This window comes from Bombus fervidus, chromosome 10, assembly GCF_041682495.2.
Source record: "Bombus fervidus isolate BK054 chromosome 10, iyBomFerv1, whole genome shotgun sequence".
Classification (NCBI taxonomy): Eukaryota; Metazoa; Arthropoda; class Insecta; order Hymenoptera; family Apidae; genus Bombus; species Bombus fervidus.
The window spans coordinates 3,254,476-3,326,564 of NC_091526.1; the positions used below are offsets into that span (position 1 = coordinate 3,254,476).

At 37.9% G+C, this 72,089-nt stretch overlaps 2 protein-coding genes and 1 pseudogene across 2 annotated transcripts; 2 read left to right on the plus strand and 1 right to left on the minus strand.

The window, feature by feature from the left end:
• The first annotated feature begins 20,438 nt into the window (after positions 1–20,438).
• Positions 20,439–43,644, plus strand: LOC139991654 (fatty acyl-CoA reductase 1-like). The gene is made up of 9 exons (XM_072011915.1): positions 20,439–20,771; positions 25,296–25,574; positions 35,633–35,949; positions 36,563–36,810; positions 38,541–38,721; positions 42,623–42,808; positions 43,192–43,252; positions 43,433–43,506; positions 43,581–43,644. The coding sequence occupies exons 1-9, from the start codon at positions 20,439–20,441 to the stop codon at positions 43,642–43,644; spliced, it is 1,743 nt and encodes a 580-aa protein (XP_071868016.1).
• On the plus strand, positions 29,007–29,125 carry LOC139991832 (5S ribosomal RNA; annotated as a pseudogene).
• A 2,155-nt stretch (positions 43,645–45,799) lies between the features above and the next one.
• LOC139991489 (protein spaetzle-like) lies at positions 45,800–49,495 on the minus strand. The gene is made up of 6 exons (XM_072011605.1): positions 49,125–49,495; positions 48,138–48,264; positions 47,008–47,186; positions 46,866–46,922; positions 46,673–46,776; positions 45,800–46,553 (listed from the first exon to the last, which is right to left on the minus strand). Exons 1-6 carry the CDS (start codon positions 49,206–49,208, stop codon positions 46,298–46,300), a joined length of 807 nt encoding a protein of 268 aa, XP_071867706.1. The 5' UTR covers positions 49,209–49,495; the 3' UTR covers positions 45,800–46,297.
• Between the last annotated feature and the right edge of the window lie 22,594 nt (positions 49,496–72,089).

Here is a 72,089-nt window from a genome sequence, read left to right on the forward strand (position 1 = left end):
GGAAAATCGTTAGGTACTACGTAAAATTTATCAGGTTTACCAAAAATAATGATTCTAACAAATCTATCAGTAAAATATTTATCTTGTCCCATATAAAAAGTTTGAGGTTCATCTTATTTGAATATCTTAGTGCCCGATTTATTTTCTTTAATCAAATTTATTCGTGCTCCGATTTCAATTAGATGAACTCGTTCTCCCTGCAATTCCTCTAAATGTTATTGCAAGTAGTCGTCCGGTTGTTGTGTCAACCCTTGGTATTCTTGGTCTTCCGTTGTCGTTTCTCCCTGTTGCTGTTGATCTGATCGCCTGTTCCGATCTGGTTTACTCGTGGAAACGGTAGGTTTCTTTGGCTGGTTAATTGAAAATTTTGACATTGCGGTGTAACGTGACCCAATTTACCACATTTGAAACATTTTACTTGTTGTCTCTCAGTAAGTGGTATACGTTCCATTTTAGAAAATGATGAAACATTTTTGTTGATTGGATTATCACGTGTGGCTTGTAGTGGTCGGTCGCTTGTCTGCATTGATCTGTTACTAAGTCGTTATAAGTTGCTGTTGGTATAGTAACTGTCCTTCTCCGTTCCTTTTGTTCTTCTCGTAGGTATCTTTCAATGTCGGCGGCTTGCTCTTCTGTTTCGTTCAATGAAAATGGTTAGTTTGCTAACAGTATCCGTCCTATGTCGTGTCGAAGTCCTTTTAAATAAATTCAATTTACTTTTCTCATGGTGGCTTCGACCATTCATTATTCATCGTGTAATTGATTGTGGATTTTCATTAGTTATTGCACACGTAAGTTTATTTAATATGCAGTGGAATCGGATATCGAAACTTTGAACAGATTCGGCGCATCCTTGTTTCAAATCGTGTAATTGTTCGCCGTATTCGTCAGATGTTACTTGATCTGCTACGTTGGTTCTCAAAGCGTCATGTAAATCTGCATAATTTGCAATAGGTATGTTCCGAATACTTTGTGCAGTTTTACCAACTATTTTATCGACTTTGATGGCATTCGATAGCAAATCTTTGTGCGAACAACGCATTCGCATAGCACGTACTTCTTTTATGAAATCTTCCACTCCAAAAAAGTCATTACTAAATTCCGAATTTGAAGCATTGCAAGATTTATAATGCGAAAGTACACAGAATATATATTAATATAATAAAATAATACACAATAATATAGAAAAATCTAAGATGAAGTACTTGCTGTAATTTTTAATCAACAAACACAGTTCTGCTTAAATTTTGTTCCACAAATCATGTTTATTCTTCTTAAAATATGAATTTATAGAGATATCCGTGTCTAGTTGTTATCATGTACGTGTATCAAGAATAAAAGTTTATCATTCAATTTAATAAGCGAAAGAAATTTGTAAAAGGTAATAGAAAGAAATTTTAGAACAATGTCATTTCAATGCGTAAATTTTATCATTAACAGATCTTGCATATATTGATTCTTATGTAAGTTTTCTTAAATCTATATCTGTTTTGACAAGTATTTTTCATTTCAATGGAGACTTGCAAGTGTTAATTAGATAAATGAATAAACAAATTATACTAAGCTATCAATTAATTTCATCTTTTATTTATATTTAGAAGTAGGTTATGCACGATATATAAAAAGTTGTTTAAGAAATGACGAATTATAACTGATTCTTACGTGTAGACCTTTTCCTCGATGTCTGATAGATTTGAATTACTGTAAGCTGTGGTCACATAGACAACGCTAATTACATACTTGAGTTCCGTACACAATATGATAATATTAGCGGTACCTTTCACATTTGCATTGACGATTGTGTCCAATGGCTGATAGAAATTTATAGTGGCCGCAAAGTGGAACACTATGTTTACATTCTCTATCAACATATCTCTGTCTTTTTGTGAAAGACCTAAATTTGGTAGAGTCACGTCGCCCTCCACGAGATGAACTTTACAAAAAATTGTTAGCTTCTGTGTTCTGAATCCATCTATCAATAAATTATCATATAGGATTTCTATCACTTTCTACCACTCGAAATCTTAATTTCTATTGTTTCTGATAAAGAAATCCTATAATATATTCATCCACGCGTTTACTCTCTCTATTTCGAGATATAAAACCTCAATAATACATAATAGTTTTTTTAGATTTGTAAAAAATTCATAGATGTATTACATTTTCACAAAAATGTTCGACTCTCCTTTAAAATGAAATTTTCGCTAACAATATTGCCAGAATATCCTATATTTTTATAAATAATCTTTTTTAGTAGTGACTTCTAATCGGTTACTTCTTAAATTTTCATTGGAAGATTTCGTATCCTCGTTTCATTTTTCACAATCTTTTTTCTATCCTTTCGCCATTCTTTCATTAGATATCAAATGAGACGTATCGTCTGTTTTCAATATGATGTGAAATGTCCACCTTAATATAATTCTCCTAATTTTATCAAAGATCAAACTCCATAGGACCAAACATTTTCGTCACTAATGCAAGTAACGCAGGAACTTGAACTGTCTAGCTCAGTATAAGTCATGTGCAACTCGAAAGGAGGATGGTCTGTGAGAGAGTTTGTGTACAATGTGCAACTAACTTGGCTATTATACATAACTATAATTGTTATTTCGATTTGCTAACGTATTATAAATATATTATATATGTCGGGTTATCATTAGGATTAGGGCTAGGGGCGTGTAGGCCATCGTTGTTACACAATCGAAGTAATGTTTATTAGCACAAGTTTGGACATTACAGAGTTGATAAGTAACCGCGCTGGTTAGATGTTAAGGACAATGGTTTTAGATTCGATAACGAATTCACGGTCAACGGGATAGCAATTGTACTTTTCTCCAAAGTCTAAGTCGGACTCTTCGTTGAAACGTGAAGTATTCACTGATCGTAAAGACGTTATAGTCGCTGATGATATCGCATGAGAATGTTCCTATCCGTCACAGTGATGCTGCAGAGGAAAACTATGATGGGGTGTGCCTCGGGGCACGAGATCATCGGATTCGTCGAGGAAAGCCTCCGCTCGAAAAGTGGGGGAAATGGACGTTGCTGTTAATTGGTTAATTGCTATGTTGGTGGTTAGAAAAGGACGCTAGCCGCCCTTGAGAGAAAGTTGCTAGCGGGAAGCGTCGTTCGTAACGAAAGCAGGTCTCCCGTATTTTCCCGTAGTAGGGTAGTAGGGTTACGGACTGTTAGGATAAAGACTGTTTGTCAATTAGAAGGACCTTAGTTAACTAATTCCTAAGATTTATAGCGGGTCCTCAGGCTAGCTGAACATAAACTGTGAATGATGCATCGACATCTGGCAATCATCTTGCTCGAAGAATAGGGACTGTGTGTGGCGAGCCACGGGGCGGAGGCCATTGGAATGTTTAATGTCAGGTGCCGCTACAACTATTTCTTTTTAAGGGAAGCTATGCAATTCTATACCTCTGTTAGGTAAAACGTTCATCCCGTGACCGCGGCTACGTTCGGCGACTAGTTGTCGCCTCGAGCCCAAGCTCATTCTCGCAAAATCTCGTACAATTATAATCGGGTTAACTTATACAGATTACAGTATTGGGGACTTTCTAAAGAGTTCCAAAGGAAAGGCCCGGTGTCCTGTCATCTCCGACATATATAAATGCATATAATAACATATATTCTGTTTAGTTTACACTTGATTAATTAATCCCATCAATAAGATAGATAGAAGTGTGGTTAGTTACTTTATTTAATTGCATCGTTACACAAATTATTCATTACACTTTCATCTCTTTACATTTTGTCTATAATCAATTAGTTTTCCTGTTTTTATCGTTTCTGTAAACGAACACGCATGTAAGACAGATATCAGAGATATCATACATTTCATCAGAAATATTATTCAGTGTACAACGATTTATTATTAAAAAATCGATACATACGTTTTACTATAACAAAAACGTTATCGCGACGATATTCAATTTATTTTTAAATCTAAAACGCTATCGTGTTTGGAAAATATATTAAAATTACTGCATCATTTCACTGATTCATTATCGTTTGGAAGGAAACATTCTCTATTCTTCTCGAGAAAAAATATAGTAAACAATCGATTGTTTTTTCTTGGGCAACTTATAATTAGCCTAATTATTGTACGAATTTGTTATTCTCATACTTACCTATCTCGGACAGGAAAATGCATATGAGCTTTTCTGTACAACCGCACGATTAAATAGATCTTTGTAACGTGGAATTAAACATATTCTTGAATATGTTAGCATGCAACCAGACAGAATAATTCCTTAATTGTATAAGTTTTTGGATATACTGGCGTGAATTACCTTCCGATATTGTACGCGTGATGCAGCATCTATACTGTGAAACTAGGCTACGAACTTGATCACTCTCATTTCCTCTCTGGTTATATGTTGTAATCGTTAGCATTTCTTCTTTCATCAATTCAATCAATTATTGCGAATCAAAATTAATTCTTCCAAGCAGAGTCAACTAGCCGTTCGATTATCTAATATTTAACAAAAGTTATTATTCTCTGTATTTGAGAACTACGTGGAAAAATGCAAGTAGAATTTTGATGAATTTTTAATTTTAAGATATATATTCTAAAATAACATAGCTATATATATAAGTATATATATAGGAATATTCTAATGTAACATAGCTAAAAATCGATAGATCTTGTGAGATTCAATCAAACGCATAATATTTAGCAGAAATAATATGTCAATACATTTAATATATGTATGCCCTCCAGTATTTTAGTATTGCGACGGTATTATGTGATTTATGATAGTACTTCTAAATTATGAGAAGGAAAAAGCATAAATAGAAACGCAATATTAATGATGCAAAATTAAATAATTCATAACGTTCGAAATTTTAAACTGCTGCCTAGTAAAAAGTCTTCATCTGAGGTGTATAGGTCGTGATAGATACTGCTGGTGTATAAGATTTTTCTTGTCTTCATCGGGGTTGGGGATTTTCTTCCAACCATCCGGACCAGTTCTGCCCGAGCAGTTGAGCCAAGCGTGTGAATCAGTGCTTCCGTAAGTGCAACAAATGGGGAAAACAATGCAACAAATACCACCTATTAGGCTATTAAACAACGGCGAAACATACGTTATAAACAGAGCTGTAAATACAACAAACCCAAACCAACCAACAAACGAAGAGCATGATTGCTCAGATATAAATGAAACAGAAAAGGAAACTACACAAAGGAACGACGAAAGGAATAACATTAACATCGATCTATCACACCAGAATGAAAGCTGGAAGGTTCTAACTCCTAGCAAAAAACGAAAAATAACATCAAACACAAATGTTAGGAGGGCTGTAGAAACAGAAAGACAACAATGGCTCCAAGAAATTCCTCTCCAAAACTCCTTCAGCGCACTGCCACAAGAGAAGGAACCAGACCCAACCGAAAAACCAAAAAAAGCACAACGCCAAACCACCACCAATCTACATAGATGCACAGATAATAGACCCCCTCATCGAACTGCTAAACATCACGGCAGGCAATGAGAACTATAACATAAAACAATTAAAGCTGGACCAAGTAAAAGTGCAAACCAACACCCCAGAAACCTACAGAAGGGTGGTAAAAGGGCTAAAGGAAAAAAACGCCGAATACCACACTTACCAATTTAAAACCGAGAAAAGTTACAAAGCAGTAATCAGCTACACCCAAAGTCAAATACAAGAAATATATGCGAGGAACTAGCCAAAATCGGACACCAGGTAAGGTCAATAAATAATATAACCAGACACGACACTAAACAACCACTACCGCTATTTCTAGTAAAGCTAGAACCTAAAAGCAACAACAAGGAAATATTTGATATCAAACAAATACTAAGCACAATAATCACAGTCGAACCACCCAGACACAAAAAAGACATACCACAATGTATGCGGTGTCAACAGTATGGACATACAAAAAACTACTGCAACAGAAACCCGGCGTGCGTTAAATGCACAGAAAAGCATCTAACAATGAACTGTCCATACACGGGAAAAATAAATGATGTAAAGTGCTACAATTGCAGTGAAAACCACCCAGGTAGCTACAAAGGCTGTACAGTCAGAAAACAACTTCAACGTAAACTGTTTCCGCCGCTTCGAAGCAGGACATACAATAACTATCACACACAACAGGACAGCGCAGAAACCGAGACATCGACAAACGTACAGCGCGTAATGAACATCAACCACAATAACACCAATACCTCTAGTACCCGAAGCTACGAGCAAGTAACCAAACAAACAACATCCCTAGACAACCACAACCAAAACAATAACATCAACGACGCTACAGAAATCAAAGAACTACTAAAGCAATCCATCAAAAACACTGAAATGCTAACAAAAATGATAAGCAAACAAAATGCAGTCCTCAGACAGCAAACGCAACAAATCACAACCATGTTACAACTTCTTACAAACATGTTAAGCAAAAAACAAAAAATGGACATGCTCAAAATAGCAGCCTGGAACTCCAACGGCCTACAACAAAGGGCCCTAGAAACCAAAACATTCCTATATCACAACAATATTGACATACTACTCGTATCAGAAACGCATTTCACCAAAAAAAGCTACATAAAGATACCTTACTACACTATATACGACACCAAGCATCCCTCAGGAAAAGCACATGGAGGGACCGCAATAATAATAAGAAACGATATCAAGCACCACCTACACAGCCAAGTTAATAAGGAATATTTACAAGCAACCACCGTTACTGTACAATCTAGCAGCAACCATTTACAGTTGTCAGCGGTATATGTACCACCGAGACACAAAATAACAGCACAAATGTGGGATGAGTACTTTTAACAATTAGGCGACAAGTATATCGCAGCAGGAGACTACAACTCAAAGCACACACTATGGGGATCAAGAATCACTACACCTAGATGTAGAATTCCTGGAAGAATACATAAAAAGAAAAAATAACCTCAATCTATTATCCACAGGCAGACCGACATACTGGCCGACAGACCTAAGGGACCCAGTTACAAAGGGACTAAATGGAAATAAAATAAATATAGCACCCAGCCTCGAGTTTAGCTCCGACCATACACCCATAATAATTACATACAGAAACAAGCCAATACTTTACAACAACTCAGAGACACTATGCAACAAATTCATCAAATGGCAAACATTCAAAGAAATAATCGAGAACAAGATCAACTGCAACATCCCACTGAAAACATCTTAACACATCGAACAAGCAGTAACGACACTCACAGAAACTATACAAGAAGCAGCAAGGGCAACCACTTTACCTGAATCAACCATTAGACAATTAAATATAATTCCGCCAGACATCCTCGAAAAAATTAGGGAAAAAAGGAAAGCGAAAGCAAAATGGCAAAAACATAGAACAAGAGAAAACAAAACACACCTAAACAAACTTGCAAAGGAAATAAAAAACAAAATAAAAGAACACAACAACAACGAGTTCATAGAGTCACCTGCACACGAGAACTACAACTACTCACTATGGAAAGCCACAAAAAAAATAAAGAAGATAATAAAACTAGTCCCAGCAATCAGAAAAGCAGACAACACATGGCCAAGAAGCAACGAAGAGCAAGCTGAAGAATATTCCAACCACCTATGCAACACATTTACACCACATAACATCAATAACAGCAATCTCAATTGTCACACAGACGAGGATGCGCCAACCACTAGTTCCGCAACTGACAAGCAATACACCATACCTAAAACAACAGCACAAGAAATTAGAAACATAATCGAAAAAACAAAAAACAATAAAACACCAGGAATCGATCTAATCAATGGTAAAATCTTGAAAAACCTTCCTCCAAAAGCGATAAGACTTATAACAATAATCTACAATGCAATACTAAGAATCCGATATTTTCCTAAACCATGGAAAATAGTCCAGATCATAATGTTACCTAAACCAGGCAAAGACCCACACCAAACATCATCCTATAGACCAATTTCACTATTTCCCGTGCTTTCCAAAATACTAGAAAAAATAGTATACGCGCGACTAAAACCAATAATAGATAAGGAAAAACTAATACCAGACCACCAATTCGGATTCAGAAACAAACATTCCACTATAGAGCAAATGCACAGACTTGTCAATGAAATAATAATAACATTAGAAAACAAACAATATTGCACAGCCCTCTTTATGGACATAGAGAAAGCTTTTGATAAAATAAACCACGAAAGACTACTACAAACAATCAAGAAACAATTCCCGGAGCAAATATACCAATTAATAAAATCATACCTAAGCAGCAGAACCTTCGTAATAAAAATCAAAGACGCATACTCAGAAGTCAAAGACTTCAAAGCAGAGGTCCCGCAAGGAAGGGTCTTAGAACCAATACTATACACACTATACACGGCCAACATACCAACAACTACAAATAGCAAAATACTGACATTCGCGGACGACACAGCTGTACTAATCAGGCACACTAACCCAGTAACAGCAGTCACAATACTACAAAAACATATCACAAAAATAGAAAAGTGGCTACAAGCTAAACAAATCAAAGCCAACCGTAATAAGTGCAACCACATCACATTCACACTGCGAAAACAGATACCACCAAACATCTTCCTGAGCGGCACGCAAATAATACAAACTAGGCAAGTCAAATACCTAGGACTACACATAGATACACAACTCACATTGTGAAACAGCATATCAAATCAATAATAGACAAAATGCAGACAGCAAGGAGACAAATGCACTGGCTAACAAGTCGAAAATCCAAATCAAGCATTGAAAACAAATTAAGAATATACAAAACAATCATGAAACCAATCTGGACCTACGGAATCCCGCTATGGAGAACAGCAGCAATGAACCATATAACCATAATTGAAACAATGCAAGCAAAAATACTCAGAACCATACTAAATGCCCCATGGTACGTTAGAAACGAGGACATTCGGAAAGACCTGGGAATACCAACGGTCAAGAAGGAGATTAACAGACTTGCAAATAGGTACAGAGAAAGAATAGAAACGCACCCAAACCGGTTGGCACCGGCAACGATCAACACAACAAACATAGAAAGAAGACTAAAAGGGAAACACCCAACAGACCTCACAAAGGATATAATCTAGCAAACACGATGATGGTACCCCGCTGGGGGTAGCCACACACATGCTATATTTTTATTTTATTTCTTTTTTTCTTCTACTCACTTAGATATAATACTTTACCAAATGTCCTTCTAGACAAATTTGTAAAAATAAAAACAATAAAAAAAAAAAAAAAAGAAAAACCATCCGGACCGCTCCCCCTTCTACTCATCTAGGAATCGTGAAAAACAGGACTATGAGGCGGGATTCGAACTCGGGTTTGAAACGTTCGTAACCCATTACGCTAACCATAGCGCTGCCGTCGTTTTTTTTTTTTTTTCTTTTAATCATTTATTTAGCCAAGGTTTGTTCTTTTTTATACATTTTTGAGATTCACAATAAACAATGAATTAGAGTAAGATGTGTTAGGCAAAAGTACCGATACGCGACGGTACAGCGTAGCCATACTATATTGTGTCTTGTGGTTTTTACAATTTTTTGCGTTTTCGCTCTTGTGTTGAGTTTTTTTTATTTAAGCCGCTGGGGAGCGGAGCTTTTGTGTGTTCTTGTTTTTGGTTGTTTTTTTGTCCTGAAAACTTGGTCGCAAAACAGGACGCTTCGGTAGTCACTTTTTGTGTACTGTGGGATTTGGGGGGTGAGAGGGGGAGGCGGGATGTTAGATAGGTTTATGTAGAAAATTTTCAATTTTTACAACGTTTACACTTAGGATACACGGAGACAGAATTGAATTTTGTCGATTTCATGGTTTTCTCTCCTGTTTTATTATGTATTTGGCATCCACCAATATTTTTTTGTGTTTTTTCTGTGCTTGTCTTTAGTGTCTTTTTGAGAGTGGGCCATGTTGTATCTCCACCTAGTGTCTGCGATCTGTCCGTTTAAGTTTTCCTCGTAGAGTATAGAGTTTTGATCCCTATTTTTCTTTTTATGTGATAAATTATTGGGATATTATTTTGGTCTTGGAGATAATTTTTTTCGTCTAGGTATAGGAACACTTCTGGGGGGATGTAGCCTGTTGTCAGTGTGTTTTTGTAATATGAGTCATATGGGAATAAGCAGCTGAAGATTAGGCTGTTTTCTTTTATTTTTGCCGCTTGTGCGAAGTGGTTTCTTGTTAGTTTTAAGATGTGACAGTTTATGCGGTGAATGTTGGCTAGGTCGTAGATGTTTTTGTTTTTTATATATTTTTTGAATCCGCTGTGTTCGGATCTGTAAGTACTCAGGCAAGCTCTAATGCATCTTCTTTCGAATACGCGAATTTTTTCCATTAGGGAGGCTGATATATTGTACCAAATTGGGCAGTCGTAGGATATGATCGGTCTGATTAGAGCTTGGTAGCACAGAATGTTTACTTTGCCCTTGAGATGTTTGTAGTAGAATAATCTTTTTGCTTTTCAGAACGCTTTATTGGCCTTGGAGAGTTGGATTTCGATGTGTTGTTTGTAGTTTAGTTTATCGTCTATGTTTATACCCAGGTATTTTACGCAGTTTTTGTGCGATATGAGTACCCCTTCGTTTGCTTTTTCTTTTAGTTGGAACTTTTTAATGTTCTCTTTCTGCTGGGCCGATTTCACTTGACTTTGGTTCTGAACAGTATGGTTTCGCATTTGCTTGCGTTGATTCTTAGTTTCCATGTGTGGTAGTAATCGTTGATTTTGTCGAAAAGTTCTTGTAGTTCTGTTTCTATTGCTTTGGTTTTGCGGCCTGTTACGTAGATGATTAGGTCATCTGCGAAGGCTATGGCGCGTTTATGGGTGGATTTATTCAGGTCAAAGAGATTTAGTAGGTCGCTATTGTAGATACTGAAAAGTAACGGAGAATGTACTGTACCTTGTTGATGTCCATTTTTTGTGGCGAATTCTGTGTTTGATGTATGAGAACCTTCGGTCATTACGAATGTTCTGTTTGTGATCATGTCCCAGACTATTTTGATTAAGTGTCTAGGGAAGTTTTTCTCTACTAATTTGTAAATGAGATCTGGGATCCAGACTATGTCGGAAGCTTTTTCGAGGTCTATTAAGCAAGCGGCGACTCGTTGTTTTGCGTTTAGCGCCCAGCAGATATTCGACGGTAATTTGTTTATTGCATGGATTGTGGAGTGTTTATGTCGAAAGCCAAATTGGTTTACTGGTATTATGTTATTTTTTATGCAGAAGGAGGTTAAGGGGTTGTTTATGATAGTTTCGTATACTTTACTTATGTTAGGGAGGAGACTTATAGGTCGTAGGTTTGCGGGTGATGAGCCGTCTCTATTCTTTTTTTGTGATGGCTATTATTTTGGCTTTTTTCCATTTTCTGGGGAAATATGTGTCGTTTAGTGCGTTATTAAAGAGTACTGTGTAGTACCATTTTATTTTGTTCGGTAGGGGTTTAAGTGGATATTTGGGATGCCGTCGAAACCGGAGGATTTTTTATTATTTAGTTTGGAGAAGATTTTGTTTAGTTGATTGTAGTTTGTAAAATAGTTTATTTCTGGTTCTGGGTGTTTGGGGTTATCTGAGGTGTTTTCGCTTGAGAATGTGCACACTGTTGTATTTAGCGTTATGTCTTGTTTTATTTCATTTTTGAGTTTGTTTGTTTCAGCGATGATGATTCTGTTTAGTTCTTCTCGGTCCATGTGTTCGTTTCGTGTGTGTGTGTTTTGGAGAAGTGGGTGCCGATGATGCCTAGTTTTTCTGTTGTTTTAGTTATTATGAAGTTATCCTCGGTGTCTTTGTTGGTGTTGTGTATCGCGTGATCCGAGCGCGGAGGGGGTCGTCACCCCGAGAGGACAAGAAATTTATCCTAGGGCAGTTAGTCTTTCTTCAGAAATCCTACCGCATACATCTTAAACTCTAACGGATAAAATCGCGAATTCAACGAACATCGATACACATCAAACTTCGCGACGTAACATATCCTCTCGGGGAGACGACCCCCACCGCGCTTGGATCACGCCACCACTCGCGCCGATGATCACGTATGCCGACTTCTTTGTGAAATTAAAGAACGGATCGAATCGACGTTTCTGGAACTCGCGGCCGGGCGGCAACAATGCGCTTGTCACGTAATTTTTAAAGTGAAAGCACAAGATTCAGTATGAAATCAAGTTTATTTTTCACAGTTAGGTTTTTTTGCTACAAAAAGATCGGAAGCAGAACTGTTCGGACCTGGCTCGTACCATCAAGGAAGAAAGCTCGGTGTGGGTGTGCCCTTTTGAACTCAGAACGCGGATTCGTCGTCCGCACTTTTCGGTAGAAAAGTGAGGGTAATGATCCGCGATGCCCATTGGTTAATGAATGAAGTTATTACGACAAAGAAAACCAGATATGGGCATCCTTGTTCATGGGAAAAGTCTGTTATCTCGCCAGACACCCGCTTTCTCCGTAATAGTTAAGAGCGTGCAACAAACATGAGGGCCATCTGTAAACCGAAAATGTTTATGTGAAGAGAAATGAAACTGAACAGATTCGGTTTACGGTGTCTCCTTAGGCCTGTTGCGGGTTAGCGTTAACAATGGATAGCTCTTAACGCCCAAACTATGAGGAATCTCGCAAGGACCATCGCATGTGGTGTAGCATGTGCTAAACAGAAATTTGATCCGTGACACACTCGTCGATACATTGTATGCCCCGTCGGGAAGATGAGACGATTCGTGTATGACGCTAAAGGACCGCGAGAGACGGTTAGAAGCACTATCCATATCAAGCTTCGCGACGTAACAGTTCTTGTTTATGTGGAAGACTATGGCGTTATGGTCGCTGTCGTAGTCTAGGGTTTTGAGAGTGTTATTTGGTCGTAAACTTTGGAATTTTAGTCGCGCGTCTGCTAGGTATGAGCCTCCTTTTTGGTAAGAGGGTAGCTCGGAACTATAAAGGTTTGTTTTGTAGTGTATACTGTTTTTGTCTAGCCAGTTTCTGATGAAGTTTCCTCTCATGTTGTTTAGTACGTTTTTCCAGCTTGTATGTTTTGCGTTAAGGTCGCCGGCTATTATGTAGTAGTTTTCCTATTTGTCGAGCTGTAAAAGTTCGAAGAGTTTATTCAATTCGTTTATCAAATTCTTTTTGGTTCCCGTAGGTTGCGTAGGCTGAGGTGATAAGTAAGTTTTCCTTATTGCTGATTTTTATTTTTATGATCGTCGTTTCTAGGATTTTGAAGTTTGTTATTTTGTCGTTTTGGATTTAATGGAACTTCAGGGTTTTCTTTATGAGAATGCTCCTTTTTTTTTTTCTTTTTATTGATTATTTGTTTAAATTTTTACAATTTGTCCAGAAGGACATTTGGTAAAATATTATAGCTTAAAGAATAAAAATATAGCATGTGGATGGTTACCGCCAGCGGGGTTCCATCTTCTAGGTTTTCTATTGCATCTCTATTTCGAGGTCTGCGGGATGCTTCCTCTTCAGTCTTCTTTCTATTTTGGTTTTATTTGTTTCAGCAACCAGCTGGTTTGGGTGTGCTGCAAGTCTTTCTTTGTACTTTTTTGCGTATCTAGCGATTTCCTCTTTGACTGTTGGAATTTTTAGATCTTTTCGTAGGTCTTCATTTCTGACGTACCATGGAGCGTTAACTATTGTCCTTAAAATTTTTGCTTGCTCTATTTCTATTTTGCTTATGTGACTCATTGCTGCCGTCCCCCATAATGGGACTCCGTATGTCCAGATTGGTTTGATTATTGCTTTGTATATATTTAGTTTATTCATTGTGCTTAATTTAGATTTTCTATTGATTAACCAGTACATCTGCTTCCTTTTTGCACTTATTCTGTTTATTATTGATTTTATATGGTGCTTCCATGTAAGGCGTGTGTCTAAATTTATTCCTAGATATTTGACTTGCTTTGTTTGTGCTATGTGGGCGCCGTTCAGTTGAATATCTGGTGTTTTTCCTTTTCTAAGTGTAAATGTTATGTGGTTGCACTTGCTGGTGTTCACTTTTATTTGTTTGTTTTGCAGCCATTTTTCTATTTTTGTAGTGTGTTCTTGTAGTAGTGCGGCGGCCGTTTCTAGATTTGCATGCCTCACTAGTATGGCCGTATCGTCCGCAAACGTCAGTGTTTTACTGTTGACAGTTGTTGGTATATCTGCCGTGTATAGTGTGTATAATATTGGTCCTAAGACACTTCCTTGCGGTACTCCTGCCTTGATGTCCTTAATTTCAGAGTATGCATCATTTATTTTTACTACAAAGGTTCTGTTGTTTAAGTAAGATTTGAGTAGTTTGTAGATTTGTTCTGGAAATTGCTTTTTGATTGTTTGAAGAAGTTTTTCATGGTTAACTTTGTCGAATGCTTTTTCGATATCCATAAAGAGTGCTGTGCAGTATTGTTATGTTTCAAGCGACTGTAAGATTTCATTGACGAGTCTATGCATTTGTTCTATTGTGGAGTGTTTATTCCTGAATCCAAATTGATGGTTCGGTATTAGTTTTTCTTCTTCTATTGTTGGTTTTAAGCGGTAATATATTATTTTCTCTAATAATTTGGAAAACGCAGGTAGTAATGATATCGGCCTGTAGGATGCAGTTAGATGTGGGTTTTTGTTTGGTTTGGGTAACATCACTATCTGTGCTATTTTCCATAGTGTAGGAAAGTACTGTATTCTTAGAATTGCGTTAAATATTATCGTTGTTAGTCTTATTGCCTTTGGGGGAAGGTTTTTTAAGATTTTCCCATTGATCAAGTCAAATCCTGGTGCTTTACTTGTCTTTGTTGCCTCAATTAAGTTTGTAACTTCTTGCGCTGTTGTGCTGAGTATGGTGCAGCGTTTATCAGTTGTGTTGCTGGCATTTTCCACTTCTTCATTTGTTTGCCATCCAGGGATGCTGTTATTAATTTCATACGGCGAAAATATATTTTGTAGGTGCTTTGAGAATTCTTCTGCCTGTTCTTCGTTGGTTCTGGCCCATGTGTTGTCCATTTTTCTGATTGCTGGGATTGTTTTTATTGTTTTCTTAATTTTGTTAGTGACTTTCCATAGGGAGTAGTCGGTATTCTCATGCGCGGATAGTGATTCGATGAATTTTGAGAATTCGTTATTATGATGTTGTGTTTTCGTCCAGTCGCGGGGAGACGTCGCGTTATAGCGCGTCAACGGGAGTCGTAAATTCCCGCTACGATTGCACGAATCGACACCACGAATTAGACGATCCCCTTATTTCTTGTGAGAGAATAAGGGGTGATTGGGTTGGAATATAACTGGACTTCACAGTTATATTATATATATATTTATTTATATTGGATTACACCACTTGATGTGAACAGACCGTGTTTGGAAGGCGTGTTGATGAACCCGAAGGTTGCTAGACGTGGTAGTTATAGAGGCGAGAGCTTGACTGACATGTTAGAACTTGAAGTTGACTGTCCGAGGACTAGTAGAACGGGGACTGGACTGTCCACGGGATCTTAGAGCAGAGGACTTGACTGTCTGAAGGCTAGTAGAACAGTGATTGACCCGTCTCGTACTATTTAGGAAGAAAGCTCGTCGTGGGTGTATCCTTGATGAGCTAAGAACGCGGATTCGTAGTTCACACTTTTCGGTAGAAAAGTGAGGGTAACGATCCGCGATGCCCATTGGGTATTCCCAATGTTAATGTATTAAATACGAGGGGACAGTCCTCGGCAAATATGAATCACGTTTGTTTCTGTCCTTGGGAAAAACCCATTACCTCGCTGGGCAAACCTTCGCTTTCTCCGTAATGAGTACGAGCGTGCAATAAACCTAAGGACCCATTTAAGGGGCCACTCATAGACCGAATGTATGCAAAGAATATAACTTTATTGTTAACAGATGTGGGCTATGGTGATTCCTTGGGTTTATTGCGGGTCAGTGTGACGATGTGCAGGCCTCGGCGGCCTGACCATGAGGGACGTCGCAGGTACCGACTTACGCGACGTAACAGATGTTCCCTTATTTTATTCTTTAGTTCCTTTGCAAGTTTATCTAGGTTTTTCTTGTTTTCTCGTGTTCTCTGTTTTTGCCATTTTGCTTTCGCTTTTCTTTTTTCCCTGATTTTGTCTAGGATGTCCTGCGGAATAATTTTTGATTGCCTGCTATTTGTTTCATAGGTGGTGGTTGCCCACGCTGCTTCCTGTATTATTTCTGTCAAAGTTGCTACTGCCTGCTCAATGTGTTCAGGTGTTTTCAACGGGATATTGCAGTTGATTTTGTTTTCGATCAGCTCTTTGAAAGTTTGCCACTTGGTGGTTTTATTGCAAACCGACTCTGACTTGTTATAAAGTAGTGGTTTGCTTGTATATTCTATTATAATTGGTGTATGGTCGGAGTTAAGCTCGAGGCTGGTTGCTATTTTTAATTTGCTTACATTTAGCCCTTTTGTTACTGCAAAATCCAACAGGTCAGGTATTTTATTGGGGTCTGTTGGCCAGTACGTTGGTTTTCCTGTACTATCTAGTACGTTGAGGTTGCTGCTTCTAATGTATTTTTCCAATGTTCTACCTCTCGGCGTGCTAATTCTCGAACCCCATAATGTGTGCTTTGCATTAAAGTCTCCTGCCGCTATATATTTGTCGCCTAAGGATTGGAAGTACTCTTCCCATTTTTTAAGTGTCCTTTTGTGTCTCGGAGGTACATATACTGCTGACATCTGGAAGTAATTGTCATTGGTTTGTATTGTGACAGTGGTTGCTTGTAGGTGTTCTTGATTTGTTTGACTATGTAGGTGATGCTTGATGTCATTTTTTATTATTACTGCAGTTCCTCCATGTGCTTTACCTGAGGGATGTTTGGTATCGTATATGGTGTAGTACGGTATTTTCATGTAGTTTTTTAGGGTGAAATGTGTTTCTGAGACAAGTAGTATATCAATATTATTTTTATACAAAAATATTTTAGTTTCGTGGGCTCGCTGTTTTAAGCCATTGGAGTTCCAGACTGCTATTTTCAAAATGTCCATCTCTAGTTTTTACTTAGCAAGTTAGTGAGTAGTTGTAACATGATTGTTGTTTGTTGTGCTTGTTGTCTTAGTATTGTGTTTAGATCACTTACCATTTTTCCTAACATTTCCATACCTTTAATGGATTGTTTGAGCATTTCTTTGATGTCTGTAACGTCTTCGATGTTATTGTTTTCATTCTGATTGATTGCAAGCGTTGGTTTGCTAATGTTTTTAGTTACTTGTGCGTAGCTTCGTTTACCTTGGGGATCTATGTTTCTGCTTATAGCGTTTAGTTCGTGTTGTGCTTTCAATGTTGTTTCGTTATCCGTTATACTTTGTTGTGGTTGATGGTCAGTGTGTGATCTGTTGCGAAGTGGAGGAAACAGTTTACGTTGTATTTGTTTCCTTATTTCACATCCTTTGTAGCTGGCTGGGTGGTTTCCGTTACAATTATAGCATTTAACTTCTTCTATTTTCCCTGTGTATGGGCAGTGTATTGTTACTTGATTTTTTGCACATTTAACACATGCCGGGCTTCTGTTGCAATAATTTTTTGTGTGTCCGTATTGTTGACACCGCATACATTGTGGTATATCTTTTTTGTAGCGTGGTGGTTCCACTGTTACAATTGTATTTAGTATTTTTTTGATTTCATAGAGTTCCTTGTTATTGGTTCTGGGTTCCAGTTCTATTAAGAATAGTGGCAATGGTTGCTTCGTATCGTATCTTGTCATATTGTTTATTGCTCTTGTTTCATGGCCAATTTCTCCTAATTCTTCACTTAATTTTTTTGTGTTAGTTTTTGGATGTAAACCTCTTATAACTATTTTATAGCTCCTTTCTGTTTTGAGTTGGTACGTGTGGTATATAGCATTTTTTTCCTTTAGTTTATTTATCACTTTCCTATAAACTTCTGGGGTGTTTGTTTGAATTTTTACTTGTTCTAATTTTGTTTGTTTTATTGTGTAGTTATCCTTCCCGACTACATTGTTTAGTAGATCAATAAGCGGGTCTATTATTTGGGCCTCAACAAATATTGGTGGTGGTTTTGATATGTAAGGTGTTTTAGTTGTGGTTTTGCTTGTCGGGACATTGTCTATTTCTTCCGTTAGTGAGCTGAAGGAGTTTCTTAAAGGTAATTCTTGCAGCAATCGCTGCTTTCCTGTATCTGGGTTTCCTGCAGCATTTGTGCCTGGAATTATTTTACGTTTTATGCTAGTCTTTGCTAGCTTCCAGTTTTCGTCCTGGTAACTTATTTTGTTGTCGTGTCTGCACTCCTCCTGTCTCCGCTGCTCTTCCATTTCTTCTATTTCCATATCATTTTGGTTGTTATTATTTTGCTGTTGTTGCTGTAAGCCTGGTAAATCTGACGACCCTTTTATGTAATATTTTTCTCCATTGGTTGCAATCTTGATCGTTGATATCTGCTGTTCCATTGTTTGTCACTATCACTATTCGTAGCACTTCGCTGAATCACTTGACTGGAGCACACGTTTGCTTACACACATCTGTTCGCCTCGGTTGCCCGAGCGAGACTGGAACAAGAAATGTACCACTTTTTTTTTCGAATAACATACATTAAGTAAATAAATAAATGAATGAGTTGAAAAGCTGCACTGATCGATTTCATAAATGGCAAAGTACGCAAAAGTGATGATATTAACTGCATTGTTTTCGATATTTATCTAAAATTTCTCTGTTATTTATGTCATCCATTGAGCCGTCGACTGCCGAAGTGTGAACACGTGTGTGTCTAGTGCCTAGTGCAGTTCATAATACAAGTGACGACCCTTCGTCGAAAGTGAATTGAAATCAAAATAAAACAAGTGCTTCTAAACTTAATAGTGAACAATCAGACTCTCCTAATATCCAACCTGAATCACAGCCTCTCAACTAGTTACTTCAATTTGAATTAACTAGCTCGAAGATGGCCCAAACATCTGGAATTATCTCACTCGAACAAAGCTATAACCGCTTTATTCTCCCTCCTCCGTGGTAAAAGGACAAACTGTCCCACCTTCCAAATCACAAAAATGACAACAAAAAACGCAAGCTAGACTCACCCAACAAAAATATATATATCTCCACTTACAACAGATTCGAACTACTAGAATCCACACACGACTCTATGGATGTAATAGAAACATCACCAAGCCAACAAAACCAAGAAACTCCTCCTCCCCCAACCAATCTTCATCGATGACGTTATCGATATTCAAACAATGATCAAGTCCATCGAGAAAGACATCAACAAAGAAGATTATCAACTAAAAATTAAAAACAATCAGATTAAAATTCTGCCGACTAATCCAGACTCCTATAGAAAACTAACAAAGCTGCTAAAAAGCCTGTTACGTCGCGCGAGATGGTCCGTGCGACGTCCCTTATGGTCTGGCCGCCAAGGCCTATACATCATTACACTGGCTCGCAATAAACCCAAGGAACTACCATAAGCCGAATCTTTTTAGTTTAATCTCCATTCATATAAGTATTTTCGGTTTATGGATAGTCCTTAAAACAGTCCTTATGTTTATTGCACTCTCTTACTAATTGCGGAAAAAGCGGATGTTTGTCTAGCGAAATAACAGGTTTTTCCCACGAACAAGGACATCCATGAGCCACATCTGCAGGAGACTTTCTCCTCATATTTTTACTTATTAACGTTGGCTATAACCAATGGGCATCGCGGATCGTTACCCTCACTTTTCTACCGAAAAGTGTGAATCCGCGTTCTTAGTTCAAAAAGGCACACCCACACCGAGCTTTCCTCCTTAATAGTACGAGACGAGTCAACTACTGTTCTTCCAATCTTCGAATAGTCAAGTTAACTCAAGAAGTCTGTCCTTCCAATCTTTGTATAGTCAAGTTAAGGGTCTTATCCTTAGAGCAGGCATTTACTTTTCTTTCCCTCTCGACGTAGTCAACTCATAAGGTCGGTCAACTCCTGATCAAATAACAGGATTATCATCCTAACTACAATCTACGCGAGATTAAATTAATATTACATACTTAGAAGACGCGATATCAAGTGTTAAAAGTTATTGAAAGTACATATATTGTAGAACTGTAGACTACAGTTGTATTACACAACAAACACCGCTATATTATTCCACAAGAAATAAGGGGATCGACCTGTTCGTGGTGTAGATTGTTATAATCGTAACGGGAATTTACGATTCCCGTTGACGCGCTTCAACGCGATCGCGTCTCCCCACGACTGAAAGAAAAAACAAACCCCGAACGCTAAATTCCACACTTATCAACTAAAACAAGAATGACCCTTTCGAGTGGTACTGCGCAACATTCACCACTCTGCTAACTTAGACGAACTGAAATACGAACTCCAAAATCTTGGCCATGAAGTTACCAATATCAGCAATATAAGACACAGAATCACAAAAAACCCACTATCTTTATTTTTTGTTGATTTAAAGCAAAAGCCAAACAACAAAGAAATATATAACATCAACCGATTAATGAACTCGGTAATAAAGTTCGAACCACCTTTTACAAAAAGGATAGTTCAGTGTAAAAGGTGTCAGAGATACGGCCACACGCAAAAATATTGCAACCGCAATTACTGCTGCGTCAAATGTGCAGATCCTTATTCTACAGACCAATGCACTAAATCAGCAGAAACCCCTGCGGAATGTATCCACTGTAAAGGAGACCACCCTGCGAACTACAAAGGCTGCTCAGCCTACAAGACCTTATGTAATAACAAGTACCCCAAACCCAGAGTAAAGGACCTCACGATTCCATCACCCAGCCCACAAAAACTATCTACTCCTACAATCTCCTATGCACAGGTAGTTCAAGGAGTAGAAAAAAAAAAAAATGAACTCGCTGAACTGCATTTACATACAGCAAGCGAGTATAATTATGTAACATAATTACTATGCAGTATGTAAATGATAAAGCAAAGTACGAAAGTTATTTACCGGATAAGAGCATTTTCTAATCTTTTCGTTAAATTCTAGAAAGTTCCATGATTTTTGGATATGTTGTAAAATAACATTTTAAACAACTTTTTTCTATACATATAAGAGCTAGATTCGCTTAATGCCCGCGATATACGTGAGGAACAGCCCTACTTACTATAGTGAAATCTGTTGATAACCTGTGCCAACGTATGTGCCGGCATTGGTCACCTTCTTATTATTTCATGCAAGCTCTTTGCGACTTCTCGCAGCGACCACATAAACATTTTTAACTCAAACTCAAACCTAATACATTGGTGAATTTAAATTTTATTCGAATTATGAACCGTAACAGACATTTCTTGTAGCCTAACATGTACACGTTGTACACGGGGCTTTCAACTCGCTTAGAAACCATCGTTTAGAAACAGACGAAGAACGACTGACGACAGCCAAATGCTACTGACGCGTAATACGTTGCCGCAGACGAGCAACTACAGACTTTTATATAGTTTAATAGTTTATTGTAATGGTACCAGATAATTTTCACGAATATCTCAGAACTTAAGAGAGTCCAGCTTGCATAGGAATTCATGCATAGGAAAAACTTGTTCAAAATATCGATTTCTCTATCGTATCCAAAAGTTGTCGAAATCGGTGTCTACTCAGCCTTTCTACAGTTTCACTACTAAACCGTATAAAATGAAGACTTACCTGATCTATGGCATTCCTTACGCAAACAAATTCAAAGATATTTAATCGATATTTGTAGGTTCCGTAGAATACAATGATAAGTTTTTCAGTACATGTATTACGTAATAAAAATTCAAATATATATATGTAATAAAAATAAAAATTCAATTGTGTAAGAAAATAATATACTTGTATTTGGTTTTCAAATCTCTACAAGGAATACTTTAAGAAAGTATACGGAACAACTTATTAGCTGTTAGGTAATAAATGTTGACTTTGCTCAACTTCATCTACCTGTACATGTATGTACATGCATGGATTGAGAACATGTATATTTATGATGCACGTTAAAACATTTTTGTTTTTTATTAATGACGTTTTTAGATAATTCGAGAAAAAAGAGAATAATTTGTACCATATTTACAATTGTAGATTGGTATAAGCAGGTATATTGGTGCACGTGCTATATGTTGCTATCTATAGGTATAATTATTATCCAGTTTATAGTAAAATAAATTACCAGAATTCTTGCTTGGTTGAAAACAGTTCTTAAATTAAAGTGTACGAGTAAAGAGGGCTATGATTGGAACTGCCATAATCCCGTTTCGTTTACTTTTACTGACTCGTTAAATTGTACGGAAAAGAGTAAGCTACCTCTCACATGCTCTAAACCAGGGCTTCTTAAACAGAGACCCAAATGGGATCGCATAATAGAATTATGCGGTCGTGAAAATTTTTTCAACTATAACAAACCTATGAAATGGAAAATATCGATGATATCTAATAACATTTTCTATACTAATAGAATCATGAAGAATTCAGTGATTGTGAGTTATGAACCGACTTAACTATTAAGCACAGTCAAAAATATTATTGTTGAGATATGTATAATTTTCTGTGCTGAACTGGGTTAAATGCATAGAGGAGATACTTGTTTGTGAGTGCCAGTATGTGTGTGTGCGCAGCGTCTCGAAGACAAAAGAATGTAAACGGTGCAGTCGAGAAACATTCGGTTAAGAGTCGGGTATGGAAGAAAGTGCTGAGACGCGTGCAAGTGTGTATCGTTGAATATATGAGGAATCGTCCATGAACTAAATATATTATTATTTTAATATTAATCCTCAATATAAATTTAGTGTTCCTATAACATTATTTCGGCTCCAAAGATCCACAATTTTCAACAATTATAAATAAGAATTATATATTACTATCGATGAACGATTGTTTTTGACACAAGCAAGGTGTAAATATATTCAATAAATGCCCAGTACACCTGACAAATGTGGTATCAAACTCTAGTTATCATCCGATGTGAATAGCAAATATATTATAAACGACTTTCCCTATTTTGGAAAATATGAAGGGAGAGAACCTTCAGTTCCGCTTGGGGAGTTTGTCACTCTAAAATTAATAGTACATTAGCATACAGGGCGTGGATGAAATTTAACCACCGAAAATTTCTTTGCAAGCGTGTCGATCGCGACTATGCTAAAAAAAGTTACGGTTTTTCGAACAGTTCGTACAAGCAGGAGAGAACTGTTAAAATTGGCAGAACAGACAAAGCACAATATGACACGCTACTCAACAAAATTATATTGTTCAAACAATTGTACTCTGATAATTTCCAAATCTAAACTAAATAAAATAGTACTGATTCTTCGTTCAATGTATACATCTGTAGAAATAAAAAAAAAAAAAAAAAAATAATGCTCATATCCCGGAGACAATTAGATTATATATCATCAAATTCGGTGTAGGGATGACCGGTCAAATTGCCAGAAAATACACTGAAAAATTTATATCTCGGAGATGATACAAGTATTTTTCAATATCTAAGACCTAGCTGGGATAAATACATGGATTTTACATAAAGAAACCGCGGGAGAAAAACTTTCGAGGCAAGAATTTTTATCTCAGTTGAGAGAAGAACTTATCACCGAATAGGAAAAAAAGCAATAGCTATGCAAAGAACGTTCAGCAGAACCAGTAACAAATACAAATATCGCTCCACGTGAACAGAAAATATGCAAGATAAGGTATTGCAAAAACGGTAAGACTAACAAAATTGGTCTAAAATGTAAAAAATGCATGGAAGATGTGCGATCGAGAAGCCTATAATTTGTAAAAAATGCGGTGAAAAAGAATGAAATATACATTATCTTTTTCTACATGAAAGAAACTAAATTTTTTCACTGTCAAATTGGCTATTATATTCATTCTATATCAAGAATTATAGTTGCTTTAAAGACCGGTCATTTGACCGGTAAGAATAGGTACACATGGAGAGTTTCACTGTTATATAAGTTTCAATGTCGTTGCCACGTACATTCCTGATGGAAAGAACGGAAGATCTTGCAATGTAAATAATTATAAATCGTTTTGTGACTGTAGTTCGAGAGATACAAATACTCTTGCGATTTACTGTATTCGGATATTCTTCGTGGAATCATTATCGTGGACGGACGTTAACGTGAAACCACGCGAGTTCGGCATTTCCATATATGCGAAATATGATTTCAACGCGAGTATCTTGAACTAGTTCAATTATTTTCTTACGCTGCTGGAATAAGTAGCACGGAAGGGTCCTTTTTGCGCGGTAAGTGTCACTTGTTAAACATTGCCACTTGGAACAGATACGAACAGACACGAAACGGACTGTATCAGGAGAGATGGTCTTGCATTATTATAAAGAAATAGATATATTAATGAAATGAAATATCTCACACATCATGGTGCTGATCATTAATGTGAGTGAATGTATATTGTTGGGTTTTTAATGTACTATCGAACATCTTATATCTTCAGTTAGCAGGCCGGTCCGCAGTCCTGTTAAAATTATAGTGTTGCCACGGTATATTAATGGAAAAACACGTAATTGCTTTTAAATGCTAATTTATACTCGAAATTCTATTACTTCTAAATTTCACATGCTCTATCTTTACTCACTCGCTATCTCATATATGTTGCTGAAGATTCGGAATTTATATCAGTGAAAGCGCGTTGAGTCACGCACACCATTTCTCACACACTTACACAAACTCAAGATCACATCAATATTTCAGAAAATTTTGTTCATAAAGAAATCAGAATATATACTTCTGATCAGTTATTTCGAATGCAATAAATTGCATTTAAAATATTTTCTAAATGAATCAACAGTTAATGATTTATTTCGAGGTAGTAAATTTTATTAATTGAGCCTGTATATTAATTTACAGGAAACGACTTGGAAGTTATATTATAATATTCGTTGAAACCTCCCCAAACTATTTGAACGATAATAGAGATGAAATATTTATTGTAAAAGAATGAAAAGAATGATTTAATTTTTATACTGTTTTTTTTTTTTTTTTTAACAGCGTTTTGCATGCATTAGCATTTCAAAAATCTTTGAAACGAAATATGTTTACATTAAAAGGAGCATTTCTATAGCATCGATATTTAATGAAAACACAAGTGAATTATTAATGATTACGCATATAATTGCGTTTGGAAATTTACTTTGCAAATGAGTTGTACTGCAACAGAATCGTACACATACGCAGTTCGCGGAACAAACATCGGGGAATCATTTTTCCCTTAGTATGGATTATCCTGAATTTTTTTTCTTTTTTTTTTGGATAATATAAAATAATGGATATATAGAAATTTAATATATAAGATTATACGATATTCTTTATTTATTAATTTTCCGATTTATTTTTTCTTATTCATTTGCAGATATCTGGGTTGAAAGAGAGAAAGCCCTGTGATTTTGGTACAATGAATACAAAACTTAATGAAAACGAAATAAATGAAAAATTACGTAATGTGAATTCCATCGAGAGATTCTATGCCGGAACTGGAATTCTTATTACTGGTGCGACTGGATTCGTGGGCAAAGCCCTCCTCGAAAAACTGATACGCACGTGTTCACGCATCGCTGCTATTTTTATATTGATCCGTCCGAAACGTAACCAAACGATAGAACAACGATTTAAGAAGCTAATAGATGATCCGGTTCGTAAATAATATTCTACTCGCTTTTTGGAATTTCATTATATAAGTCTCGGATTAACGAGCAATTTACAAGAAACAAATGAATTATCTTCGTAAGTTCATTTGAGCCGTTTAATGCAAATATGGTGTAAGTCGATTCTCGCCCATTTGATTCAACACCGCGATTTGAAACACTAACTTTCATTCTGTTTTGAGCATAAATGTTATCAGTATATACTCGTTAATTTTGGATGGATAACAGAGTAGCTAAGAATGGCCCATTCAATTCCCTACAGAAGTTTTATTTTGTCATTCATTAACTGGTAATCAACTTCTTGACTTCCAACGTTTTTGTACTAAACGGCTCATTTTCTGCAAGAAGATGACATAAATAACAGTGAACTTTTACGTGAATATCGAAGACATCAATAAACGCGGTTGTTGAAGTCCATCAGTGCAGCTTTTCAACTCATTCATTTATTCATTTACTTAATAGATGCTATTCGAAACAAATTGGTTCATTTCTTGTTCCTTATCGAGGAAGACTTTTCACAGGGTAGCAGTTTAAAATTTCGATCAATTATCTAATTTTGTGTCATTAAAACTGCCTTTTTATTTGTGCTTTTCCACCCTTCTCCTAATTAAGAAATACTAACATAAAGCACGTAATACTGTCAGAATACTAAAATATTGGAAGGCGTACATATATTAAAGTTATTGAAATATTATTTCTGCTAAATATTATGTCTTTGATTGAATCTCACAATTTCTCTCGATTTTTAGCTATGTTACAATAGAGTATTCTGTTTTAGTCATAAAATAACCGCAAAATTAAAAAATCAGCAAAATTTTACTTGTAAATGTTCTCTCCGTGATTCTCAAATACAGAGAATAATAATTTTTGTTAAATAGATAATTGGACTGCTTGGAAGAATTAGTTTTGATTTGCAACAATTGATTGAATTAATGAAGGAAGAATTGCTGCCGATTACAATATATAACCAGGGATGAAATGACAGTGGTCACGTTCGTAGCTCTAGTTTCACATAGTACAGTAGTACAGATGCTGCATTACGCGGTCAATACTGGAAAGTGATTCACGCTAGTATATTCAAAAATTTATGCAATTAGGGAACTTTTCTTCTCATTAACATAGACAAGAATATGTTTAATTCCACACTACAAAAAGCCTATTTAATTGTACGGTTATACAGAAAAGTTCATATGCATTTTTCTGTCCAAGATAGGTAAGTATGAGAATAACAAAATCGTGCAATAATTAGGCTATTTGCAAATTGCCCAAGAAAGAGAAATTGATTGTTTACTATATTTTTTCTCGAGGAAATAGGAGAATATTCCCTTCCAAACGATAATGAATCAGTGAAATGAAACAATAATTTTAATATATTTTCAATACACGATAGCGTTTTAGATTTAAAATTAGATTGACTTTCGTCGCGATAATGTTTTTGTTGTAGTAAAATCTAAGTATCAATTGTTTAATAATAAATCGTAGCACACTGAATAATATTTCTGATGAAGTGTATGATATCTCTGATATCTGTCTTACATGCGTGTTCGTTTACAAAAACGATGAAAACGGGAAAACTAATTGATTATAGGCAAAAGGTAAAGAGATGAAAATATAATGAATAATTTGTGCAACTATGTAATTGAATAAAGTAACTAATCACACTTCTATCTATCTTATCGATGGGATTAATTAATCAAATGTAAAATAAGCAGAATATATGTATTTAGCAAATCAAAATAACAATTATAGTTATGTATAATAGTCAAGCTAGCTGCATGTTTTTCACACACTCTCTCACAGTCCACCCTCCTTTCGGGTTGCACATGACTTATATTCGGTTAATCAGTTTAACTTGCAGCACTTACTTTCGTTAGTAACGAAAATTTTTATATTAAGATGAACATTTTATATTATATTGAAAACAGACGATATGTCTCATTTGATATCCAGCGAGGAAACAGCGAAAGATCGGAAAAAAAGATTGTGAAAAATGAAACGAGGATACAAAATCTTTCAGCGAAAATTTAAGAAATAACCAATTAAAAGTCACTACAAAGAAATATATATATGTCGGAGATGAAAGGACAACGGGACCCCCCGTTGAAATTATTTGGAAAACCTCAATACTGTAGCATTTACAAAACAACCCAAATACAGTTATTCGAAACTTGAGACAATGAGCTTAGGCGGGATGAACGTTCCACCTAACAGAGATATGGAGTTGCATAGCTCGCCTTTAAAGAATTGGCCGTAACGACACTTGACAATAAACATTCCAGCGGCCACACACAGACCCCATTTTTTGGGTAGGATGATCGCCAGATGCCGATACATCATTCGCAGTTTATGTTCAGGTAGCCTGAGGAACCGTTACAAATCTTAGGATCTGGTTAACTAAAGTCCTTCAGATTGGCAAACAGTCTTTATTATATCAGCCCGTATATCTGTCACCTATTGCGGCAAGATACGGGAGATCTGATTTCCTCACGTACGACGCTTCCCGCTAGGAACTCTCTCTCAAGAGCGACTAGCATTCTTTTCTAACCGCCAACATGGAGATTAACCAATTTAACAGCAACGTCTATTTCCCTCACCCTCCGAGCGGAGGCTTTCTTTGACGAATCCGATGACCTCGTGCCCTTAGGCACATCCCACCATAGTTTTCCTCTGCAGCGTCGTTGCGACGGAAAGTCATTCTTTTTCTTACAGTCGCATTAGTTAGATACCTAGTGTGTTTGTACGATCAGTGAATAATCTACGTCTTAGTAGAGAGTTAATCAAGCGATCCTTGTATCACGAGGAGTAAGTCGAGTTCGACTTAGACTTCGAAGTAAAGTAGATCAGTTATCCCGTGGGCCGTGGATTCGCTATACCGACCCCACGATCGTTGTCATTATCGTTCGAGTATCGAGACCGGTAGTTTATCTTGTATTTGTGACAATAAAAGATATCATCGATTGTACACCGACGATGAGCGACCCTGGCGCAGATTCTTTACACGCCCCAAACCCAAGTGTTAACCCTAACCCGACATATATATGTCGGAGATGAAGGCGCACCGGAGCCTTTCTTTCGGAATATTTGGGAAGGTCTCCAATACTTTATTCCAGACTTTTTATTATAGTCGTACTTAAACAATAAAACTGAGAAATAGCTGTTTATGAGTTAAGTCAATTATAATTACCCGAGATTTATGACAGTGGGTTTGGGCTCGAAGTGACATAATGTGTCACTGAACGTAGCCACGGTCACGGGAGGGACGTGTACCTAATAGAGGTATGGATTAATTAAATAGCTCTCTTTAAAAACAAAGATTGACCCGTGGGATACAGAGAGGTACGGAGAGGAGTATATAAGGACAGTTCCACTTGGACTGAGGGTCAGTCAGATAAGTTCGACTAGCCACAGTGAACACGTGGGTTAACGCCCATACCGCGTTGAGAGCACTCGTTCTCGTTTGATCACGAAAGTTAAACAACGCTGGGCACGGATAGCAGTTAGATGGGTGACCACTTGGGAACTCCGTATTGTGTTGGCCTGGGGGGGGGGGGGGGGGAGGCACGAGGCGGGTATGGGTTCTCGATGCATAGGACCATGCTCCGAAAAACTCCGATGGATCTGATGCTCTCTCATATAGTCGGATGGCGGCTGGTCGGAGCCTCTGACGCCCGTCAGTTCGCCGATCCGGTGCGGAGAGCTTCGGAGAAGTTGATGGGCCCATACCCGCCAAGACCACTCACCTCACCTTCCCGTGAGGTCCCCCCGTCACTCTGCACCGGCCTCGGCCGGGACAGGGTGTGAAAGAGTGAGTGGCACCAGGATGGAAACCTCTGTTGACGACTTGGCGACAAAATGAAAACAAAAACACTATGGATTTAGACAACAGTAAGAAGCAAGTTTACGGTGCAGGGGAGGGAGACCCCAGTACCGGCGCAGTCGTGGGTTGTAAAGTGGGCCTCGCTGCGTCGTCATCTCACGACCACGGCCGTCCGAGGGTGGACCGCCAGGCCCCCGGACGCGTCCTACGCCTGGCGAGGCGATAAGCGATGACAACAGGATGGAGGTGAACGAAGCCCCAAGGAGAACGAAGAGGGGCCCGCAGAGCATCGCGGACAGGCCTGAGGGCACCTTCCTCGCCCGGCTGCAGGGGACGACTATATCCCTCCGATAAGAAGAAGATCCTGGGCGCGAGCAAAATACGATGACGAAGAATCGGTCACGTCATTCATGTCCCGCTCGTCTTTGGGCTCCTCAATGTCCAGAGGAGAAAAAAAGAGGAAATTAACGTCGCTGACCCCGGACGTTTCGGAAGAGCTCGCGCTGGAGGTTAGAACGTGCTTGCCGGCCGACGAGGTTACGCGACAACTCTCGGAAATCATGAGAGTCGCAACGACGTCGGCCAATCTCAAAAGGACACTGAGAGACGCTGCCTCGTACATCACCACCGCATGGAGGGATCAGGCAGCGAAGAGGACCGAACAAGCTCACAGCAGCGACACCACATCCACAAGGCTTGTGAATGCAAGGCTGACGGCGCTAGAGGAGGAGAACGTGGCACTTCGCCAAGAACTAGCGCGAAGGCCCGCCTGCGCTCATGGGTGCCCACGGTGTGATGGCTCGGTCCCTGAGCCCAGCCACCCTCCGCGAACAGACCGAAGTGACAGCGAGCGCATCTCCAGATTGGAGAAAAGGATGGAGGAGTTCGGGCCCAAAATACTCAGGGCCATTGAAGAGCGTTTTGGGGGCCGACGACCTCGCACCCCAGAACCTCGAAACAAGGCGGACCATTCAGCCGCTCCCCGGGCAGCCCAGATTACGCCGCTCCCCCCCCCCCCCGAAAGAGCAAGGGGGAGAGGAATGGAGAGTGGTAGAGCCCAGAAGAAGGAGGAGGGCAGACCAGAAAAAGCCGGAAAAAACAGCCGCCCCCGAAATGACAAGGAAAAGGGCGACCATGGCTACACTGACCAGAGCCGCAGGAGCACCGAGATCGAGTACCGCCATGGCCGCGACAAAGAAGACACCGGCGCAGGTACCAAGGACGACCGCGCTCCCCCGCACATCGCGAACATCCGCGGTGAGCGTGACGCTAAACGAAGGAGCGAGTATGTCGTACGCCGATGTGCTCGCAACGGCAAGGGAGAAGATCCCACTCACGGAGATAGGGGTGTGGAGTCCGTCGAGATGCGGAAAGCTATGACGGGCGCCATAATTATAAGGGTCCCTGGGGACAGGGACAGAGGAAAAGCCTCGCGACTAGCAGCACGACTGACAGAGGTACTGGACCAGACCGCGGTGAGAGTCGCGGCTCCGACAAAGACGGCGGAGCTACGAGTGGTCGGGATCGACATCTCTCGGTGGGCAGGGAAGAGCACTGGCCTCGGCGGCGGGATGCAACAGCGCGGAGGTGCAGGTTGGGGAAATTGGCACATCCAGAGGCGGCCTCGGGTCTGCATGGATTAAGTGTCCGGTGGCCGGAGCCCGAAAACTGGCCAGGGAAGGAAAAGTGGCGCTGGGTTGGTCCAGGGCCAGAATAATAACCATACCGGCAAGGCTCCCGCAGTGCTACAGATGCCTGGAACTGGGGCATGTACGCGCGGCCTGCGTGTCTGCCGTGGATCGGGAACAACTATGTTACCGATGTGGTGAAAGCGGACACCGCGCCAGAAAGTGTCCAGCTGCCACGCCCAAGTGCACCTTGTGTGAGTCGCTCGGGGCACCCGCTGACCACAGATTGGGAGGGGTGGCATGCGCTCCCCCACAGATCAAAAGAAGACGCCCCACTCGCGAGCCAACCGTCGCGGCGAGAACGACACAAAGGAGCACCACCGAAACAGCTGGGGATGGCCGGGGGGAGGCCATGGATTTGAACGAGTAAGTTCAAAAGCCTCCTCCAATGCAACCTAGAGAGAGGGAGGCAAGCGCAAGACCTGCTCCTCCAGACCATCCGGGAGAACGGAGTCACCCTCGCGGTAGTGGCCGAGCCGTACCGTGTTCCTGACGCTTCCAACTGGGTCGGGGACCTAGACGGATTGACGGAGGACAGCAGCGACACCAGGGGAAGAGCGAACCGTTTCGACCCACCGCCACGCAGATGGCGTCTCAAGGAAAGAAACAAGGAGATGCTACGGGCGGCAGCCATCGTCTCGACCTGGAGCTGGGACGCCCAGAGGACGACTGCGCTGGGAAGCGTCGACGAGGAAGCGGAAAACCTCCGAAGGTACATGAGCGCGGCATGCGACGTCTCAATGCCGCGCTCCATCCCGGGGGTGGGCGCGACCGCTGCGTTTACTGGTGGACGCCAGAGATCGCAGGGCTGCGAGAGGGCTGCAGTCGCGCCCGCAGAAGATTCTTGTGGGCACGCCGTCGCAGGCAGACGCGCGGCGAAGAGGAGATCTCTCGCACCTACGAAGCCTATAAAGAGGCGAAGCGCACCCTCCAGCGGGAGATCAAGATCGCAAAAGCTCGGTCTTGGACGGAACTAATAGAGTCGGTCGAATCCGATCCGTGGGGGAGGCCGTATAGGATCGTGACCAACAAGCTACGACCTTCGCCCCCCCCCCTCCGCTGACCGGAAATATGGACCCAGTGGTGCCGGACAACGTCATGGGGACTCCGTTCCCACGGCAGGACAGTTGTGCTGGGCAACCAGGACCGCCTTCCGCCACTGCCTCCGACGAGAACTGCGGGAGGGCGCCGACGACGACGGAGTGGAGACAGGAACTCCGAGTCACCGAGGCGGAGCTGCACGAGGCAACGAGGAAGATGGCATCCCGTGACGTGGTACCAGGTCCGGATGGAATCCCGGGCCGGGCTTGGGCGGAGACGACGGACACCATGGCGCCTCGCCTGCGACATCTATTTACAAGATGCCTAAAGGAAGGCGTCTATCCCCGCATGGCGAACGACAAGGCTCGTATTGCAGCGCAAAGGGGGCTGCCCGCTGGACTCGCCATCCGCATACAGGCCGATATGCCTATTGGACGAGGTGGGCAAACTACTAGAAAGAGTAGTGGCCGCCCGTCTGGAAGCCCATATGACGCGAAGAGTGCCTGGTTGGCACGACAGCCAGTATGGGTTCCGACGAGGACGCTCGACGGTGGACGCCGTGGGACAAGTAAGGTCCATGGCGAAGGACATGATCACCCGGGAAGGAGTGGCGATAGCGGTTTCCCTCGACGTCATGAACGCCTTCAACTCCATCCCCTGGGCGAGGATAGTGGAGGCACTGCGCCACCACGAGGTACCAGCGTACCTCGTCAGAGTCATCGAGGCATACCTCAGCGACAGATGGGTGGTGTACACCAATAGGGATGGAGAGGTGAAAAGACTGGTCGAGCGCGGTGTGCCGCAGGGCTCCGTGCTAGGGTCCATCCTCTGGATCACCGCCTACGATCGCGTCCTTCGATGCCCTATGCCACCGGACGCGGGCTTGGTGTGCTACGCGGACGACACCCTAGTACTCATTGGAGGGCGTCATTGGCACGAAACTGTCAACCTCGCGGAGGATGCCGTGGTGTGTGCGGTGCACGCCATCCAGGAACTCGGTCTAAGCGTGTCACCTGCCAAATCCGAGGCCCTATGGTTCTTCAAAAAACGACGCAGAAGAACACCTCCTCCCGGTCTGTCCGTGAAGATCAACGGGGAGCCAGTGCCGGTGGGGAACCAGATGAAATATCTGGGACTTACCATCGACAGCCAGTGGTCCTTCAAACCACACTTCGAGCTTCTGGTCCAGAGGGTGACTGCCGCAGCTAACGCCCTATGCGGCCTACTACCGAACATCGGCGGAGCAGGAGTGAACGTCCGTCGACTCTACGAGAGAGTAGTCCGGTCCCGAGTCCTCTACGGGGCCCCTATATGGGCCGAAGATTTGATGGCGAGCCGCCGCAGCCTACTACTGCTGAAAAGGCTGCAGAGAACGACCGCCATTCGCACAGTGAGGGGATACCGTACAGTGTCCTACGCGTCAGCAACCATACTAGCCGCGTCCCCCCCCCCCGTTCGAGCTACAGGCGCCCGCACTTCGGCGGGTGTACAAACACCTGAGGGCCCTGTGCTCGGACGGGTGGGCGACAACTCCACCGCCCGAAAACCAGTCGGCACTGGACGCGCGGAAAGCAGCAAAAAGGGAAACCTGGGAGTGATGGCAATACCAATTGGCCGAGGAGGGTGCCGTGCGGCCACACAGGGCCGTCCGCGCCGTGCTTCCTAACTGGGAGGCCTGGAGGAACCAAGGCGGAGCCCCGCTGACTTACAGGATGACACAGGTGCTCACCGGCCACGGAGTATTCGGGGAGTACCTGCTACGCATACAGCGGGAGGGGACCTTCCGGAGGAAGAGGAGGACACGGCGCAGCACACGTTGGAGTTTTGTCCGACGTGGGCGGAACCGCGACGCGTCCTTCAGCTCGAAGCTCTATAGCTTTTACTATTAAAAGCAATGCTGAGAGGGCGCCAGGAATACACCGCCGTCCGCACCTTCTGCGAGCAGGTGATGCTCGTGAAGAGAGAAAGGAAAAGAGCCCGCGATCCAGCTAGAGCGACAAGACAAGGATCTCGACGCTAGAGGCGTGGTCCCCCCTAGCGGCCCAACATAAAAAAGAAACAAAGGATGCCTCCCTCAATAAGGGAGAATACGACGAGGGGTACCCCCTGGTAGTAAAGCGCAAGAGAGCCATAGTACCTCCACTAAAAACGTGAGGATGGCCACCGTGGAGTTTTAGTCGGTAAGAGTCCGACACTACTCGGTTGCTGCGAAAAGCAACACCGAGTGTCCATGAGGATTTCTCCACGTATAATAAAAGAAAAAGCCCAGTGAACACGTACATCGAATTCCTAATCGGAATCGCCATCCCTTTGACCGTGTATTCGTTATCGAACCTAAATTCATCGTCATAGGCATCTCGAGCACTCTATCATAGATATCACTTGTTAACTTTTACATTTATATTTTAAATACATTCCCATAAACAAACATCATGTGGTGTAAGACAACTATGGACAACTTGCAACAAAACTTATCACACGCCCCGTTTTCCAAAAATGATCCGGCACATATAGGAATATAAATATAAAAATATAAGGCATTATGTAGCAATATTGGTAGACAAAATTTAATTTTAGAGAACAGTCGAATATTTTTACAAAAATTTAATATATCTGTGAATTTTTTACAAATATAAAAAAAACTATTGCGCATGAAGAATACATTAAAATTATAGCATCAATTCCATTGATCTGTTATCGTTTGAAAGGGAATGTTTTCTCTTCTTCTCTAAAACAAACATTGTAAACAATTACTTTCTCCTTTTTCGGCATCTTAGAATTAGTCTAATTATTGTACGATTTTGTTATTCTCATATTTACCTATCTCGGACAGACAAATACATATGAACTTTTCCGTGTAACCGTACAGTTAAATAGGTTCGTGCCGCATAAAGCTAAATAGATACTTGTCTATACTAATGAGGAACCCAATAGGGCAGTTCCGTATCTTTATAGGTTCTTCTATATGCTAACGTGGGTCACCTTCCAGTATTGTTCGCGTGATGCAACATTAGTCCGGGAATAATCAGGAACATAAACGCGAGTACTCTCATTTCCTCTTTGATATAAATTATTGTCTCGTGGAGATATGACAGTTTGAATATAATAATGCAAGCTTATACTGACTTACGAAAATATGTAGGCACTGCAACATTGTATGCATATACTACGTGGGATAGATACATTTTTTGAAACTTTGTCAGCTCTATAATGAGATGCGAGTATCGTAATTATACTGAACAAATTTTAAACCAGTCTAGGAATGTATAAAAAAATTGCAAGTCATTTTTGCGGACATACACTTCCAACACACTGTTGACCGGCTACGTTAAACAAAAACTAACAAGTAAACTTTCTGCCTAAAAAAAGAATTTATTCCTGATCGGTCAGTAATGTGTTAACAGAAAATTAGTATACTTAATTTATATAATTCTATGTTGGGAAATATTGATTATAACATTTTATATTGAGAACTGAGCTTATATATTATCTTCTTCAGATTTTCGATGGTGTCAAAGCACAAAACCCAACACTTTTCTATAAAATTCATCTCGTGGAGGGCGACGTGGCTCTACCAGATTTAGATCTTTTGCAAAAAGACAGAGATATGTTGATAGAGAATGTAAACATAGTGTTCCACATTGCGGCCGCTATCAATTTCCATCAACCGTTGAATACGATCGTCAATGCAAATGTGAAAGGTACCGCTAATATTATCAAACTGTGCAAGGAACTGAAGCATGTAATTAGCGTTGTCTATGTGAGCACAGCATACAGCAATTCGAATCTATCAGACATCGAGGAAAAGGTCTACACGTAAGAATCAGTTATAATTCGTCATTTCTTAAACAACTTTTTATATATCGTGCATAACCTACTTATAAATAGAGATAAACGATGAAAGTAATTGACAGCTTAGTATAATTTGTTTACTTATTTATCTAATTAACACTTGCAAGTCTCCATTGAAATGAAAAATACTTGTCAAAACAGGTATAGATTTAAGAGAACTTACACAAGAAATAATCAATGATACATGATCTGTCAATGATAAAAATTACGGATTGAAAGTTATTTTACCTTTTACTAATTTCTTTTTCTTATTAAATTTAATAATGAACTTTTATTCTTGATACACGTACATGATAACAACTAGACACTGATATCATTATAAATTCATATTTTAAGACGTTTAAACATGATTTGAGCAGCAGAATCTAAGCAGAACTTTGTTCGTTTACTAAAAATTACAGCAAGTACTTCATCTTCGATTTTGTCTATATTATTGTGTATTATTTTATTATATTCTATTATATTATTATACATTCTATGTGTTTTTGCATTTTAAATCCTTGAATGTGTCAAATTTGTAATTTATTAATGACTTCAGCGTGACGAATATGTTATCTTATGCTTGATAATTTTGCAGCACGAACCTTGATCCCTCTCTCGTGATAGATATATGCAACCGACAAGACAAAGAATTGATTAATCTGCTCGAAGAAAGAGTTTTAAAAACGTATCCGAACACATACGCGTTCACCAAGAATCTTGCAGAGCAGACAATATCCAACAATAGCAAAGGATTGACTGTTGCGATAGTGCGACCAAGTATAATTTCTTCTTCGCTAAAAGAACCGTATCCTGGTTGGTTGGTACCTTTTTCCGGACAAGCAGGTATTTCTATAGATATTTACAATGATAATTCCTCATCACTTCATATCTCACTCATATCGCAAATAAGAGCGTTTCATTATATCCAAATGATTCCCAATAATACAATTCACACGTATCACAAGACCTTAGCTCTCCATAAGTTTCATAGAAATGAAAGAAATCAGCAATAGAATAAAACTGTGACAATTTTTAACTCGCAGATTCTGAAGGTTACGTATATGGAAGTATACCTTTTGCGCATTGCGCTATAAAAATTAGTACATGACAGCGTTATTTCTTTTTTTTTTTTTTTTTTTATTAATTTAATCACAGGGATATGAACCTTTAACATACAATCCAATTACAAGCAGTTAGCATCAGGCTAAGATGTGTAGTATAGTATAGGATTATGCCCGAGAGAAGATTAGGAGCTGGGAATGTCCAACGATTCATAAAATTCATTCGTGTTTGTAATTATGCTACTAATGGAATTAAATTAAGCATAAGAAGTGCGACGTACCTCTTGAAACAATAGAATATGCTTTGTTACGATGTACTTAACGTGAAATAACATTTTAGAGCACACGGTAATATCATTTTATGTAGCAACAAGAAGCGAATTATAATATATTTTCGTGTAAGAGGCAATAATTTTAAATAATTATATAATATATACGATGTATATGTATTAACGTTGGTCAACTTATTCAACAAGTGGCCAAACGCAGAAATTGACGCTGTATGCTTTCCAACATATAATAAAGAAATTGCTGATATGTCAGAGGATTGGTTATCGTTATAAAACTGTAGATTATGATGTGGCCCGTGTGATAGCTAAGATATACCGGTCATTCATCTGACAGTAAAAGAAAGATTACTCTGCTATGAAAGGACAAGACTAATGACGACTGAAGGAATATATTGGAACGAGAAGTGACCAAAAGTCAGATAAAAGAGGAGATTACTCTAACTGGACGAAGAAAAAACTCTCGAATATATTTCCGCGGCTGGAACTTCCGATGATTGGAAATCCAGATTTTCTTACTGTAGAAACTTTTACGGGATATGGAGTATTTAACTTCTCCTAGGCTTGGATTGGAAAAACTACATGTAGGAAGTGTTGAAAGAACGGATTCTGAATTATATCTCATCACTTACAAACGCCGAATAGCCGTTTACAGTACAGAACGCTAAGAGCCACGAAGAAAAATCCCGTTTGTCACTTACGACACACAGAGGGAGGAAATGACACAAACAACGCTTACAACTACTCAGTCTTCTTGTGCGATATGGAAATTCAATTAAATCCTTTATACAAGCTTGAAATTAAAAACAAATGTAGTCAGTTATTATAATCGCTTTGATTATGAGAGACGATCTGCGCAGAAGCGATTACGCTGATCAACTTCACGAATTACGATAAATAGGGAAAACAGTTGTGACATTGCAAACGTTATTCCCTAAAATTCAAGCTTGATTATATGATTTCTTCTTTCAACGGATAAACTCATCGCTATGAGTTATTTGCGAAGCTGAACGACAAACATTTTTAGGCAATGAAGTTAAAAAATTCAGAAAAATGTAGTTGTAATTAATTTCTGAGAAGCTAATTGACTCTAATCTTTACCAGATCGCCATTATTTAAGCTGTGTTTTTGTTGCCAGTTACAGCTACTCTTTCCATATCTGTATCGCTACATTTCGAGACAGTTGAGAATCATTAATAACTTTTGAACCAATTTGATGTTGCAGGTATTTTCGTTACTATCGGCAAAGGTATTGCAAGAGTACTCTTGGGTAAGAGAGATGTGAGAACAGATATAGTGCCTATTGATTATGTAGTCGACACAATAATGTGTGCCGCGTGGCACGTCACGCTACATATTGATAAGGTCAAAGTTTACAACTGTACGAGCAACACACGTTCCATCAAGTACGGAAGCGATATTTATTACATAATTTTCTCAACTAATGTAATTCAATTGTTATGGTATCCTAAAAGCTGTGATTCATTTAAGCAACCCGATCAATAGAAACGCCAATGAATAAAGTGCATTCCAGTGTGATTAATCTACAAAAGATTATAGTAAACTTAGAGAAAGATATCGAGAACACAAATGGATTAGAGCTAGCCAGATTTTTAATGTGAATATCGGTATATAGGATTGATTTATTCTAATGAAGGTGGATATATCATAGAAACGTTTTTACACTTTTACTACTGTCTTCGGAAATAAGAAAGGTATCTCAATTCGATGAGTAGTAACTTTTTTTGTGTTTACCGAGTTCTTCGCAACGGCTTGACCAACCGAGATTTGCATCTCGAAGGACATGTTCTAAAATATCCCATTATAAAATTCTTCTGTATTATTCTTTCTTTTTTCTTTTTGCGATAACCCAGTCTTTATGTATATTCATCGATTAGGTTGAGCTATCGGAAAGAAATCTTTTTTACAGGTATTTCCTCGATTGGTTTGATCCCCGATTGATTTGATTTTGCAAATGAAGTTCTCGTTACCTTTGCGTTTCTGCAAGTGCTCTTTCGTCATGCGTCATTGTACTTCCCGGCTTGAAATGTTGCTACTGCTGGAGATATCGGATGTAGCCATCCATATCTTTGAATCTGCTTCTAATGGATTCGTTGCGGAATTTTATGAGTACCGAATCCGACAATTCTCTCTCTTCCAGCTGATCTGTTTAAAGTGCTGGTTGTGGAAACATCTTTACAATTTCCATTGCATCTGTATTTTCTTTCAGTCGCGGGGAGACACGATCGCGAGGAAGCGCGTCAATTGAAATCGTAAATTCCCGTTACAATTGTAATAATCGTCACCACGAACAGGTCGATCCCCTTATTTCTTGTGAGATAATAGGGGTGGTTGATGTGGTATAAAGCTGTAATTAACAGTTTATAATAATGATATTTTTCAACAACTTAATACACTTAATGTTGATATAGATATAAATGATTGATAGTTGTAGACTTGGTCCCGGAGTCGTAGAAGCAGAGAGTTGATTGAACTGATGTCGTCTAAACCACTGAGATCACTGCCCTAATGTCGCAGGAACAGTAGAGAGATGACTACGCTAAGGTTGTAGGCACAGTTGAGATGAATGCACTAATGAGAGGACTGCTCTAGATTGTAGCAACCGTTGAGATGACTGCACTCTTGAGAGGAATAGTAGAGACGACTGCCCTATTGAGAGGATGTAGCAAGAGTGAGGACGCGTCTCGTGTTATTACGGAGGATAGCTCAGTGTGGGTGTGCCTTTTTGAACTTAGAACACGAATTCGTTGCTCATACTTTTCGATAGGGAAGTGAGGGTAACATTCCGCGATGCCCATTGGTTATAGCCAACGTTAATAAGTGAAAATATGAGGAGGAAGTCTCCTGACAACGCGGCTCATGTGTGTCCTTGTTTTTGGGAAAAACCTGCTTTTCCGTTAGACAAACATCCTCTTTCTCCGTAATTTGTAAGAGCGTGCAATAAACCTAAGGACTGTTTTAAGGACCATCCATGAACCGAAAATACTTACATGAATACAGATTAAGTTAAAAAGATTCGGATTATGGTGGATCCTTAGGTTTGGTGTAACGGTGTGTGGGCCTTGGCGGCCAGACCATGAGGGACGTAGCACGGACCATCCCACGCGACGTAACAGCATCTGTTAAACTATCAAAAATTGAAACGTTTCGTCGCAATTGTCACAAACTCAGAAACAGTAATTGGATAGGCAGCCATCGAAGCAATAACCAAATAGTAACATGATAGTCGCGTCTGATATATACCCGACGATACCCCTCCCCCCAGAAATAACAAACCGTAGTATTAGAAGCTTCCCAAATCTCAACTCAACACCTTTTTTGTTATAACACTCTGAATCGTTATTCGGTTAGATTCGTACAATAAATGTTATTATTACATCTAAATTGCAAATTTTTACCTTACTTATGAAACGTTCGAACTACGACACTAGGAGATCACCGGTGATCCGTCAATTTCGTGATTTCTTGTGTCTCCTACGTGGCACAATATAACTCATGATCCCTCATCTAACATTATTGAATACACTCCTTCATAATTACTCTTTCGTACAGTGCATTCAAAATAACAGCCTGGACGAGCGTTGCTTCAATAATTTGCTCTGCATCAGCAAAATGTTAAACGGTCGCGTCCCCCAATTAATAGAACTAATTTCTTTGCAAAAACATCTCTGAAAACACAGACAACTCTCACAGACTTAACTAAAATTTCCATTTAAATAACCAAAATTTCATTTTTATCATCACTTTATTTTCTAGATAAAGAACGAGACATTCTCTTTTAACTGAAAACTTCCTCAACGTAATGGAGATATAACTCGATTCTATGCCTAACGAAAAAACAAACATATCGATATTGCGATATTGATGTGCGCGAAAAGCTGCGTGATTCCTTTGTCCGTAAAGTTTATTGCCATTTTTCACTAAATCATTAATTCATAAATAACTTCTGTAGGTGATAGCAAAATAGAAAACTTTCAATCGATTTGTGCTGCATTCTATTGTTCACACTTAGATAACCTATTTGCACATGTTTAATGATTACGCGTGTTTGAAGCTTCATCCTTTACGACAGAGTGTTGTAGCACCGAGCTTTAGATATTACTAGTTTCTTTATTCCGATAAATTTCCTCGTCGCCACTGAGTTTCCAAGCGTAATTAAATTATTACAAAAATTGACTTTCCGTTATAATTCCAATAGTAAGCTTATTGAAATTCAAAATATTTATGCTACCTTTGAAACTAGCAATAATAACCAGAATGTTAGTAACTTCATTTGGATTTACATTGAGATTACTGGTAATGAGAAGCTAGATTTACTCGAAAAAGAAGCGACGAACGAAATTTATACTTGCATCAGATATGAGAGTTTCACTTATAGTCAAGTCGCATTAACATCTTTTGTTTAAGAACAGATTGAAAGTAGAAACGTTTTTGGATAATCTGATTCGGAACAACATTTAGGACAATATGAGCGATTTTGAGAAAAATTTCCTCCGCCGAGATATAAATAAAATATCGATCGTACGTAAAAAATTTTGAGTCATTGCAGGAACTTGCAAATAAAGTTTTACAATAGTTTGCAGCAAGTTGCTAATAAAATTGTGTTTGAACCGAGCCTTATTGCGTTACGATAAGCCCGATTATTAGGTTGCAAATTAATAAAAACTGCTTGTCTATGCGCAGCAGACTCTCCACATCTGAATTATGGCATCTGGGTACACCTACACTACGAGAATAAAAACAGACGCCGAGTATTACTAACAATGTTCCTCAGACTCTCCTTCAACGAAGCTCTATCTTTCACTTTGTATTAGATCTTTTTTTTTTTTTTTTTTTATGTGATCTTGAAATTAAAGATCTGAAAGTTATTTATAATTTTCTTAAACCGTGTTCCGTACGAATCGTATTAAATTTAAATACGTAATGAGAATTGTAAACCTGTTCATGTTCACTACCTAATTAGAAGTTGCAGTGATAGGTAGATAATGAAAGATAGAAATACTATATTTGTTATATAACCCACGTCGCATTTGAAGTTACTAATAAACAAATACATAAATAATATAACGTTGATCACAAAAGAGATATTGCACTAAGAATGTTGTACTCGCGTCCATTTGTGTTCTCGATACGTCAATTCAGACAGCTGTAAATATGGTGTAACTGAAATTCTATAATTTTTCTTGAGCTATCACAGAATATTTTCTGACATACTCTAATAGTAATATACGTTATCTTGAATATAATTTAATTAACTTTACAAATGTAAACATTTCAATTTTCAAGATTGGCTGAGATTATAGATATGTTCCTGGAATGTACCAGAGAAAAACCGATGAACGATACGTTGTGGTATCCGAGTTGCACGATAGTAGCAAACAGATATGTTTACAATGCACTGAATATACTTCTAAATGTTTTACCTGCGTTTGCCGTGGATATTTTTTTAAGACTTCAAGGTGGTAAACCAATGTGAGTATTCAATCGTTTGTCAACCACGTCAAAATACTCAAAAAGCGACATTTCAGGGCAATGCATATGAGCAAATATTACAATAATTTGGTCATAGCGACAAGCTAGTTCTTCAAAAGAGATAATATGATTAACAAGGTGAATACTTTGGAAGACGGAAATATTGTTAAACTGGACTTGCATTGCATGGGATATGGATTGGAAGAAATATTTAGCAAATTACTTGGCCGGAGTTAAGAAATTTATTCTTAAATTTATAAATGCGGCGCCGTAACGGTTATCGACATACATATAGAAATATTTTCATATAAAGAATCAATTTAATAAATAATTAATACAAATATTTTTATATATTCGACTAATGATATTTATTTTTATTTTAGATTCTACTGGATACATCAGATAACTAAAGCATCCGGTATCATTTTACTTCCGATAATATTGGTAATAGTATTGTTATACACTGATCATTTCAACGTTATTTTTCCGCTCAAATAAAAAACGAAGCATATGGAACTTTATGGAAAAGAGCCTTGCAATAGGAACTAACCCTTATATATAAAAGGTGTCTGGCAGAGTTAGAAGTTATTCGAATAACATTCCGAATAAATGATTGTTCTAAAGTGTGGTAGTAGTAATCTCTTAGTTAGAGCGCTAGCCCGTATAGTTGTGGCGATAGTGCGCTACTGCTATAGTGTGTAGGTAGGTATGATCTGCTGCGGGTGTACATGTTGTCACGGATCGAATTTCTGTTTGGCACGTGTTACACCAGATGCGATGGTCATTGCGTGGTTCCTCATGGTCTGGGCGCCAAGACCTATACATTGTTACACTGACCCGCAACAGGCCTAAGGAGATACCATAAACCGAATCTGTTCAGTTTCATTTCTCTTCACATAAACATTTTCGGTTTACAGATAGTCCTTATGTTTGTTGCACGCTCTTACCTATTACGGAGAAAGCGGGTGTCTGACGAGATAACAGGCTTTTCCCATGAACAAGGATGCCCACGAGCCATATTTGTTTTCTTTGTCTTCACAGTCTCATTTATTAACCAATGGGCATCGCGGATCATTACCCTCACTTTTCTACCGAAAAGTGTAGACGACGAATCCGCGTTCTAAGTTCAAAGGGGCACACCCACACCGAGCTTTCCTCCTTGATGGTACGAGACGATTATGCGACAGTTCTACTTGTGATCTTTTGTAATAAAAACATAACTGTGACCAATAAAGGCAGTTTTCTACTGAATCTTTTGGTTATCACTTAAAATTACGCGACAATGTAACTGTCAACGTCATGTATTGTATATGCGCGATAAAAAGCGTGCACATTACGTAGCGCGTGGAAAACAACCTTTGAGAAACTTGATAGCTCTCTTGAGCTTTCACCTAGCTAACTCGGCTGAAGGCTTTAAGACACGAAAGCAGAACGTTTGAATATATAATTTTAGGTTCGAAACAAACAACCTGTCGAGAGAGCTTACGCGACTTTAATTAAAGCTATCTATTGGCTACGGTCCTTGACAAAAATCCTCGAGTTTGTTTTTTTCCCGAATTCTAAATCTCTCATCACAGTTTTTAAATACATCCTTTCTTTAAACATACGTGAGTTATAATTCGAATTACGCTTGGAATGTACATGTCGATCTCTCTAGACTAAGCTCGTAATAAAACTATATTCGAAACAGATAAAGAAGACTATGTTCACGCGATACTGTAACAATAATATTACATTTGTAGTCCATTTTTTATTTTGTTTTAATTTAGTATTATTTTTGTTTTTTCTTTAGCACTGCAATTACTGTGCTTCGGTTTTCCTCTTCTTCTTACCTTTTCTTATTTCAAGCAGATATGTTTTTTTACGTGGTGTAGTATAATAATAATGATTTTATTGTAATATAAATATTCTGTGTTACCTTATCACAGAAAGAGAGAAAGAAAACATAAGGAACATTCTTAAACCAAGAACCATATTATCAATGACATTAACATAAGAGATAATATCACAGGATACAAAATTGCTGTATTCAAATTGTTACAAAATATTTTGCACAATATGAGTACAATAAAAATATAAACGCGCAAATATATTTCGATAAATTCTACAGAAAGAAAAAAAATTATTTTTCATAATTCTGGCATATGATTCTAAATGTGTGGATTGCTGGAAATCTGCAAAATAAAGTAATCGTAAAATTGATCTCCACCTTGAAATTCAAAGACTAACTTTTCTTTATTGTATTGTATCCCATTTATCATGTGGATCAAAAGTAAAAAAAAAAAAAAAGAAAAGAACTACATATCACAATTCAACCGTTCTCTCGGGAAGAAAACATTAAAGTTTGATTAAATTTACATACTGTTACGACCGTTCGCGGAGAGACGCGGTCGCGAGGAAAACGCGTCAGCGAGAGGCGTAAATTCTCGCTACGATTCGGCTAATCGACGCCGCGAAATAGTCGTTCCCCGTGTTTCGATTAGGATAACAGGGGTGGTTAATTGAAATTAACACTGTGTTAACAGGTTAATATGACATATATTTTTAACAATAAGTTAAATTATAATAGAAGCGTCACAAATTGTTTCGTGATAGGTACAGTTAATGTTTTACAGAGAATCGACTCGATTTTTTATGTATGCGGTGTGAATTTTATAATGAGACTGTTCGGATACGACTGTGCGGTTACAGTTGTCGAATGAGACTGATCGGTTACAGATTTCGATTCTTTGTCTTTCGGGGAGAGGATCCCCCCTATGCTCGGGTCACGCCATCGCACGCGCCGATGATCACGCAGGCCGACTTCTTCGTTAGAAAATAACGGTCCGAGATCGACGGTTCCAGAACTCGTTATTTGGTGACAAATATGCGCTCGTCGATACAATGTATATTTTTCGTCGGGCAGATAAGAGGATGTATCTGCGACGCTGGAGGACCGCGAGCGACGGTTGGAAATACGATCCCTGCAGAGCCTCGTGGCGTAACACATACATATACTATGTAAATATAATATATAACTAATTTTATTTATATTATATTTACATCTCGCACTCAAATAGAGCCTACATAGTGCTACTGATAAAAGCGCCGAGAATTATTCCTTAGCACGTGGAATATATGGAAAATCAGCAACGAATAATGGAACACTGCTTCAGTCCACGAGAAGTTCAGATCGTCGTGATTTCCTACGGTTGGATCAAAACAGTGGATCATTTTAGTTCGGATGATCTGATTACATCCGTTAACAATCAAAATATTAAATCGATATATACATATATATCATACTACATATTTTTTAAGCTTTACTAAATTATTGTTCAGTATATCTCATGACAATGTACTTAATCTTCAGCATATCCTCCGCGCTTTATTTTTTAATGCAGATATACTATAAACGCATAGTTATTAAAACTCTTTGAAAATAAAAGGGATATTAATGAATGTCCTGCCTAATCCTAGTAAAAAGTTTCAGTTTCTTGCAATATCCTATCAGAGGTTCGTCGTCTTTCTAGTAGGTGCTATAGTAGTTGTAATTTGACTTTGATTTCCTGTATCTATTCTTGGAAATGGACTTCCAGTGAAAGTTACATGACAGCAGCAACTTGATGGAAATCGAAAAGTATCCGGAGCAATGCTACCGTCCGCCGATACAGATTGCAATTCTCTAAAAATGAACTTTTGCTTGCAAATTGTTTTGTAACCTGCAGCAAATTCACCTATCACGTTACAGCTAGTGCTTTCCGCTCTGTAAATCGGAAAAGAATATTTATATTATTTTCTTGTAAAACATAATGTCTTTATATCTCTTAGAAAATTTTTTAAAAATTGTAAATAAAGTACTGCAGTACTTTAAGATGCACTTACCTACACTTCTCAATCCGTATACCCTGTTTGAAATTTTCTTGATTTGCAATGAATTTCCATTCTTTGAGTTTGTTCTCTGCTGATTGAGGAAATATAACTTGCTCCTTGAATAGTAAAAATTTTTATATTCAATTTTATTGTACTCATTTTTACATGAAAAAGAGATAGTATATCTTTTGTTGCTTATAGTTACATCAGATATGCAGAGGGCCATTTCCATTCCATCGAGCCTCTGTTCCACATTGAACAGCTACAAGCATATAAAACTTGTTACAATAAATTTAAAAAATGCTTAAAAGATCTGTGAATATTGAAAAAAACTGCGTAAGACTTACTGTATCTACACTAGCCAGGTATTTAATACTTTCATTTCTTTCAAGTGCCTTATTTACTATATGTTCGGGATAAGAGTCTACTGTCTCGCAATAGGTGGACCGCTCGCAAACGGGAACGTGTCTCTCTTCTCCGGGAAATACGATTTTGCTGTCTGATAGTATGTTGCCTTGCGAATGATCTAATGAATTATTAAAAAAGGACTTTTTTCTACATAATCTGTTAGCGTTCAATAAATATAGACGGAACATAAGGATTTTGAGTGTCGAGTCCATCGGTACAAAAGTTATGCGTTGTTAATTATTCGTTAAAATCGAACGAAGATTAAAAGTTACTTTATAGCTTTCTCTAATAGCGAGCGAACATCTTCAAAGAAAGAGTTACTGTCGCTGCATATTCTTTGCAATTCTTATTACGCCCAAAGGAATATCTAAAACGACGAACTCCATGCTGTAATGTATCAAATAAATTCATTGATTTCTAATGCTGAACACAGTTTTTACTTGAATGTAGTAGATCATGTTCACTATTGGATAAATTATAATGACAAACGGTCATTTACACAGAACACTATCAAGGCACAAAGAGACGCAAGTAAGCACAATGAACACTTTGAATACTCGTGAGGAACTATTCAATTCTTTTAAAAAATCGCACCCTAATGGCTGTGTCATTTGAGATCTGCCGCATAAACACAGCGATAATATTTATAGTATCAATAAAAATTAACACTTTAACGGTTTATCTCCAATGCATGAGATAATAAGTTACGTATTAACAACATAGCATACGGAAACTGAAGAAAAGAGCCTTGGAGGAATCGAGTTAGGCATATAGTACTGCGAAATTATCTAACTTTAACAAAGTCTAACTTTTGAACCGATATATTTATTTATCGAATATATTTATCGAATACTATCAGATTAGAAAAAAGAAAGGTTCTAAAAGAAGTGGTGTCCCAAGACGAAATTTAGCTATAGAAAATATAATCTATTAAAGATAAAAAATTAATTTTAACTTTTATAATTGACTATTAGACAATTACTTCGCTCTTTGAATTATATTGCTCTATAACATCTCTCTCAAAAGCCATTTTTAAAAAATTGTTACAAGCTATGATTTACAATCGTACCTCTTCTCCGTGGATTTGCCACATTATTATTAGTGCGAGAGGTAATATTTGATTTATCCGTATTCTCAAAATTTGAAGTATTTTCTCCAACATATCGGTATGAGCGCGCGCAAATATTTTGTGTCATCTGTAACCAGTTCAAAACACAACATTGTTCGATACCTCACATATCTCACCAATTTCAATGATTTTTTAATATATTGTATAAATCAATATTTTGGGCAACTTTTTCCTCTACAAGGCGTTAAAAAATTATTCGTCATAGCTTTGGGAGGTGATTCTACCTACACTATCGGATCAATGGAAATCTGTTCAAAAATGTAACCACAAAGTTGACCTTGAGCGTGATATTCGAAGATAAATTTTTTTTTATTACAACCTGTGATTGTATGTGATTACTCATCGCTCGGGATAAAAGTCTCACAGAAAGTATGGATCGCAAATATCGTTCTCTTGGGAAAAAATGTTAAAGATTTATTAGTCGTTACATCGACGTTTGCAACTTACCTGCACTTCAAACGAGAATGCAAAAATCAGTTACATATTAGGCAAAAATTAGAACAAAAACATCATTGCTATGTTCTAATACCATATTTTAACATTGCATTTTAACCTTAAAAAGTAGCAAATAAAAGAAAGTAAAAGATTAAACGGAAGTAAATATGTATCTTTAAAATAAAAATTCCAATCTATAACTAGACTAAATTTTAACGCGAAAATAGAAGAATTCATTCAAATAATACTTAAATAAAAACGAAAGGAAAGTACGACGATTAAAACTGAAAGAAAATAATAACTGTACTGTACTAACTGAAATACTAACTGAATACTAACTGAACTGTAGAAAATAATATTTCAAACTATTACTCACCGCAACGAAATATCTACGAATAATAATTTTTGTCTCAACATTTAAATAATCTGAATTATTTGGAAGTATTCAAATTTTTATCACATTATTCATTTGTAAGAAAACTGTCTTCTTACCAGTGTTATTAAAAAACAAAGTTCGATAAGTTTGAAACTCAGACCACTGTATCTTCGTCCAATACTTCTGCACTTGAAGATCATACTGTACCGCTTGTTAATGTAATCAATCTACTCGATACTTTCAATATTTAACAATTAATAAATCCATACTGTTTAATTCAGAAACACATTTAATTTTTCTTTAATTTTGTTAATTTTGTTCGTTAACTTTTCGTAACAATACTGAAAAAGGATTATACGTGAACAAGTATTGCGCCGAGAATTGGGCTGTTATCAAAGTTATACTCAGCAATATCAAACTAGAAGAGTACAGAGCAAGACTGAAACTTTGACTAATCACTCGGCACTCGGCGATCTTATACGTTCGACTAATCGCACGCGATTGACCTGTTACTGGGTGAGGTTATCGTCATGGTAGTGGTTTATAATCGTAGCCTCTTAATGCTCCAGCTAATGGAGAAAGCGATTCCTGCGATGCATTATAAATCAGGGATAGCCAAACTTTGTTATAATAGGAACGGCATCTGTCATACAATAGGAACATTATAAACATGTACATATGAATATGTTTATGTGTATGTACATATTTGTATACCTTTTTCAGGCACAGGTTCACTGTAAATGAATTTATTCACTAACTTATTTTCTTTTTATATAAATACATATCAATACACTTTTTCTTTTCTTACTGCTAGCAGGTTTGTGGAGATAATAATTGTTTGAAATGCCGCAATTGTATATGGTTCCAAAGGCGGATAATAAGAGATGTGTTGCATTTTTTGAATATTTATACTTCACTTTCAGAATATGTCTTGAAAAATCCTTAACTGAATAAATGACTTTTATTTTTGTGAAGCTCCAGATATTTCTTTGAAAGCATGAAAGAAATTTTCTAGTCTTGTTTGATAGTTATCACTGACTTGTTGAAGGATACCAAATTTTGAAGTTACACTTTTCAAGCATGAAAAATGAATAATGATGTTCTCCTATATGTGTTTTCGAAAAAGTGTTTGAGAAAAATAACTAAAAAAACTGGGCAATATTTTTATCGTTTCGTTTAAGTGACACATTGAGATTGTTTAAATGATCATCTTAATAAGAAACATCACATTTTATATTCATTCGCAGCTTTGTACTTGCATAAAAATCTGATTAAAAGATAACATATCCGTAATCACCTGATAATACAATACAAAGATAAATCATTTGGTCGTTCATCCAGATTCAGTTTTTTATAGGACTATGCAACCCTGAAGGTCTAAAAAGATAGGTTAAATCTAACATTTTTTTCCGCTTACAAGTATCTGGTAAAGGATCAAGATTTTTATTCTTTAAAGAACTTTAAAGAACATTAACTCTGTGCATCTGTCATATCCATGCTTGCTTGCATCTAGCGGCAAATGTGATTGGATTGCAGAAAGTAAAAAGTGACAGCTTGCTAAGAACAAAATTATATTTTTCCTATTTTTTTGGACAAATTTTTTGAAAATAAATCAACTGTATACATTTATAAAGATTCAAAGGATTAACATATCAAAAAATCGTAAGGTACATTGTAGATGTTACGCAGAATAATATGCAAAGGTTTCGGAGATTTACTGGATACTAGGCGGGAAAACATAGCTTCAAGGAAAATGCGTTTGAAGTTTCAAGTTAATCTTTCTCTAAAATATAAGAATCCATTCGTATTCAGTGTTATAACTTCGCCACATTTTAGGATTTAAAAATACCCCTTTACGGCAACATTTTACGCATATCAAACTTTCAGTGAAATGCAAAAAAAGAAATTTCGATTTTTCGAAGTCGACATGGTAGCATATCCCCTCAAAACATCTAAAGGCTGGCAATGGTATTTGTCATTCGTGCGAATATAATTTAATACTTTTATGACGGGTTTGAACATGATTAAAATTAAAATATTTTGTAATGAGATGATCTCTATAAGTAATATGTCATTTTTTATTCAGCGTGCGAAGTACCGCAGCTTGGTTCAACAACGAACTGATCACAGTACGCAACAGGTTCAAAAGGTTTTTTTTTTTTTTTTTTATTGATTGTTTGTTAAATTTTTACAATTTGTCCAGAAGGACATTTGGTAAAATATTATAGCTTAGAGAATAAAAGAATAAAAAAAAAAAATAAAAAAAATAAAAAAATAAAAAATAAATAAAAAAAAAAATAAATAAAAAAATAAATAAAATATAGCATGTGGATGGTTACCCCCAGCGGGGTTCCATCTTCTAGGTTTCCTATTGCATCTCTATTTCGAGGTCTGCGGGATGCTTCCTCTTCAGTCTTCTTTCTATTTTGGTTTTATTTGTTTCAGCAACCAGCTGGTTTGGGTGTGCTGCAAGTCTTTCTTTGTACTTTTTTGCGTATCTAGCAATTTCCTCTTTGACTGTTGGAATTTTTAGATCTTTTCGTAGGTCTTCATTTCTGACGTACCATGGAGCGTTAACTATTGTCCTTAAAATTTTTGCTTGCTCTATTTCTATTTTGCTTATGTGACTCATTGCTGCCGTGCCCCATAGTGGGACTCCGTATGTCCAGATTGGTTTGATTATTGTTTTGTATATATTTAGTTTATTCATTATGCTTAAATTAGATTTTCTATTGATTAATCAGTACATCTGCTTCCTTTTTGCACTTATTCTGTTTATTATTGATTTTATATGGTGCTTCCATGTAAGGTGTGTGTCTAAATGTATTCCTAGATATTTGACTTGCTTTGTTTGTGCTATGTGGGGGCCGTTCAGTTGGATATCTGGTGTTTTTCCTTTTCTAAGTGTAAATGTTATGTGGTTGCACTTGCTGGTGTTCGCTTTTATTTGTTTGTTTTGCAGCCATTTTTCTATTTTTGTAATGTGTTCTTGTAGTAGTGCGGCGGCCGTTTCTAGATTTGCATGCCTCACTAGTATGGCCGTATCGTCCGCAAACATCAGTGTTTTGCTGTTGACAGTTGTTGGTATATCTGCCGTGTATAGTGTGTATAATATTGGTCCTAAGACACTTCCTTGCGGTACTCCTGCCTTGATATCCTTAATTTCAGAGTATGCATCATTTATTTTTACTACAAAGGTTCTGTTGTTTAAGTAAGATTTGAGTAGTTTGTAGATTTGTTCTGGAAATTGCTTTTTGATTGTTTGAAGAAGTTTTTCATGGTTAACTTTGTCGAATGTTTTTTCGATATCCATAAAGAGTGCTGGCAGTATTGTTTTGTTTCAAGCGACTGTAAGATTTCATTGACGAGTCTATGCATTTGTTCTATTGTGGAGTGTTTATTCCTGAATCCAAATTGATGGTTCGGTATTAGTTTTTCTTTTTCTATTGTTGGTTTTAAGCGGTTATATATTATTTTCTCTAATAATTTGGAAAACGCAGGTAGTAATGATATCGGCCTGTAGGATGCAGTTAGATGTGGGTTTTTGTTTGGTTTGGGTAACATCACTATCTGTGCTATTTTCCATAGTGTAGGAAAGTACTGTATTCTTAGAATTGCGTTAAATATTATCGTTGTTAGTCTTATTGCCTTTGGGGGAAGGTTTTTTAAGATTTTCCCATTGATCAAGTCAAATCCTGGTGCTTTACTTGTCTTTGTTGCCTCAATTAAGTTTGTAACTTCTTGCGCTGTTGTGCTGAGTATGGTGCAGCGTTTATCAGTTGTGTTGCTGGCATTTTCCACTTCTTCATTTGTTTGCCATCCAGGGATGCTGTTATTAATTTCATACGGCGAAAATATATTTTGTAGGTGCTTTGAGAATTCTTCTGCCTGTTCTTCGTTGGTTCTGGCCCATGTGTTGTCCATTTTTCTGATTGCTGGGATTGTTTTTATTGTTTTCTTAATTTTGTTAGTGACTTTCCATAGGGAGTAGTCGGTATTCTCATGCGCGGATAGTGATTCGATGAATTTTGAGAATTCGTTATTATGATGTTCCCTTATTTTATTCTTTAGTTCCTTTGCAAGTTTATTTAGGTTTTTCTTGTTTTCTCGTGTTCTCTGTTTTTTGCCATTTTGCTTTCGCTTTTCTTTTTTCCCTGATTTTGTCTAGGATGTCCTGCGGAATAATTTTTGATTGTCTGCTATTTGTTTTATAGGTGGTGGTTGCCCACGCTGCTTCCTGTATTATTTCTGTCAAAGTTGCTACTGCCTGCTCAATGTGTTCAGGTGTTTTCAACGGGATATTGCAGTTGATTTTGTTTTCGATCAGCTCTTTGAAAGTTTGCCAATTGGTGGTTTTATTGCAAAGCGACTCTGACTTGTTATAAAGTAGTGGTTTGCTTGTATATTCTATTATAATTGGTGTATGGTCGGAGTTAAGCTCGAGGCTGGTTGTTATTTTTAATTCGCTTACATTTAGCCCGTTTGTTACTGCAAAATCCAACAGGTCAGGTATTTTATTGGGGTCTGTCGGCCAGTACGTTGGTTTTCCTGTAGATAGTACGTTGAGGTTGCTGCTTCTAATGTATTTTTCCAATGTTCTACCTCTCGGCGTGCTAATTCTCGAACCCCATAATGTGTGCTTTGCATTAAAGTCTCCTGCCGCTATATATTTGTCGCCTAAGGATTGGAAGTACTCTTCCCATTTTTTAAGTGTCATTTTGTGTCTCGGAGGTACATATACTGCTGACATCTGGAAGTAATTGTCATTGGTTTGTATTGTGACAGTGGTTGCTTGTAGGTATTCTTGATTTGTTTGACTATGTAAGTGATGCTTGATGTCATTTTTTATTATTACTGCAGTTCCTCCATGTGCTTTACCTGAGGGATGTTTGGTATTGTATATGGTGTAGTACGGTATTTTCATGTAGTTTTTTAGGGTGAAATGTGTTTCTGAGACAAGTAGTATATCAATATTATTTTTATACAAAAATATTTTAGTTTCGTGGGCTCGCTGTTGCAAGCCATTGGAGTTCCAGACTGCTATTTTCAAAATGTCCATCTCTATTTTTTACTTAGCAAGTTAGTGAGTAGTTGTAACATGATTGTTGTTTGTTGTGCTTGTTGTCTTAGTATTGTGTTTAGCTCACTTACTATTTTTCCTAACATTTCCATACCTTTAATGGATTGTTTGAGCATTTCTTTGATGTCTGTAACGACTTCGATGTTATTGTTTTCATTCTGATTGTTTGCAAGCGTTGGTTTGCTAATGTTTTTAGTTACTTGTGCGTAGCTTCGTTTACCTTGGGGATCTATGTTTCTGCTTATAGCGTTTAGTTCGTGTTGTGCTTTCAATGTTGTTTCGTTATCCGTTATACTTTGTTGTGGTTGATGGTCAGTGTGTGATCTGTTGCGAAGTGGAGGAAACAGTTTACGTTGTATTTGTTTCCTTATTTCACATCCTTTGTAGCTGGCTGGGTGGTTTCCGTTACAATTATAGCATTTAACTTCTTCTATTTTTCCTGTGTATGGGCAGTGTATTGTTAGGTGATTTTTTGCACATTTAACACATGCCGGGCTTCTGTTGCAATAATTTTTTGTGTGTCCGTATTGTTGACACCGCATGCATTGTGGTATATCTTTTTTGTAGCGTGGTGGTTCCACTGTTACAATTGTATTTAGTATTTTTTTGATTTCATAAATTTCCTTGTTATTGGTTCTGGGTACCAGTTCTATTAAGAATAGTGGCAATGATTGCTTCGTATCGTATCTTGTCATATTGTTTATTGCTCTTGTTTCATGGCCAATTTTTCCTAATTCTTCACTTAATTTTTTTGTGTTAGTTTTTGGATGTAAACCTCTTATAACTATTTTATAGCTCCTTTCTGTTTTGAGTTGGTACGTGTGGTATATAGCATTTTTTTCCTTTAGTTCATTTATCACTTTCCTATAAACTTCTGGGGTGTTTGTTTGAATTTTTACTTGTTCTAATTTTGTTTGTTTTATTGTATAGTTATCCTTCCCGACTATATTGTTTAGTAGATCAATAAGCGGGTCTATTATTTGGGCCTCAACAAATATTGGTGGTGGTTTTGATATGTAAGGTGTTTTAGTTGTGGTTTTGCTTGTCGGGTCATTGTCTATTTCTTCCGTTAATGAGCTGAAGGAGTTTCTTAAAGGTAATTCTTGCAGCCATCGCTGCTTTTCTGTATCTGGGTTTCCTGCAGCATTTGTGCCTGGAATTATTTTACGTTTTTTGCTAGTCTTTGCTAGCTTCCAGTTTTCGTCCTGGTAACTTATTTTGTTGTCGTGTCTGCACTCCGCCTGTCTCCGCTGCTCTTCCATTTCTTCTATTTCCATATCATTTTGGTTGTTATTATTTTGCTGTTGTTGCTGTAAGCCTGGTAAATCTGACGACCCTTTTATGTAATATTTTTCTCCATTGGTTGCAATCTTGATCGTTGATATCTGCTGTTGCATTGTTTGTCACTATCACTATTCGTAGCACTTCTCTGAATCACTTGACTGGAGCACACGTTTGCTTACACACATCTGTTCGCCTCGGTTGCCCGAGCGAGACTGAAACGGACATCTATGTTGTTTTATTTCACGACAACTGAAAAAGAACTTTTAGCAATCCTATGGGCAATAAAAATGCTAAGATAAATTCGGTTAGGACGTAAATTCATAATTAGGACAGACCATTAGGCTTTGAAATGATTAAACAATTCTAGAGAACCTTCATCGCGTTTAATGAGATGGAGATTAAAATTAGAAGTATACGAATACGAGATTGAATACGTAAAGGGTAAAGATAACACTGTAGCTGATAATTTATCCAGAGTTCGCGCGATCACAAAAACAGAAATCCTTAAAAGTAAAGTTGTTATAGATCATACAGAACATTTTAATGAGTGGAAGCAAGCGACAGGAATTCCTGAAAGATTTGATTTGAAACCAAACGACAATTCCTTTTACCAATTGACCAAAGAGGAGTTCGATGAATATAATGAAACAATTTGGCTTAGGAAAATCCATTCGATTATTCAAAATCGTACCAAACTTGGAATATGTGACAACACATTTTGAGAACTAGAAAAATTTCAGTTGAAACTTATAATTCTTTATTTCAATGATACATACAAAAAATTAACTTTTGCATGGGTACCAATAAAAGAGTTGACAGAAGAAGAAGTACATAAAATTCTATGTGAAAATCATAATGAAACTATAGGACACCTAGGAGTACAAAAAACTTATCAAAGAATTAAAGAAAAATATAAAATATCATATTTAATGGGAAAAGTAGAGACTTTTATTAAAAATTGCGATGCATGTCAAAAGAAAAAGCTAACGCGAATTCGACCCAACCTTTGCAACCAAACGATAAAATAGCAATGGATATCATTTGACCAATGACGAAAACGAAACGAGGAAATCAATTCATACATTCGATTCATGACGAACTGACGAAATATTTGATATTAGTACCTTTGAAAACCCAACAAGCAGAGTCAATTATTAACGCACTTTTGGAACACTACATTTATATTTTCCCATCATCAAGAACAATTTTGATGGATCAAGGACAGAATTTTGTGAGCGAATTAATGATTATTTGATGAAGCTTTTAAAATCAAACACATTAAAACCACATCCTTCCATCATCAATTCAACGGATCCTTAGAAAGAACACATGCTGTAGTGAAAAATTTGATACGAACTAGTGTAGGATAGGGAATACTACTAAGTAATAATTTAATGGTTTATTTACGAATATATGGATTGTACAGATGTTGATTAGACAGGAAACGATGGTTGTTTAACGTGAACTAATCACAATAACGTACTATACTTTAGACAACTCAATAATTAATTTGCAACTCTCGTCACAACGGATCCAACGCTCTCTCTCTCTCTCTCTCTCTCTCTCTCTCTCTCTCTCTCTCTCACGCGGACCACACTCTCTCGACAACGCTTGCAACACTTTTTAGCTTCTCGATTCACACTCTTTGACTACTCCGCTGACACTGGTTGTGAATTTGTCTCTCTGCCTTAGCATCCCTTTTGTCCCTTTGTCTTAGTCTCACCACGCACGTGTTACGCAACCGCTCGTAGCCAGAGTCACGTAGGTCTTTTTTCTACGAAACTCTTCAACTGAAGAACCGACACATTGACGTGCCTGTTGGCACCTCGGCTCGCGACAATGTTTATGGTTTACCCGATATTTTTATGCCTTTTTGTCCACGATACTACACTAGTTTACACGATAACAATAGAGAATGGGATGAAGTTTTGAAGTTTATTCGTTTAGGATATAATACTTCGATTCACGAAACCATAGGCTTCTCGCTATTTGAATTAACTTTCGGTAGGAAAGCTAACTTGCCCTCCGCGGTAGCCAAAACTACGGGTTTAAGCTATAACGACATGCTTTCACTTTGTCAAAAACAATTGAATAAATATTTAGAAATCGCGAGAGATGCCTTAATGAAAAGTAAAAGGAGATACCTTCGAGATCAGAAACGAAAGATTGTTCGAACTCAAACTGTGTTTAAAGAGGGAGATTATGTTCTTATTCATAACGATCATAAGAAAGATAAGTTGGACACTGAATGGTTAGGACCATACAAAATCCACCAAGTTAAAACTCCATATTATGAAATTCTGATTGACAATGTTATTAAGAAAATCCATGGTAACCGTTTGAAAAGTTATTTTTCAGGACGATAACTGCTGTTGCGAATTATCGACTAAAGATCAACCGGTCAGGTCGAACCGACATCGCGTACCTCGAATGAACTAACGCTCAAGGTGGAGTAGGCTTAGTATATCGAGTGTTAGAGTAATCCAGCACTGTGCTGAACTTGTTGCATAAACACAACGTGTGATGTGATGCACAACATGTGGTGGTAAGATCTTGTTGGGAGTGAAGTATTTCACCCGTACGATGTCTTTCGATGAACTGTCCTCCTATGTTGCTGATTCTCTGTACCAGCCGTTGGGTTTCGTCTGTTCCTCATGCCCTTCAGGCTGGTCCTTTCCCGAGGCTTTTTACCTGACCTCGAAGTCATTAGGTTTACAGCTCGGGGAGGACATGTATTTCGGAATTTCCTAAAGAAAGGAATGGGCCTGTCCATGCAATAAGCGGACGGCTACTCAAAATTCCGAACAACCGCAATATTAGATCTAGGAGTAAGTTTAAACATTATACCATTAAAAGGTAATGGAATATTTCACGAAAAAACCAATCAAACGCATTTATACTCAAGTGAAGTAAATATTTTATTGGATTAGATATAAGTGATGTATATCATAAACTAACTTTACTTGGAACATATGTTCACAACATTGAAAAACGATGTAACAAAAATTGCGAACTTCACCACGAAGTAGATTCTTTGCACGAATGAGTCAACAAATTAAGATTTTTAGCATATCAATTGCAATTAATAACACATAACCATTTGCGACTCAAAAGAGGATTATTAAATATAATAGGATCGGTATAAAAAAGTTTGTTGTGAACACTAGACAACGATGATGTAGATTCGATAAATGCAAATATTGACAAATTATTTCAAGAAAGAAACGAATTAAAAAACATAGTAGTAATAAAACAGCTCTGATACGAAAAATTGTAAATTCAGATAGTTTGAAGTAAATCGAAAAAGTACACCAAAGTTTGAATGAATTCCAACGTAATGTCAGTAAAGAAGAAATTCTAATCAATCTTGTAATACGGGCAGAAAGTGCAATATACGATTTACACTTTCAATTCAATGATATTTTAAACGCAATCACGATGCACAAATCAGGAATTTTAAGTACTCAATTAGTGGATTATAAACTTTTCATTGAAAATTATGCCAAGGCACTCGGCCATCATGTTTTGAATACCGCTCTAGAACCGTGACTTGAAAATTTACAACTTATATTAGATGTTTCAGATTTGAAAGTACTCATTGTCAAAACTAAAGTTTTCTTCAAAATAACAGTACCACTATTAACTGATTCTGCATGGGATATAGTACAAGTATACCCCACAGCGATTCGACGAGGCATGCTTTCGTTGCACCAATTATTGAGCATCCAGTATTTTTAACGTTTAATTTAGCATATATGAATGTTGATAATGAATACTTAGTCAAATAATGTAAAACTAAAATAGGCGTAATGATGTGTAAACAAACTCAAGCTGTTCACGATAGAAAGAATAGGCATGACTGTGCTTCTGAACTTATCAATTTTGGTAACACCATAGAGTTATGCAAATTTGTCGCATACAAGATCGAAGAAATAACATTTATTCCAACTAGAATCAGAAAATCAATACATAGCGATACAACGAGAGCCAATAGACATACATGTTCTTTGCGATCATCAATCTCAACGTACAAATATTAGTCAACCTTCAATCATACGTTCAAAAAAACAATGTGACCTAATATTCAACAATAACCACATGAAAATAGGAGGATTAAAAATAAATGTAACCTTTGAATATCGAGTCAAAACCATACCATTTGAAGACGATACCAATCTAGATTTGCTTTTAGACAAAATCAACGAGACACCTCAAGTATTTAGACAAATCGATAGCTATCAAGATACAGTTGACCAAATTAATGACCGAGTCAATCAATTAACATATTCACATTGAAGGCATTCTCTCACAACTCTCGTTTCTTCAAATTACCGGTTACATTTCCTTAGGATTATTAATTATTTATGTTCTAAACAAAATAGGATCATTTGATTGTAGCAAGAAATGTATGCCAACAAAACTATGTATCTGCTTATTATGTTGTAAACCTAAGAACAATATTCACAATTTTGCAAACGTAACACCAAGACGGACAGCCCCAGTCAACATTTATATCGAGATTCCAAATTCAAACCACTTTTTTTTTCTTTTTTTTTTTTTTTTATTGTGGAGAAATCCTCATGGACACTCACTGTTGCATCGCAACAGCCGAGTAGTGTCGGACTCTTACCGACTAAAACTCCACGGTGGTCACCCTGACGTTTGGTAGAAGTGCCCAGGTTCTCTTCCGAAATACTACCAGGGGGCACCCCTCGTCGTCTTCATCCTGCTGTTGTTGGTTGAGGGAGGCGTCCTTGTCTGAGTTGGGCCGCTAGGCGGGACTACACCCCCTAGCGCCGCGTTCACTGGTCTGACGCGTCTAGGGCAGCGGTGGTGCCACGCCCCTGCGGCTTACGGAATCTCTCTGTAGCGGCGTTCCACTGGATCTCTCCATGTTTCTTTCCGCTCGCTCCTTCGCCAGCATCACTTGCTCGCAGAAGTACATAACGTAATGTGTTATAACGAATTACCATATAGTGTTATACTAAATAACGTTATATGTTATGTAGTATACGTTATAAGTTATAATACCTTATGGCGATCAACTATGTAACGCTATACGTTGTAACGTAATATCGTGTAACGTTATACTATATAACGTAATACGTTATAACATAATACCATATAATATTATACTATATAAGGTTATACGTTATGACGTAAAACCATATATTGTTATACTATACAACGAAATACATAATAACGTAATACATAATAACGTAATACTATATAACGTTATACTTTATTACCTAATACGTTATAAAGTAATACCATATAACGTTATACTATTTAACGTAATATTTATAACGTAATACCATATAACGTTAGACTTTATTGCGTAATACTATATAACCTAATTCGTTATAACCTAAAACCATATAACGTTATTATATATAACATAATACGTTATAACGTTATTACGTTATAATAACGTAATAGTATAACCACATAAGGTTATACTATATAACGTAATACGTATATGGTATAACATTATAACGTATTACGTTATATAGTATTACGCGATATCGTATAACGTTATATGGCAATACGTTATAACGTATAACGTTATATAGTATAACCTTATATGGTATTACGTTATAACGAATTACGTTATATAGTATTACGCAATAACTTATAACGTTATATGGTAATACGTTATACAATATTACGTTATATGGTATAACTTTATATGGTATTACGTTAAAACGTATTACGTGATATAGAATAACGTTATATGGTATCAGGTTATAACGAATTACGTTATACAGTATAACGTTATATGGTATTAGGTTATAACGAATTCCGTTATATAATGTAACGTTATATGGTATTACGTTATAAAGTATTCCGTTACGTAGTATAACGTTATATGGTATTACGCCATAACGTAACACTCTACACTGTATAACATTATATGATATTATGTTATAACGTATAACGTTATACAGTATAACCTTATATGGTATTACGTCATAACGTATTACGTTACATGGCATAACGTTATATGGTATTACGTTAGAACGTGTTACGCTACATACTACAACAATATACGGTAATACGTCATATTGTGTTATGTTATATAGTATAATGTTATATAGTATTACGTTATAACGTATTACATTATATAGTATTGCGCGATAATGTATAATGTTATATGGTGTTACGTTATAACGTATTACGGTATGTAGTATAACGTTATATAGTATTACGTTATATAGTATTACGTTCTATAATATTACGTATTAACGATGTACCGTATAAGGTAATATCTTGCCTGTGAGGTGCTCCTATTTCGTTTCTGTCGGAGATATTTCGACGTTTATACGCTACTTTTGTTCCAATTTACTCACCGAACGCAATGCACGCCGCGTTCGTCGTCGAAACAAGACCAGCTGAGCGTAAAATGGAATGGTTCGTTGATTTCGCATGTGACTCGCTGTTATTTCGTTCCTGTTGGAGATATTGCGACGTATAAACGCTACTTCTATTACATTTTACTGTTACATTTTACTGTTTGAATTTGCTGATGCGTTTTGGAATGTAGGTTCGAAACTGCGATTGTTACGGTAGTTGCTGCCACCAGAAACAGTCTAAGGACTGTTTCAATTTTTATTTGTTTCAAACGCTATTCGAGTTAAGGCCTACGACTGAGAGGAATGAACCAAAACTTGTTGCGCTTACTCCAAGCGCAGCGCTATCTTGAATTATTCCATGGTTCGTGCTCTTCGCGACAACCGCGTGAAATTTCAAACTTGTAGCTCATATAATACACTTAGTTATAGCGCTGCACTATTCGAAGATTCCAAACCGTTGTGATCTATTAATGATTTAATCAGAAAAGTATATGCATATGGATAGCGTTAACTAGCGTCTAATGCTACTGGTAAACAGATTCCACGTTTCGGCTAACCTGCTATGTGCAGGAATACTGGCACGGGCGAGAATTAAAGTTGTTCGAAATAAATTAGTTGGTTTCGATAAACAAGACTTATTCATTTCGACCAGGTTATAATATCACTAGGGCTATGACAATCACTGTCGTACAGTATTGATGATGGTGTTCTAGATAGAAAAGGATGCGGCTCTTCGTATTGGGTTGCGCTCGAGTATTCGGGTACCGGTGAGTTCGAAGGGGAGAAACTAGGTTCGGAGCTTTCGCTGTTTAATCCTAATTCCTCTCTTCGCTTCTTTTCTTCTCTTTTGATTTCGGCAGCCAATAGTCGTTTTAACCAACGTTCGGCTCGTTTTTTTTTTTTTTTTTTTGAGATGACCCTTTTCTCTATGATTCTTTCTTTTGTCATCTAATAATGGAAAAATCGAATTTAATGATCCTCTCTGTGGATAATTAATGTGGTTCCGTAGGCCTCGCCCAAAAATGAGCAATGTTTGCTAATGATGGGAAGAGGAAAACGAAAACCCGTAAGTGTTTTCGGTGATTGAAAACACCGTAATCAGCGCAACGTTTACTGCTGCGTCAGATCCACTAGTTAATACAGCGAACTGTCGTTATGGGTTCAATGTCTTGAATATCTTCAGCAATAATCATACACTTGATATTTTCGATCGCCAATTGTAACTGTCGAAGAATAATTTTATTTCAGTGTCGAATATTGTACAACCCCGAAATTATCAGAGAAGAAAAGTATACAGAATTTGAAATTCTCATCTTGGATATACGTGTGAAATCAATTGCTCCTCGATGTACAACTCGTCGGTAGGTCGCACTTTACAAACTCGTTTCGACTCCACAATTAGCGCAATTAATACTTATAAATTCTTAACTAACTCGATTGCGATTAAGACTAACTAGTTGATTAATTATTGACAATTGATTGGCAGACTGACGGCAACCTTTCGATCGACAAATGGTTACCTTTGGAGTTATACTCTTGTAGACGATATTAACTACGATGGACTCTTATATTGGAACTTTCAGATTGATTTTTCTAACTGATCTTTACTAGCAGACTGACACCGATTGACTTTTCTCTAACAGACTTTACTGACGGACTGACACCGTTTAACTTTTTCTGAAGACTGAAAATTTGGCTTAGGATGCTAGTCTTACTTATATCTAAGTGTACCATGGAATAATTGTCACGTGACAATTTGTTCCCATGGGTCTCGCAATGCGGTTGTCCAAGTTTCCCATCGGTCGTACGTGACAGAATGTGGATACTGTACTCGTTTATCTTTTGCTGAAGTTTCGTCTGGGACCTTCTATGTTGATGCTAGTGGGAACGTTCGAGATACCTCAGGTATGCGTATTCTTGCTGAAATTTCATATGAAATGTTTCTGGAGCCTTCCATGCTGACGCTAGTGGGAACGCTCGAGATACCGCTGGTATGTGTGTCCTTGATCTCTTAGTTTTTCCACTGACACTGCGTGAGAAATGTCGCCTGATTGTCGCGCAGGATATTGGTAGGGGAATCGTGGTGGGGTGGTCGTGCGTGCAGTGACGCCTGTCAGCTGCTGTCCCATTGTTCCGCTGACTCTTGATTGTGCAGCACGTGCTCTTCAATAAAGTTTTTTTATTGAACATTTATGTGTCTGTCATATACTTCTATTTATTGTTTTTGGGAAAGTGGAGCGAAGTGGACTGACTATTGTTTTGATATGCGTTCCGGTGTTCTTCAATTATGAACACGGAAACGTCTATGTCTTTGTCTACTCCAATTGTAAAGGTATGTAATTTTTCATTCTAAGTTTATTTCTTGCTCGTTCCTTGGTTGGTATTTATTTTCCTCCATCCATTTCCTTGTGTTTTCTTCTAGCGCAAGAGGAGGAAGCGCCGCAAGCGATGCGAGTGTGAAGGGCCGTGAGCAAGAACGAAGGTAGAAGGTTTTCCTCCTGTTTGGATCACTAGTTGGTCCCGTTTAATAATGTAAATGTGAAATTCATATATTTTATATGTTCCATAATGTGTATATATACGTATTTCTTTATATTCGTTATATTACTAATTGTCCGATTTAGTGATATGAATTTCATATATATAGTCCATAATGTAATTTCCATAACGCACATATGTAATTTTTCATGTTATTCAGATTGTTAATTAGTCCTAATGACGTAATTTCGTACATAATTCTTTATATTATTTAGATTGCTAGTTAGTCTTAATGATAACATTTCGCATATTTTATTTTACATAATTTCGTATATAATTCTTTGTATTATTTAAATTGCTAGTTAGTCGTAATGATGTAATTTCGTGTATTTATATTTTCATGTTAGTAAGTCTATAATTCTTTATATTATTTAGATTGTTGGCTAGTCTTAGCGATATAATTTCGTATAATTTTATGTATTTATATTTCTCATATTTATTAACTAAGTGAAGCATATATATATATATATATGTCGGAGATGAAAGGACAACGAGGTCCCCCGTTGGAATTACTTGGAGAAACCTCAATAGCATTCACGAAATAACCCAGACACAGTCATTCGAAACTTGAGACAATGAGCTTAGGCTCGAGGCGACAACCGGTCGTCGAGCGTACCCACGGTCACGGGATGAACGTTCCACCTAACAAGAAAGTGCCAATATTATGAGACACACGTTGTGTTAACAATCAAACCCCCGGCAAAAGCAATGTCGCAGCTACGCCGGTCTGCCTAGTAATGGTGGCTGCAGTTTTGTTGGTATCGCGGGCCAACGTTCAACAAAGCGAACGCAGTTGTAAGGAGAGGAAAGTTTCCATCAGTCAATTATTCTTGTGATCTCCTTGGAGAGTGACACATCGTCTAGAGAGCAATATACTGAGCGTCATAGCGAACGTTACTTTTGTGGATAAAATTCTATTCTGAGTTTAACAAAGAGTTAGCCCGTGGACCGTGGACTCGCTATATCGAACCTAATTTCATTGTCATTAGCGTCTAGTTACTGTGATCACTGGCCGATCTTATTTCATCTGTATTCGTGATAATAAACGCTATCTTGATTGTGCAACAACAATGAACAACTCAGCCGAAGATTTTTTACACGCTAACCCAAGCCCCAACGTCAACCCGACATATATATATATATATATATATATATATATTAATATACGAAACGAACATACAGTACAACGAAAACAAAACACTTTAATAAAAGACTAACAAAGTATAGACACATTCGAATACAAAATTACTATCAAGTAAGATCAATTAATAGACTAACAGATTTGTATTAGAAACACGAAAATATATTGAGTAAAACCGATCAGTAAGCTAACAAGTATATACGTATATAAAATATAGGATATGTACCGTTAAGTAAAACCGATTAATAAACCGTATGGAACACGCGAATAACGCGAGCCGCGAACCGACCGAAATTGAGAATAAGAACGATTATATACGACGTAGTAGCAAAAGGAAATAAATGGAACAACAGAGTACATACTTTACTTAGTTAACAAACATGGAAAAATAAATTACATAGAAATAAAACGTACGAAATTATATCACTAGAACTAACTAACAAAACTAAATAATACATATGTGCTCCACTTAGTTAATAAATATGAGAAATATAAATACATAAAATTATACGATATTATATCGCTAAGACTAGCCAACAATCTAATTAATGTAAAGAATTCTATACATACTCTACTTAGTTAACAAACATATACATGTATGAAACTACATATATTACAACTCAAGTAATACAAAGAATTATACACGTACTAACTTGAAAATGTAAATACACGAAAATTACATAAAAGTAAAGTATACGAAACTAACTTATTATTTCAAAACCTCTGCGATTGACATAGCCCTAGTGATGTTATAACTCAGTCGAATTGAATAAACCTTGTTTATCAAAACCTATTATTAATTATTTCAAACAACTTTAATCCTCTCCTGTGCCAGTATTCCTACGCATAGCAGGTTTGCCGAAAAGTGGGATCTATTTGCCAGTCGCATTAAACGCTAGTTAACGCTACCCATATGCATGTATTTTCCTAATTAAATCATTAATAGAATACAACGGCTTGGAATCTTCAAATAGTGCAGCGCTTTGAGTAAGTGCAATAAGCTTTTGATTCATTCCTCTCAGTCGTAAGTCTCAACTCGAATAGCGTTTAAAACAAATCAAGCAAAAAAAAGTTTTTTTCTTTAAACAGTCCTTAGACTGTTTCTGGTGGCAGCAACTACCGTATCGATCGGAGTTTCCAATTTAGATTTCAAATCGTATCATCACGATCAGGTAATAGCGAGAAATACACATTGTGAACAAGAACGAAACACACTACATTCGGCGTGTAAAATGGAGTGAAATGAGCGTTTAAACGACGAAATATCTCCAACGGGAAGGACATTACAGTCGATTTTCGTCAAAATTGGACGAAAGATCGCGTTTTGCGAGTTGTTGGCCTTGTTTCGACGTTTGATACAGTGTTACGTATTTATTTGTTTAAATCAAATTAAAATTAAAATTTTGTTTAATTTATTTTCCGTTTGATTTAGAGTTTAATCGGAAGGGAAATATTGAAATGATATTATTCTGTATGAGATATTGATTTGGATTTCTGATTAATACGGTAGTTGCTGCCACCAGAAATAGTCTAAGGACTATTCCAAAAAAATTTTTTTTTTTTTTTTACTCTTATTATTATTATTGTTTCTCTTCAAGTTAAGAGTATTAGTGAGTGATGGGTATTGTTCGTCTATCGGGGTTTTTGTTACTTAGTAAATGCTTATCCAATAGTTTACGTTTATTGGGTAGCGTTAACTAACGTTTAATGCAACTGGCAAACGGATTCCACTTTTCGGCTAACCTGCTATGTGCAGGGATACTAGCACAGGAGAGCATTAAAGCTGGGTACAATAAGTACTTGTCCTCGTTGAACGGATTTTTATTTGAATGTCGAATTGCTTAGATTGTTACCTATATATATATGTGTGTAGATGTATATATTAGTGTTACAGGAGGTAGAACAAGAATTTTCGCGTTGATGGATTGGATGAGAATGTGAAATTTTTCGTTGTTTGATATAAATTTATTTTTACGTTTGCCTTCTTCTTCTCTTTTAATTTCGCTATAGTAGTTTGTCGTTAGAAACAAAGCTCAGTTCATTTGCTACGATGGATTCTATTGCCACGATTTTCTTGCCTTTTGAGTTTAATAATCGAGGATGATTCTAACGATCCTCTCTGTGCGGGACTTGTGTGATTTCGCAAGCCTTGCCCAAAGACGGGCAATATTTTGCCAACAGTGGGAGGAGAAATGCGAAGATCAGTGGGTGTTTCAGTAGCTGAAAACACCGTTTGCACAAGCCAACACAGCGAACAACCCCTTTGTTTAAAGTTTAAAACAATGATTTTATCTTCAAACCGTTCACGGAAATAAAACGAGATCGATGATAGGTAGTTCTAGTTCGATTCTCGAGTGCAACGAAATTATCAGAGAAGAAGGAAATTTTCAAAATTAATTTTCTTACCTTGAGGAATAAGTGCTGTCGGGTGCCATTACTTTGTCACGGATCAAATTTTTGTTTAGCACGTGCTACGCTAGATGCTATGGCCCTTGCGAGATTCCTCATAGTCTGGGCGTTAAGGACTACCCATTGTTAACGCTAACCCTCAACAGGCCTAAGGAGACACCGTAAACCGAATCTGTTCTGTTTCATTTCTCTTCACATAAACATTTTCGGTTTACAGATGGTCCGCATATTTGTTGCACGCTCTTAACTATTACGGAGAAAGCGGGTGTCTGGCGAGATAACAAACTTTTCCCAGGAACAAGGATGCCCATATCTGGTTTTCTTTATCATTCATTAGCCAATGGGCATCGCGGATCATTACCCTCACTTTTCTATCGAAAAGTGCGGACGACGAATCCGCGTTCTGAGTTCAAAAGGGCACACCCACACCGAGCTTTCTTCCCTGATGGTACGAGCCAGGACCAAACAGTTCTTCTTCCGATCTTTTTGTAGCAAAACCTAACTGTGAAAAATAAACTTGACTTCAGACCGAATCTTGTGTTTTTCACTTTAAAAATTACGTGACATTTTGGCGATCCTGCTAAGGATCCATTCGCTTCAGTGTAAACGAAATCACGATTTCGGCGTACGCGCATCATTGAAGATCGAAGGATTAGCGGACCATTGTGAATCTTCACTACCACAAAGCCCTGCAGCAACTTTCAACGTTCCACTACGGTGAAACTAGACGAGAGGACTACGGTCAGCGCAGAGCAAGCCTACAAATAAGATTCGGAATCCAGAACCAGCCAGAGAGGAAACATCCCAGAGACTCCTCGACGGGCATAGCTACTACGGTAAGCTACAAAACTCAATTCATTTTCGCGTTACCGTGCGAGAAAACCAAGTTTCCCAAGCGTTTCGAATTCAAACGACGATAATTCCGATTCGATAAGCTTGATTGGAATCATGTCCATGCCACAAAAGGACAAAAAGGAAACCGTTTCTGCAACCGGAGTTATGGATAAATCGACTCGTGCCATACTCGACGCGATACAGAAACAAAACGAGGACCTCGTCAAACAAATCGAACTTCTTGCGCGACGTATAGAAGAAACGCGACAGATAACCGACAATGAAAATAAGAAGCGTACAGCAGAAATAGAGCTATTAAACAAAAACATCTCGAAATTTACGTTAGGACACAACGTTAATACGGAACGGAGCTCCATGATTACCGTGGACGAAGTTGTTACCGCGAGAGACAGAACTCCCCCACCATTCGCTCCAATTCAAACAGAAGCAGAAAACTATCCTTCCTACGAAGACCGTTTACCGCGATTCGATCCTCCGAGGTTACGAGCCATGGAGGCGATGGCATGTCTACCACAGCTAAGCCTCGAAGACGATATCGGAGTAGAAGAGTTCATACGCGAAGTGCGCGAAGTGCGAGCCTTGTGTTGTGAACAAACGGTACTGCTCAGAATGATTAAGTTCGGGAAAATTACGGGTAAAGCCGCAATGGCTATCCGCAATGTACCAATCCACGAATACGGACACTTGTACGATGCCCTACGACGAAACGTAGCCACTCAAACCTCCATTAGGGAACAACAAGACGAACTACGCGAAACAAGACAGGAACACGGCGAAAGTGTTCAGAGTTACATTATCAGATTTCGCAGAGCACTCAATAAATTACAAAACAGCATAACGAATGAGTACCATGACGAAATCACTAGGCGAACGACGAACGATAGGATCTTAAGAGACTCCATAATCGATTTCATCCAAGGGTTAAAACCCGAAATAGGAAGAATATTACTCGGCTACCCACTATACAATATCGCCGAAGCCGAAAACAGAGCCTCCTACGTCGAGCGATACCTCAGGGAAGATAGAAATCGACGATCAAGACCAACGGAACGATCACGATTCCCCGAGCAGCGACGACCAACAACCAACAGACCAGATCTTCGAATTAACGCCACAACAGGAAGACTACCCACAGTGATTCTACGGTCCGACGGACGACGACTTAAATTCCTCGTCGATAGCGGAGCAGGAATTAATATACTCAAACGACGATGTGTATTGCGACCAACAATAGTGAAAGAACAGAAATTCTCGATGGGACACTCTAGATTTAAGACTAACGAACACGCGTTGATAAAATTATTTGGTAAGGTTGTAGAATTCTTCGTGGTAGACAATGACTTTCCGATCATAGAGGACGGCATACTCGGTTTTTCAGCCCTATCTAAATTTAAATTTGAACTATCAAACCAACAACTCAAACTAGACAATAACATTCTCTTGTTGCAACGGGAAAACGACGTACCCCCAAAACAAACAGTGTCAAAAACAGTCAATCTGAAAAGAAAAGATAATACCGCAGCCGACGCACTACCTAGAATACATGTTCTAACTAGACGAGACGAAAATTATTCATACAAACAAAAAGATACACAGCAATCGTTTAAAGCCCTACTTTCCAGGTCGACACTTCTCTTTACAAAAAAAAAAAAAAAAAGAAGAAAAAAAAAAGAGAAAAGAATATTTGTATAACAATTTATTTATTAATCTATTTTTTTTTGCCGAAATGAAATTTTAGTCAACAGCCCCACCAGCACCAAACGCCCTGGCCGCAACACCCAACACCTATACCTCAACCAATACATGCCACCCCGAAGGAAAATAGGAATCAGGTGTAATTTTCAAACCACATCGAGTACGATTTCGCAAAAGCCTCCTGAGGAAAACTTGAGGGACCAAGTTAAATCTAAGAAGGGGGGAATGTCACGGATCAAATTTTTGTTTAGCACGTGCTACGCTAGATGCTATGGCCCTTGCGAGATTCCTCATAGTCTGGGCGTTAAGGACTACCCATTGTTAACGCTAACCCTCAACAGGCCTAAGGAGACACCGTAAACCGAATCTGTTCTGTTTCATTTCTCTTCACATAAACATTTTCGGTTTACAGATGGTCCGCATATTTGTTGCACGCTCTTAACTATTACGGAGAAAGCGGGTGTCTGGCGAGATAACAAACTTTTCCCAGGAACAAGGATGCCCATATCTGGTTTTCTTTATCATTCATTAGCCAATGGGCATCGCGGATCATTACCCTCACTTTTCTATCGAAAAGTGCGGACGACGAATCCGCGTTCTGAGTTCAAAAGGGCACACCCACACCGAGCTTTCTTCCCTGATGGTACGAGCCAGGACCAAACAGTTCTTCTTCCGATCTTTTTGTAGCAAAACCTAACTGTGAAAAATAAACTTGACTTCAGACCGAATCTTGTGTTTTTCACTTTAAAAATTACGTGACAACTTCGCCTGCTCTAATGGTCGTCGGTGTTTTTTATTTCTGGGTTTATTTCTCGAACTCGGATATAGTTTATTATCAAACTTTTACTTTATTTATTTGTTTCGATACACGCTTTACAAATTACTAACCGGATTAATACCGCAATTACAATGTGCTTTCTTTTGTCTAAGCGATGAAATGAGGACTTCAAAGATAAATTTTTTCTTAGTCGCGACTCTCTTTTCTTGCCTGACAACTAAAGACCGCCGAAACGCAAAATGCTACACAAAATTTCTAAACGTAGGAATGAGCGTAATAATGAGCGCAATAACGAACGTAATAATTGAGCACAATAAGGAACGTAATAAATGAACACGATATGGAACGTAATAATGAGCACGATATGGAACGTAATAATGAGCACTGCTCTATGTTGCTACGCTTATGTATAATGCCATCCCCCACGAGGTGGTGGTCCACTGGGGGTACGCTTCCGTGGGAATCGGGATTTTGCAGTTTGGGTTTCCTGAAATCGTACGTGAGAGAATGTAAATTCCATATCTCGACTTAGTTCCCATCGGTCCTGTGTTTCTGCTGAGCTAGCGTCTAGGAGGCTTGAAGTATTCCATGCTGATCTAGTTTTTTCTCGAGAAACTTCCACGTTTGTACCGTGGGAATTACCTGTGTTTCTTCGGCGCGTGCAAGGGCTGGCGGCTGCAGCATCATTATCATTTCGATGTTTGCTCGGGCAACACGCGCAATCCGCTCCTCTCCCACAACAAGGACCTCCTCCTTCAAGTTAGTTTGCGTAAGTTTGGTTTAGATGGATATTTGCATATTATGGTTGTTTTCGTGATTTTGATCCTTTTTCCTTTTCTTGTTGTTTCTCTAGGCTTCGGTGATCGACATTTGAACAATGTCTGCGGTGGCACTTCCATCAGGGGTTCCTATCCAGACTTCTCTGGTGCGTATTTTGTCTTGTTTTTA

Excerpts from the sequence above, each read along its gene's own strand:
- LOC139991654 (XM_072011915.1), top strand. The coding sequence starts at position 20,439 with ATGAACTCGGTAATAAAGTTCGAACCACCTTTTACAAAAAGGATAGTT. Across the intron at positions 25,575-35,632 it reads AGAAGCTAATAGATGATCCG|ATTTTCGATGGTGTCAAAGC; the intron begins GTTCGTAAATAA and ends TATCTTCTTCAG. Across the intron at positions 38,722-42,622 it reads AGCAACACACGTTCCATCAA|ATTGGCTGAGATTATAGATA; the intron begins GTACGGAAGCGA and ends TCAATTTTCAAG.
- LOC139991489 (XM_072011605.1), bottom strand. The coding sequence starts at position 49,208 with ATGATCTTCAAGTGCAGAAGTATTGGACGAAGATACAGTGGTCTGAGT. Across the intron at positions 47,187-48,137 it reads GGCAAATCCACGGAGAAGAG|ATCATTCGCAAGGCAACATA; the intron begins GTACGATTGTAA and ends ATAATTCATTAG. Across the intron at positions 46,777-46,865 it reads TGGCCCTCTGCATATCTGAT|GAGCAAGTTATATTTCCTCA; the intron begins GTAACTATAAGC and ends TTACTATTCAAG.